Source organism: Anthonomus grandis, chromosome 3 (genome assembly GCF_022605725.1).
Source record: "Anthonomus grandis grandis chromosome 3, icAntGran1.3, whole genome shotgun sequence".
Taxonomy (NCBI): Eukaryota; Metazoa; Arthropoda; class Insecta; order Coleoptera; family Curculionidae; genus Anthonomus; species Anthonomus grandis.
The window spans coordinates 30,297,442-30,369,530 of record NC_065548.1 but is presented as its reverse complement, the minus strand read 5'-3'; the positions used below and the strand labels follow the sequence as shown (position 1 = coordinate 30,369,530).

At 32.9% G+C, this 72,089-nt stretch overlaps 2 protein-coding genes and 1 long non-coding RNA gene across 3 annotated transcripts in view; 1 reads left to right on the top strand and 2 right to left on the bottom strand.

Moving 5' to 3' along the window:
- Positions 1-15,810, bottom strand: part of LOC126734387 (uncharacterized) — a 17,554-nt gene extending 1,744 nt beyond the window's left edge. The window contains exon 1 of the mRNA XM_050437990.1: positions 15,310-15,810. Coding sequence (XP_050293947.1) covers positions 15,310-15,702 — 393 coding nt within the window. The 5' untranslated portion in view covers positions 15,703-15,810. The remainder of the gene's footprint in view (positions 1-15,309) is intronic.
- A 31,946-nt stretch (positions 15,811-47,756) lies between these two features.
- On the top strand, positions 47,757-57,100 carry LOC126734013 (uncharacterized). The gene is made up of 4 exons (XR_007659922.1): positions 47,757-48,380; positions 56,469-56,697; positions 56,790-56,903; positions 56,964-57,100. It is a non-coding gene; the product is annotated as an uncharacterized LOC126734013 (long non-coding RNA).
- A 10,546-nt stretch (positions 57,101-67,646) lies between these two features.
- LOC126734646 (glutamate receptor-interacting protein 2) overlaps positions 67,647-72,089 on the bottom strand; it is a 1,148,906-nt gene continuing 1,144,463 nt past the window's right edge. Inside the window, exon 22 of the mRNA XM_050438344.1 lies at positions 67,647-67,846. Within this exon, the coding sequence (XP_050294301.1) occupies positions 67,781-67,846 (66 nt within the window). The 3' untranslated portion in view covers positions 67,647-67,780. The remainder of the gene's footprint in view (positions 67,847-72,089) is intronic.

Genomic DNA, 72,089 nt, shown 5'->3' with positions numbered 1-72,089 from the left:
ATGGATTCAGAGTTGCTCTCGACTGGTTTCATTCTTACCTATCTGGAAGAACACAAAGAGTATTCTTTGATAATGATATGTCATGAAACAGCATATCTAGCTATAAATCAGAAAAGCCAGTTGGATGTGCTGTACACAGACTTCTCGAAGGCTTCTGATCGGCTGGATCACTGTTTGCTGGCACGGAAACTGGCTTTGGCTGGATTTCATTCTTGTCTGGTGTATCCTATCTAGTCATCCTATCTGACTGGTAGGCTTCAGTATGTTGAATTTAATGGTTTTGGGTCTGAGTATTACGTGGCTTCGAGTGGTGCGCCCCAAGGCAGTAACCTCGCCCCAATGCTGTTCGATCTATTTATTAATGATTTAGTTGATTGTATGGAGAGTTTCTGTCTTTTATTCGCTGATGATCTGAAGTTGTTTCGTATCATTCGTACTATGCTGGACTGCCTGAAGCTGCAAGAGGACATGAATAGGGTCTTTGAATGGTGTGAAAGAAATAAACTACCCCTAAACTGTGACAAATGTAAAAAAATGACAATTTCCATTCTTCATGAAGAGATTTTATACCCATATTCTCAGTTTCTGATTCTCAGATTCTCAGTTGCTAGACTGTTCTTCAGTGAAGGATTTGGGCATTGAAGTAGATAAGAGGCTCACATTCAACCAGCATGTAGCACAGGTCACTGGTTCAGCCTTAAAATCCCTCGGGTTTATAGTAAGGTCCACTTCTCAATTTAAGAATATATCCAGCTTGACTGAAAGTCTAAATTAATGTATGGCTCTATGTTGTGGTTCCCCATCTATGATCTTCATGTTAACAGACTGGAGTATGTACAGCGCAGATTCTTAAAGTTACTTTCTGTTAAGTTGGATGGGATATACTCCAGTAAGAGGTGTGGAACAGGAGTACCTGCTGAATAGATTCAACTATTTGTCACTAAAGCAAAATACTATTCTCTCTAGTCAGATATTTTTATATAAACTTTGCAATAATAAAATTCATTGTTCTGAGCTCTTAGAGAGGCTACCTCTATTTGTTCCTCTTGCCAATACAAGGAGGCACCATATATTTTATCCCTCTCTTAACTTAACAAATCTGTCCAGGAAAGCTCCACTGTGCCGTGCTTGCACATGGTATAATCAGATGAATGCTATAGATGTCGACATCTTTAGCAGCACTGAATATGTTTTTAAAAAAGGACGTGTTCCTCTCTTAATTTGAATGATACCTGATTATTTTTCTGTGATTGTTATCATTTGGTTAGTGTGTCTTATATTCTTACAATTATGCTATTGTTTTAAATTTTAAATTTTGTTATCACTCTATATTGGATCTTATATTATTTTTTATATTATTTTTTTGTACTACTTATTTAAGGTGCTTATAACTTGTACTGTTTTAATTTTAATTATTTCGATTGTCTTGTAATTGGAAATTTTCCTATTGGACAATAAACTATTTGAATTTGAATGTCATTCCGTCGGCATATGGATGCGGGTATGCCCCAAGGTTCTGTTCTTGGACCAATGTTGTTCCTGCTATATGTCAATTATATCTCTCAAATGCCAATTACGGACCAATTTACTATCTTTGCGGATAATACGACAATACTTTGGCACGACACTGATCCCAAGAGATTAAAGAATATTATTGATGAAGATTTAATTCATTTAAAGTCATGGTATGAATCTAATAGATTAACTTTTAATATTTCTAAAACTAATATTTTAACTTTTAAATGGAACTTGGGAACTGCCACTTTACAAAATTAAACAATAAGTCCTTCTGAAATATGCAAATTTTTGGGTCTAACAATTGATGAGCAACTAAAATTTGAAAATCATATCTTCTCTTTAATAGGAAAGCTATCATCAAACTGTTATGCTATTAGAGTAATGACACATTCTCTGGGACTTGATGTGGCTAAAATTGCCTACCCTGCTCTTATTTAGATATTAAGATATTAGTTATTAAGGGTAAGTTTTGGAACTTAACCAGTTCCTCCGGTTGTGCCGGTTACCGTTCCATAACTATACAATTTCTGAAATTTAGTTCGATTTTTGGTTATGAAAAGCGGTTCCTGAAAAATTGATTGCAAATGTCAACCAAAACGACCGATCATTTTTTTCGGTACCTTCGGTTATTCCTACGGATGTCGTGGATTAAACGTATTTATTCTTTATGTTATGAAGTTTTGGTTGGATTTTTTCATGGTTTTTTCCTGTTTATGAAATTTGATCATTTGATTGTTTCATTCAATTCATTGCATTCAATATACTTGATTGCAATTCAAATCCAGGACTTGATCTTGATAGGAGGTATGTATTTATTCATTTTTTTAAAAAGGTACAAACCTTAATTTTTGAAAAAAACACTTATGCACAGGACTCATTTCTTCATCATCCCTACTACTAGAGCTTTCATCACTGCTTAGGAGCAGGAGCTCAAATGTTCCAACAAAATAGGTACCTATATCACAAAAATAGAATTTGTAATTTAATATTAACAAACGAAAACAAGACCAACGACCAACAACAAACCAGAGCGTTTTATTTCAAACCGATATTTTCAGGAACCGTAAAAATACCGCTTCTAACCGACGATTCACCAAGGTTATGTTACGGAACGTACCCTAAGGCTCATCTATGAGATATGGTATTGTGTTTTGCGCTGTCTGTCTCTCAGTATTTGTTCAGCTCTCTATTTTGGAAAAAAAAATACCCTACATATGTGTAGCTTTTCTTTTCATTTTTATTTTAGAAAGACTGGCTTATACATAAAAAATATCGCCCTCAGCTTAGCTTCCCCTCCTCAAGTTACAATCTACAAATAATTTTCTCTTGACCTCTGCCTGTCTTAAAAAGTGAGTAGATTACTTTAGTAGGTCGTTTATTGTGTATGGGGGCAGAAAGCTTTTTAACCATCTACTCCTTTATATAAGGGTAAAAAATTGTGAAGAATATTTTAGGAGAAATATAAAAAAAAATTACTTGCAAAAGCATTTTATTCTTAAGACAAATACAACACTTTGATAGTGAGGCATTACTTGCATAACATGATGTGACTTCTTACAATTTTATTTGTACTTTTTTAATTGTGTTGCGTGTGTTCTATGTATGTAAGAATTGTTAAAATTTTTATATTTTTGAAAAACATTAAACATTATATTGTCAAATATGTTTAAGGCTTTATATTATGATACTTTATTAACATTATGTTAGTAGTAATAAAGCTATTTTTGACTTTGACGAATTGATGAAAGGATAAGGCAATATCCAAAATAATGGCAATACCGCTTCCTCTCGTCGATGAGCGGCCGTCTCCGGTGGTCTGACAGGTATTTGCTGTTTTTATTTTTTACAGAATCCATAGATCAAATGCAGTACAATATCAGGAATATTTGTTGTGAAGACATATTAGATTTAGACATATTGAACTATTTTTCTAAAGTACAGAAAAAAAGAACGAATGTGGCACATGTAAAACTTTGTTGACAAAATTTCCATTGTGTTATGTTAATTATAAAGTATATTAACTACACCAATAAGTATAGATAATGTAATCTACAGATACACAATCCTGATGTTTGGTTGTTCTCTCTAATTTTCAGTACTTGATCTAATGATGAGACTTTGAAAAAGACGTTTTTTCTAAAAAGAATGCACATATTGAATGAGTTACTTTTAAACACTTTAAAATACTTGTAAACTAATGTCTACACCCCTTTTCCTTACCTACTTCATCAGATTTATTAAAACCTCTATAAAATAAAAATACATACTTAAAAGAGTAGCTAGAGAATAAAGGGTATGAGAGTGTCAAAATTGAACATAAAATATTTACAATTTTAATAAGAAAACCTCCAAGACATTATTTATTGTCGTGGTTGACTAACCCTTAACGAGGGCTATTCAAGTAATGTACTAGAAAATCTAGGGTCTAATGTTAAAATTGACAACATTACTTCAACTTAGTGGTTACTCAGGGTAATTAAAACTCAAGTCAAATGTTTAGTTTCCCGATTTAAAAGTACATAAAATATAACACATATTGCAACAAATAAACAAAAAAAGAAAACTAAAAATATTACAAAATAACACATTATTAAAAACATCCAATGAAACAAAAAAAGTAATTTTTTGTATGAAATTTGAAACTGTTTTAAGAAGACAGCTGATCTTTGTTCAGACAGTACTTTGAACTGTTTATCAGGTAAAAGTAAATTGCTATTGGTCTTGGATGAATGACTACTTTACTTTATTAATCCAAAAGAATGATAACCGATAATAGGTGTAGGATGTATCAAAAAAAAAAAATTTCTAAAATAAAACTTACACTAATTTTAAATACAATACAATTAAAAAAAGCTCACACACACACGACACAATGGCATTTGAGAGGGGGTATTTATGCATTCAAGTATTATTTAAATGAAAAGTAGTGTTATGTTATCTATCAGCTCAGACTCGGGAAAGTTGTATCATTTAGGAATTCATCAACTGAATAATAGCATTTTTCAATTAGAATTAGTTTTAAAAATGTTTTAAATTTTTGGCTTTCGAGTGCTCTTATCTCAATAGGTATTTTATTGAATTCTTTTATAAGATTATATTGAACATTTTTCTGAATAAAACTAAAGTTACATTTAACATTTTTCAAATTGTATTTATGCCTTGTTTTATGGGGATGTTCCCTATTTGTTTCTAAGAAGAGGTCTGGATTATCTTAACGCTGCTTCCAAAATGTAAGTGCATGGGAGTCTTAAGATTTTACTTTGTTTAAATTTTTCCCTGCAAGTCTCCATCACTTTTAGGACATATATGTTTCTGATACAGCGTTTCTGAAGAACAAAGATCCTACCTGCCTCCGAGCTGTCACCCCGGAATATGACTGCATATTTTAGACGAGAGTGTACATAAGAATAGTATGCTATTTTTGATGTTTCTGCACTTATATGCATGGAAATTATTTTTAATGCATAGCAGTAAGAGGCTATTTTGTCTGCAAGAAAGTCAATGTGATGTGTCCAATCCAACCTATGGTCTAACCAGATCCCCAAAAAAGTTATATAATCCAGAGTTTCAATTTGTTTGAGATTTGCTTTATAGGTACATGAATAAGCATTTTTTTTATAGTTGAATTTAATAAATTGGGATTTATCCACATTAAGCAGGGTTATTATTATTAAACTAATTTTCAAGTAGTGATAAGGTGCTGAAGATTTTTTGGGACATATTTTCTTCATTGTCGGTGAACAAAGTAACATTTACATCATCTGCAAACTAAACAGCGGCGGTCACAACCTCTGGTAACTGATTGGTGTAAATAATATAAAGTAGAGGACCAAGTATGGAGGCCTGTGGTACTCCCCGACATACCCCTTCCACCCCCGACCCATAGCCTGAATCAGCAATACACTGACTACGCCCAATCAAGTAAGAGCCAAGCAGTCGCAGAGCAACTCCACGCACTCCACACCTCTCCAATTTTTCCTGCAGAAGGCTGTAATCGACACTGTCAAATGCCTTTGATAGGTCAAGCATCATAGCAACTGGTACCCGACATTTATTCAGTAAATTTAATATTTTATATAAATATATATCGCCCTGTCTATATATAAATATACAGGGTGACAATTTCAAGAGTAGCCATGGCTTATAATTTTTAAACCGTAAAAGATATAAAAAAATGCTTAAAACCGTTTCTATAGTAACAAGAGGGAACCAAAATAATGAATTTTTTAGGGATATACTATCATCCCCCTAACCCCCAGAGCCACCCCCTTAAAAATTTTAAATTGGAAGGGTAGTCGAGTGATACCTTGTTTGAAAGGTCTATTAATTCCCTATATTTTGCCGTCTTACTCATTAAAATCAATGCAACCATTTCCGAGATATGTATGTCCTTTTAAATGTTAGTCAATTCATTTTACTATCAGAATAAAAATATTTATTCTGATACTAAAATGAATTGTTAAAAGCCAAAACAAAACTCCAATAAATAGTACACTTATACTGAAATTAAGTTGGTAAGAAAATTTGAAGAAACTGGGTTTGTAGGTAATATAAAGAAAAACCAGCCAAGAATACTGGATGAAGCAACTCAGATTGAGGTTCTTGGGCATTTTGCTATGGATCCTGGTATGTCGACTCGTCAAGCAGCAGCTGCCACAGGAGTGTCTCGTGAATCAGTACGAAAGATATTAAAAATTAATAAATTCCATCCTTACAAGCTACAGATTGTTCAAGAACTTGGTGATGACGATCCAGACAGGCGGATCGAATTTTGTGAATTAATGACCCAAAAAATAATAAATGAGCCACGTTTTATAAAAAACATTTGTTTCAGTGACGAGTGCACTTTTTATTTAAACGGTAACGTTAATAAGCAAAACTGCCGTTACTGGAGTGATGAGAATCCCCATATTTTTAGGGAAGGGCACACCCAATATCCCCAAAAAATAAATGTGTGGGCCGGAATTCTAGGGAATAATATAATTGGGCCATTGTTTATTGATGATAATCTAAATGGAGAAATTTATGCTGAAATGTTAGAAACAACTGTTGAGCCTTTAGTAATAACGGAATTGGAAAACCAAAGGGATGAAAATGGAGATCTTGTTCTTGATGAAAATTTATTGCATTTTCAACAAGATGGGGCCCCACCACATTATGTATTGCCTGTTAGAGAGTGGCTAGATAATCATTATCCAGACCAATGGATTGGTAGAAGAGGACCTATTGAGTGGCCGCCAAGATCGCCAGATCTCACCCCTCTCGATTTTTTTCTTTGGGGTCACCTAAAATCGGTCGTTTTCAAAACGCAGCCTGCCACCATTGAGGAGCTAAAACAAAGAATTACACAAGAGTGCCGATTATTAACAACTGAAGTTTTTAGAAATGTTCGTCAAGAGTTTGAAAACAGATTGTACTTTTGCTTGCAAAATAATGGAAGCCACTTTGAGCATTTAATAAAATAATTAAAGTTCAATGCAGATTTTTATTGTTTTAAAAATAGAATAAACGCAATATTGCAGAGTGTTTTCCTAGTTCTTAACCATTTGTACTAATGTTCAAATGTTAAATATTTTATGACATTTTCAAAATATGTTAATTTTATAAGAAATTAAAAAACACTTAAATAACCTTTAATAAAATATTAAAATTGGCATAACTCTAAAATAAATGCATTGATTATTATAAGTAGGGTCGCATAATATAGGGAATTAATAGACCTTTCAAACAAGGTATCACTCGACTACCCTTCCAATTTAAAATTTTTAAGGGGGTGGCTCTGGGGGTTAGGGGGATGATAGTATATCCCTAAAAAATTCATCATTTTGGTTCCCCCTTGTTACTATAGAAACGGTTTTAAGCATTTTTTTATATCTTTTACGGTTTAAAAATTACAAGCCATGGCTACTCTTGAAATTGTCACCCTGTATATAGCCTGATATATCGTCCTAATTGTTGATTTTTTTTCGTAAATCCATTTTGAAAATCTGAGATCAAGTTTTCTGTTTCAAAGAAATTTAGTTATCGCTCATATATAACTTTTTCAAAAACTTTACTAAAATTATTTAACAAAGCAATGGGTCTGTAGTTTTTTATTTCTTTTTCATCCCCTTTCATGTAAATTGTTATTGTTTTTGCAATTTTAAGATCAGTTGGAAAAGTCTTTTTAGTTTTTGATTTTATTAAATGCACAGGAATCTAGTCTCCTCTAACTGATTTTTTACTTTTTAGGTCCTGAATTATTGAAATTATTTCATTTGGACATGTTGGGTGAAAAAATAGTGACTTTTCTGAAGTTTTTACATGTTTTAAAGCCTCGTCCCGATTTATTTGAAGGTCTGAACAACTTGTTATGTAATGATTGTTTATTTCATCTAAATTCTCTAAATTACTTTTACTTTTACCTCTCTTAATATTTTCAATAATAGACATTTTGTTTTTTGCCACCTGCCCTGTGCATTTTTTTACAACATTCCAAATAGCTTTAGAGGGATTTTTTGAGTGTGTTATATAGTTATTAAAAAATTATTCTTTTTTGCCTGTACCAAAACCTTTTTGTAAACAGAAATATATTTTTTATATTTGATTAAGTCAAGTTCAGACCTATTTTTCTTTTTAAATAGCAATCTTTTTGAGATCCAAGATCTACTTTTTTGTGTTTTAACCTCTGTGGAATTGAACATATCACACCAATTTTGCATCTGAGTACACTCTTTTTTACCCTCACCTCTGAGGGGGCAGGCCTCAGCTCGGAGACTTGTAGAATCTGTCCCTCGTGATCAGATGGGGCTGTTGATTTTATCTCACCTAAAAGTGAATTATTAAAAATTTATGTAAATATGGTCCAAAAGTGTGGCACTGTTGTTTGTTATTCTAGGGGGCTGTAATATTTTTTGTGAGAAATTATAACGTTTTATTAGGTCATGAAGTTGCCTTTTCTGGAATAATTCGGAATAACAAAAAGTTCTCTTCATAAAATTATACGAAGAGTGACATTCTTTTTAAGAAATTTATCCCCAGAAGATATAAAGTTTCCAACTCCTAACGAGCAAATACTAATTGAAACGTGCTTTGCTAAAAAATATTTTTTAGGAGTGATAGGTGTAATAATGTGATGGCACACACATTAAAATTGACAAGCCTCAAGACGATCCAGATTTCTATTTAAATAGGAAACATTTTTACTCTATTCAGGTGAATGAAGTACTTAATTCTTCAATTTTAAATGTATGTTTTAGGCTCAGGTATGTGACCATCAAAAGAGAATTCGCGATATATTCATAGGTTATCCAGGCTCAGTTCACGATAGCCGAGTTTTTCGATCATTACCGTTAAATGATACTTTAACAGAAAGATGTAGTGATTTTTTTCTCATTGGAGATAGCGGATATCCATATACTAAACACTTGTTAACGCCATTTAAAGATAGAGGTGATTTAACTAGAAGGCAAAGGAACTTTAATTATCTTTTATGTTCAATAAATAGATAGATAGATGATTAATTGAACATTGCTTCAGATTAATGAAACAAAAATTTCGACATATATACTAAAAAATATAGAAAATATGGTTATTTTTATTGTTGTTATTGCATTTTATTAAAGCTTGTGTTGTTTTGCACAATATATCACTGAGTGATAATATAGAATTTGAAGAAAATAGAGCCGAACAGGAAAAGAGGAATGAAGCGTTGATTATGCTTGGTGGAGAAAATATGGGCCAAGAAGTTGAAGATGAACGGGGATGGTATAAGAAAAAGAACTAATGTTGAATGAATGCTCTGCAACTTGGAATATAACTTTTTTAAAATATGAATTTTAGGTATTCAATAATATCCATACACAGGTATAATGGAAATAAGGTACTTTGTTCAAAATAATTATAAAGTTTGTATTTAGAAAAATATAATATGTGAAAATACATAACATTTACTTTTAGTCATATTTTAAACTAAATGTAAAATCTACCCTACAAAAGCTTTTAATAAATCTTTGATGTTAGGTACAAAGGTCTTAAGTCACTTTTTGACGAAATCCCGAAAAATATTGGTCTTAAGTCAACATTTTTTGCTCGTTCTGGTGATATTAGAGACTTAAGTCGTACCGTTTTTATTTAGGCCCCATAAATTGGTACAAAAGACTTAAGTAAAAAAAAAATTTCTGGTCTGGTAATACGAGTCTTAAGTTTACATAAGACCTTCGTACCAAAACATTGTAAAAGGAAAGTAGTGTCCTAATGACTTAAGTCAATTTAAGTCCTTTATATTTTTAAATTTAACGTTATTTTTAAATTTAAAATTGCATTGCTGACTTAACACTTTCGTATCAGTTTATCATTATTATGTATGTGGAATTTACACGTGGTTAGAAGTTTATGTGTAGTCGTTGTTTGTTTATCGTAGAAAATCGTTGAGTTAACATGAGTGCAAGAAGTAAACTTATTTTGCAATTGGCAAGAAAATGTGAAGAAACAGGTAAATATCATTGTTATAATTTTTAAAATTGTCTTATGTTTATTATTAGTAAAGTATTTTAATACGACATAACATAACCTCATTATAAATTTACAAAAATATAAATTATTAATTCCAGTTATTTCACACTCCCATACACCGGATAATGATCACGGAAGAAATGTCTGATACGGATCACCCAAGTTACCAAATTTTAATGCCTTCTCCAACTGTTAATTCGGATTTTTCAAATATTTTGGACTTTGATGAGAATTTTTTGGGTGAAAATTATATACAGTTGGATTCAGCAAGTAATAAAGGTGAATGCTTTTAAAACGGTATAGTAAAAGAACCATTTTTGCTTGCAATTTTATCGTGTATGTTACTGACTAATTTTACATTTCTAGTTATCGGCGATACAATAAATAAAAGTTTAGCTGTGTCGCTAACAGAAGATCAGATCCCAGATATAGGGTCTGTAACATCATCGCCAGCCTCTTCACTGACGGCAGATTTGACAGCTATCTTAAATTCAGATGACAGTTATGCAGATAAGGACTATTTACCTGGACCATCTCAAAGTGAAAGCAGTGACGACAACATCGATTTATTGTCCATTCAGAGAAAAATAAGTCGTCAAAGGCTAATATTTCCTCTACTAATATTCAAAGTAAGTACCTACTAATATTCAAAGTAGTATGTTAAGTTTTTAGATCGTTATATTTTTTAAATTTTAGAATCACAAGAAAAATTTAACGTAACTGATCAAGCTGGACCTAGTGCTTCCTCAACAATAATTGGAGCAGAAAAGGCAAAAGTTCATATAGATAAACCATTAAAAAAGTGGTCCCGAGTTGTAAGAAAAGAGAGAACTGAAAAAATTAATTCTGGACAAAGTTACGTGAATATAAGCGGTAAAATGGTAAATGCAAGACATATGAAGCCTTTAAAAGATTGTAGAAAAAAATGCTCACAAACACTGATGAAGACGTTCGAAAAAAAATTTTTGATGAATATTGGTCCTTAGGATTCCATAGCAAAAGGGCAACATTTATTGCAAATCTAATTAATTCCAAAGATACCCAAGTAAGTCGTAAAAGAAAACGCGACTCTTCAAAAAACAGAGAAGTAACTTACGAATATTTTTTTGAAATAAATGGAAAAAGAATATCTGTATGCAAAGATTGTTTTTGTAAGACTTTGGATGAAAAGGAAAAGTTTATAAAAGTGGTTTTAAAAAACAAAATGCAAAGCATTACTGTTGAAGATCAAAGAGGTATAACACCTTCGGTAAATAAAAAATCTGAACAGGAATTAAATGAAGTGCGTACACATATTAAATCGTTCCCTTCTCACGAGAGTCATTATACAAGACGTACAAATTATAAAAGGTACCTACCATCGCACCTAAATCTGCGAATTATGTACGATCTGTACAAAGAAGGAAGGCAAAATCCCGTGGGAAGAACGATATATGAAAAAGAATTTCACAAATTAAAACTATCGTTTAAAAAGCCATATGTTGATACCTGCTATAAATGCGACACTCTTAGTATGCAAATACAGGTTGCTTCTAAATCAGGAAATAAAGAAGATGAAATTCGTTTACAAAAGGAACTGGAATTGCATCACAACTAAGCTAATGCTGCATTCGAAGCAAAAACTAAAGATAAGACGGAAGCTAAAATAAATCCCCATAAAAAATGCTTTAGTTTTGATCTCCAGCAGTGCCTTCCAACACCCTTTATAACTTCTTCAGTAGCATTCTATAAACGTCAGCTCTGGACGTATAATTTAATAGTGCATGATAGCAATGGAGAATCGACGCATTACATGTGGCATGAAGCATTGGCTGCTCGGGGAGGTAATGAAATTGCTTCCTGCTTGTACACTCACATTAAAAATTTGCCCAATGATGTAAATAATATAATTTTTTACTCCAACACATGTGGTGGACAAAATCGAAACAGTCATGTCGCTGCTATGTTTATAAAGGCCAAAGTGAAAATCCCAATTTAACGATAAACCACAAGTTCTTAATATCTGGGCATACACATATGGAATGTGATGTTGATCATTCCATGATAGAAAAGCGAAAAAAGAAAATGGAAGTTCCAGTATATCATCCACACGATTGGTACCAGTTGGTGAGAACAACTGGAAGAAAAAGACATTTAAAGTCCATGAAATGGAGCAAAATGAATTCTTGGATTTTTCCGGGTTATTAAAATCAGTAATGGTCAACAGAAAGAAAAATATATTCGGGAAACAGTTTTATTGGCATAATGTGCAATGGCTACAATATAATAATGGCGGTATGGTACGTTACAAAAGTTCTATATCTGATACTAAAGATTTTAAAATTATAAGCTTTCTGAGATAGGGCAAAAGTCAAAACCTAAAAGATTTGGTAGTTAAGGAACTGTGTATACTAAAGGGTTACTTCCAATATCAAAAGAGAAAAAGAAAGACTTGTGTTCGCTTCTTTCTTTGGTGCCACCAGTGTTTCACCAATTTTATCAAAATTTACCTACCGATACTAAAGTTATTGATAATGACCCAGATCTAGTGGATGAAGCAGTAGAACAAGAAGAAAATTAAATACTTACTTAGGCTAAATGAATCAATTAGTTTTTAAGGAAAAAAAGTTAGTTTGTGTTTTTTAAAACATGTATTTTGATATTATTAGCCTTATTAAAAGTTACTCCATTCTAACATAAGTCCTTTATTAAAAATCAGTAAGCTAAAAAAAAATTTTTTTTGTTCATAAAGACTTAAGTCATTCAAATTTTGAAAAATATACTTTTGTAGATAATGAATAGTATTTGATCTAAAAAAGAATTAAATACTCTGACTAAATCAAAAACTTCAGGCTTTAAATTAATAATCGGATTTACAGCAATTTTTTAAATTTTCAAATTCAATTTCTGAAAAACTATATTTTTTGACTTAAGCCCCTATTACCTAACATCAAAGAAATATTTTATCCTAAAGCCAATATAACTACAAAAAACTTCAATTCGTGCAATGTCCGAGAAAGGCAAAATTAATTGCTTTTTAATATATTCTTTTAAAATCATTGCATTCTTCCAAAAGCTTATTCTTTTTAATTTTTTCTGACAATTTGTTTTCTTCTATTTCTATAATTTTTTGACAAAATTCTTTTCAATCATTTCTTATTTCTTTTAACATGTCTCCTTTTAACCTTATTGTTTTATAGCTAGTTGTGAACGTCGCTTTTAAAGATTTCTTATTTGCTTCTTTTTTACATTACTTTGCTTCATTTTCGTCTAGCCTGACTGTAATTTTATTATTTACTTCATTTTCCACTGATAATGGCTCAAGAATGGCTGACGATGACGGACCAACAATTGTATCTGACGAAAGTAGTATCATTGGGTTTATATTTCTCTTCTTACCCAAGGTGGATTCTATCATATTTGCATACTCAAATGTTTGTCTTCCTCTGCCCGTTTTGTTGTTGTGATCTCGTATAAATTTTTTGTACATCCTCTCTAAATGTTTCCAGCGATTTTCGCAATGCGAAGGCGTAATATTTTCATTAATTTGTTGTTTCAATTTGTTTGCAATTATTTCATACATTTTCTTAAGGTTTCTTAATTTGAGAGACCCAACTTGATTACGATATTTTTTATATAAATCCAACAACATGAGGGTAATATTATATGTCCATTTAAATGACTTGTATTGTGAACAAGAAGGTAAATTAAAAACTCTGATAGCTCTAAAAATAAACACAGTGCATTTTATTATATTATATTTATTTTCTTTCTTTCTTTCTTTCTTATTATATATTTATGTTATTCGAGTTCTAATAACTTTTGTGAAAACATAAATTCTTTTTCATTAGAAACAATTAGTCTGTTTTTGTTTATAATATACCTATATTTTAAATATGTTTACCTTCGTGTTGTCAAATATAATATAATATAATATAATATAATATAAAAATCAAAATATCACAATATTTTCTTGAACATACATATGTTTTCTTGTCGAGATTACAATAAAAAAAAAATGGAAATAAATATAATTATTTTCTAAAGGCGTTCGCGGGTTACCTAGATTCCAAATTAGTACGGGATTAAACATGCGCAATGTAGTAGTAAGTTGGGCAATTTGAGATGTATTCCGAAGTAGTTCAGGATTTCTCCCGCGAACAAAGCTAATTGTGAAATATCTGTCTGAGTTTATGATAGAATAATATATAGAGTTGTTTATTTTTACTATATAAACCCTTGCTAATTACAAACTCTTAAAATCATCTATATTTTGATTTTTATAGATGGTTGTAGCTATTAATGTGGTACATAGAAGGAAAGTAAAAGTCGTAATAGTAAAAATAAAAGAAAATAAAATTGGTTTTAACTGAATTTGTTAAGTAAATACAAGCAAAAATTTAAATGAAGATGATAACTTTCATGGTATTAGGATTTATAAAATTTGAGATTATCAGAATACAAAACAAATATTTTAAAGTGCATTCATCTATCCCAAGTTGATTGAAACTTTAATTGTTTTGTTTCCCTACAATTGGCATAACTAAAATTTGTCAGAGTGACCAACATCGAAAGGGCACAATCATGCAAAATGGCGGCTCCCTGGTAGCGGTCATTTACTTTTCATTGAATTAGCAGTTCAGGTATATTTATTATGTTCATGGGTAAAGCTTGTCTTGCAACTTTTCTAAAAATCACACTTCAAATTATAGAAGAAGGCTCAGGAAAAGTGTGTCATAGTGGGTTTAAAATGTGTGTTAATTTCACAGGAACAATATTTAAATGGAAGAATAGTAAACTAGACTTTTTTTCTAAAAAAAAATCAATGAATATTTTAATTTCATCTGAAATAATGGGAAAAAGCCTAAAATAAGTGTAATTTTATCAGGAATAATATTGAAATGGAGGAAGAGCAAACTTACAGGTTGACATTTTTTTTTTCTAAGAAAAACATAAAAATATGTTTTGACAATAATAAGGAAAATTTCGAAACTAGACCTTTACCAACAATATATAAAGCTGTTGTTGTTTTTGTGTGTAAAAATGTACAACTCATAAATAATAATACTGCATTGATTTATGAGTTCCCGATCAGTGAATATTTAGAAATTGAGACAGTAAACTTAGTAAAACCACTAACTAAAAGAGTTTTGATTGGTGGTAAAACTGCCTTGTGATCAGTGTCACACCAAAGGTTCCAAGTAGGTATAGGACTATTAAACCTAGTCTAGAATTCAAAGTTTAGTTACCTGTCTTTTGTGTTTTACCAATTGAGCTAATCTGTCTATATTGTGAAGAATTTCTCTCATATGTACTTACCTTAACAACATCTGGCAAAGCAGGAAATCCTTCAGAAAGACTCTCAATACTCCACTCCTCTTGATTTGATCTATAAAGAAACCTTATTTGCTCTTTATCATGCCATGTCAAAAAATTAGGGAATTTCTCCTTAAAATACTTTTGTCTAACTATTAAATACTTTTCCTTCTTCTTCTGGTCCTCTATTTCACGCAAATGCTGTTTTTGTGATTTATGGACGTTCATAAAATCAGACTCTAGTTCATCAAAATCTAAATCTTCAAGTTCAGAGGGGCTCTCTTGTAGAATTTTCTTTTGTCGAGATATTCCTGGATCCACTTTAGCTGAGGGCACTTTTTGAAGTGTTTTCGGCAAAAAGACTCGTCTAGAGTATAGTCGTCTTAAAACAATCATCTCTAACAATATATAAAGCCAGTATTTTATTTTATGGTTTTTACAGTTCCATATCCCAATATTTATAATTTTTTACAACCAAACAAGTGAGGTTAGGCATATGTGTGTGAAGCTAGCGCGAAGCAAGAACGCAGCATATGTCAGTCGCCAGCGACCTTATTAATAGTCCGCGCTCGCTGTTATTCAATAAATATATTCCCGTATCTCCTGAAATCTCTGTAATATGTTTGTCGGTAGCTATAGGGGATAGTCCAAGGATGGACAAATAAAACAACTATTTTCTACCATGTTCCAAATTAGACTCACAGAACACAAATATATTAGACTAAAACCGATTCCTAGCAGTCTACCGGTAATCACCGTTCCTAAATAGTATTAACCAAACACGTCCAAGCGGTTATAGTTATAACCGTGTTGAGATACGTGACGTCACCAATTAGCCCTTTATACGTCATCAATAATTGATCAAATTATTTGGAACAGTAATTACCCACGTCCGGAGCTGTTTTCTAAACGTCAAATGTCAAAAATATTGAAATAAGTGCGGGAAAAAAATAAAAACAAACAACAAATTATTTCCTTTTTAAAGATGACACAAAATTTATTATGGCTAGTTTTCTTTTTTGACATTTATGTTTAAGAACTATAATACTAATATATATATAATTATAATTACATTTTAATATTGATTTTTTAAAAGAGCACGCGTATTTAAATAGGCTTAAAAAAATATAAAATAAATTTTCGAATATTTTAATTTATCTCAACGTATATCAGAGCCAACGAGAGTGAATATGGCAGCTGGAAACGCAAGTCTTATTGACATTGACTACATCGTAAGCAGCGATAGTTTGATTTCTTTGAAGTCACTATCAGTGCCCATCTCAGATACCATATCAGTTAATATCATTTTTTCGATTTTTAAATTTGAGAATATAAAGGCGATAGGAAAACATATTTCGTTTCGAGATTATAACGCAATAAACATCAAAGATTTTTATAATGATGGGGAACTGATTCCCTGGCACGAGATGTACTGCATGACTGATATTAATGAAAAAGTTGACTTTTTTAACAAAAACATTTTGACAATACTAAATAGCACCTATTAAAACTAAAAAAATCAGTTTAAAGGAAAACCGTTTTGTCCGTGGATAACACAAAATATAAAAACTTTAATCAAACTTACGGATCGTGCACATAAAAAATATTTAAAAACTAAATGTCTAACTAAGAAATTACACAAAACACGCAATCATTAGAGAAAAAATTACTTTTTTTAATCAACTGTCAGATAAAAAAGGAAAGAATTATTGGAGAGTAGCAGACAAACTTCATCTAACAAGAAATAAAAATCAAAATATTATATCAACTGATCTATTAAATCCAACCGAAATTCACAAATTTTTTAATAGTATTAATGCCTTTCCGGATACAGTAAGTAGAGAAGCAATAGATTACTATAAAAATAATCTAGCTTGTAATGAAGTGTTAGCATTTCAGCTTTTTGAATACTCTAATTTAACTAAAATAATCTCTTCAATAAAATCTAATGCAGTGGGAATTGATGGTATCTCAATTAAGGACATTAAACTTTGTTCTCGATTTTGCTTAAATCTGTTATTACATATAATTAATAAGTGCATACTTAAGCAAAAATATCCAAATTTATGGAAAAAACCAATAATCAAACCTATTGCAAAAAATTCAGTACCTAAAGAATACAAGGATTTAAGACCAATCAGTATATTGCCTGCAGTGTTTGAAAAACATTTTTATAACCAGATTTCTAATTTTCTTGAAGCTTATAATTTAATTCCCGATTGCCAGTCAGGATTTCGAAAGAATTTTAGCACGTCAACATGTTTAGTTAAAATATTAAATGATGTAAGAGTGAATGGAGAGCAAAATCAAGCGACATGTGTGGCCCTACTCGATTTTAGTAAAGCTTTCGACACACTTAACCACGAAATGTTGTTGGCTAGACTAAGATATTTTGGAATCTCTGAATATGGTATTAACTTCTTTAAAGAATATCTATATAATCGTGAAAGTTGTGTTATGACAGTCCAACGATTAGAAAAACAATGTTCAGAGTTTAGGCAAACAAATCAAGGCGTACTTCAGGGTTATATACTATCACCCCTACTTATTTCACTCTACATGGCGACATGTATAAAACTGTAAAACATTCCACATTACAGCAGTATGCTGACGACTCACAACTTTATATTCCTGTTTCTATTGAAGATATGAATAATAATTCATTTCAGCATAAGTTTCAGTTTGATTTGATGAATCTAGAAAACTACACAAAAAATCACAACCTCAAATTAAATGCTGAAAAATCTAAAATTCTTTTGATGTGTTCGAATAATAATTTAAGGCGAAATGTTGAAAATCGGATAAATATTCATATAAATAACACTCCAGTTCCAATTGTCCCAGAGGCAAAAAATTTGGGTATCATATTTGACAATTCTCCCTCTTTTGAACCCCATGTAAAAAACAAAATTAAAGCAGCCTATTTACGCCTGAAAAACCTCTTTAAATTTAAAACTTGTCCACAAAACAAAAATATTTACTTTGTGAAAGCCTTGTTTTATCTTTGTTCGATTACGGTGATGTGGTGATGTGGATGGCTCTTTACGTTCAAGTACCAAAAACGCAATTCAAAAAATTCAAAATTCCTGTATGCAATTTGCCTATAATATCCCATTTAGAAACCATATAACGCCATATCTTAATGACAAAAATGTATTAAATATGACAAACAGACGAAAGCATCATATGTTTAACTTTATTTATCGGATTATAAAGGAAGGCCAACCGGCTAACTTACGAGATGAATTTTTGGATTTTGAGCATGAACACATGACGCGAAACAATTATATTTTTGTTGTGCCACGCCATAGAACCGCATCATTTCAGCGCTCTTTTAAATTTGCAGGGGTTAAAATGTGGAATAGTATTCCATCCAGCATTAAGCAATTATCTTTAAACATATTTTCTAAAAAAATTAAATCACAGTTGCTAGTTGAACAAAGAATAGGTTAATTAACATCAGATGCAAATCAGGGTAAAAATCTAACAAAAAAAAATCATTATTAATTGTCATTAGTTAAAAATTGTCTTTACCCCTTGCGGACATCGACATTTTGCATTTTTGCTTTTTTTAGGGTCTTAAGTATTGGGCGTTACCCTCCTTGGTTCTTTTATCCGCTGCCGCGTCTGCCGCTCTCCCGTTCTGGATTAATTTTCTTTATTAATATTATTATTATTATTGTTTGTTTCTTTTTGATTTATTTGATATAAATTCATTATTTTTAAGGGTTATTTCGTCTGTACCAACAGATTAACGGTTTTTATAATCGAGAATTAGTCCTTTTTGTCATAATTTAAATTAGATTTATAACTGTATTTTATAATTTTATATATGAGCAACTAAAGCATTTGAATTTGAATCATATAACATTACTGGCGTCTAGGGTATTATTTACAAACAAACAAAAGGAAGACAGCGACAGCTGACAAGCTACGAAGTTACTTCCACAGAACACAAATATAGAGAAATGCTTGTTGCCTAATAAACAGACAGAAATTCTGTTGACAGCTTTATTGACGTTGTTGACAAAGACGGGGGCAGCCATCTTGGGTGGCGTGTGGCGGGAAATTTAAGCCTGATCTATTGCCTGATATTTAGATTTGAAGTAATTTGCAGTTGCATTACAAAGTTGATGCGTTAACTGACGAGTGATGAGATATATTTAAATAGAATTTTATTTTATTAAAAAAAAAACAATATACTTTCATTTTAGAAATACGCACATTTAATTAAAATCGTTAATTTTAAATGTTGAGAAAAAATAAAAATATTGCATCTCAGACATCCCTCATCACTTTAATCAAGAATTAACACATCAACTAAAATATTATTTAATTTACATTTGATTCTCAAGACATTGCTTATTTAAGATATTTAGCTATAGATACTTACCAAAAATTATAAATTGGCCCGATAGATATGGGACTAAATTTTAAATTAAAAAAAAACAAAGCTAAATTGTCTTTTAAATGTTTTATTTTAAGATGAATTAAAATAAATTTAACAAAGGATTTTAAAATGCATAAAAAAGTTACAATATATTCTAAATGAAATACTGCAAACTGTAAGTATGGTATTAATAACACCTTTTATGTAAAAAATAGAATTGTTGCAGGTATAAAGCATATTTTAACTGAAAATCCTAATTTCTGGAGTTTCAGAAAAAAATTACCTGCTTTTTTTTGTTTCCATAAGTGTATAAAACATGATAAGAAATATGTAACAAACATACCTAAATAAAAAATTAAACATATATATTTTTTAACCATCTATACAATTGCAATAAAATAATATATATCCACAAATTATGGAAAATAAAATATAAGCTCTTATAAAGACAGAAACTGAACCTATCTCTTGAAATAAATCTGGCTTTTCATTGTAAATAAGTTAATTAATAATGACTAGATATAACACAAATACATATGTACGAGTTAATATGCATGTTTTTTTCTATTTTATTTTTTTAGTATAAGCAAATAAAAAGAAAATATGACTTTTGATTAGTCACAATCAAGAAAGATGTCACAAGTCAGTGGGGTTGTCTCCAGTAAGTATGCAACATGAAACATAAGAAAACAGATTAAGACAGTGTATTGTGTATACAATATTATATATTCTATCGGGTTAAAATTAAATCTCCTAAAAGTATTTCATCCTAATGATCCAAAATACATAAGTTTTCATTATTAGTAAGTATTGATTATCACATTAGTTATGATTACAATTATTAAGGTTCTAAATAATACCGTAAAGGATTTGATATTAGTCCATAATTTTACTTTAAGCTAATAATATGAATTTAATTATGGGTCAGTAAAAATAAAATAGGACTGTAAAAAGCATAGCATTTACTATCAAAATGTCTCAGGTAATTTAGGTATTTTAAAAAATAAGATATTACATACTAAAATCTTAGCTAAAAAGTTAAAAAACAAAATTATTCTGATTGTGTAGGTGTAGGATCATGAGTATTAAATGAGGATATTCAGGATTTTTGTTTTTTTAAAGGCAATTTAGATTGTCAAATATTTTTCTGTTTTTTAGAATGACCAACACTTAAAGATTGTTGTTGTGGTTTTGAAAATGGCTTTTGATTTTATACTTTAAATATTTATAAACCAACCAAAACTTTTTCTCTAAATTGACTAAATGACCATGGCTATCCATCCATAAATGTGTATAACTTAAGGTGGATTAAGTCAATTAGGGAAATCAGTTTTTGAGAAGTATATGTCAATCTGTTTTTGTTAAATTGAACAAATAGGTATTGTGTTTATACTCCATGTGAATATCATTTCTACTTAAGAACCAGAAAAGTGTTTGGAACATTTTTAGTCAGACATGACAGACAAGATTTTTGTAAGGATGGATTCAATGGCAATTAAAAAAATTTATGATTTCTGTGACTGTCTGGGCAATTCCTCATATATAAACTAGTAAATAAAGAATATTTGTATGAATATCTTAATCTAGATGAAGACAAGAAAAAGGAAATACTTCATATTTTCCCAGTGAAGGTTCAAGAATTAAAACTGAATTGTAAAAAAAAAGTTAAATTGAGAACAATGACATAGATATGTCCAAAATAGGATTAAATCTATAATTATATCCTGGAAAATGATAATACATCCAAGATACACCTAAACATTATTAGAAAACACTTAGGTATATCATAATTGAAATTTACCTGTCTCCTGCTCTATGTAGTTGCACGATGATTCGATGTTGGCACGTTTGTAAAATAATGTATCAACCCAGAACTCAAAAAAACTACAAAAAGCTATAAAATTACTTAAAAACTTTAAATTGGAAGAAAATCATGAGGCTTGGCTTGTTTTTCACCCAAAGAAAACTTAAAAAAGACAATCGTCAAATACGACAGTTAAAATGTCACTATTGTCATATTTGATGTACGTCAAAAATTAGACAATCATAATCAATCGGCCATCTTGGGTGGCAGACTATTCCGCCCCGCCACATTCAACCTTCATACCGGTTACTTCAACCAAACACGTCCAAGCGGACACGATTGGTTATGTGTTAAAGGGACTGTTCAAGGTCAACCAAGGGCTTAACCGCGGTTAAAATCGATAGATCGCTTGGAATCGGTTTAAATTTTATTATAAATTAAACGGTTACACCAATTGTTATTACTTCCATGTTTCCCTTCTGTCATCAACCCACTTAAACTAATTACATCAATACATATGGTTGCTTAATACTTTTATTTTTTTACTACTTGTTAGTTAACAATACTTACACATTAACCCCACGTGCCTTATAAAATATTTAACCTACTTATCGCGCGAAGGAAAAAAAAAACACTTACATACGGTGTGTTTTTTTTGTTACCCTAAGAATTATATAACCTCACTCTATTTTTATGTACTTCTATCGGTTTTTTATTCACCTTTATAACTATATGTATTTGGAGACTTGTCTTCTATCACTTCATATGGTCCACAGCATCCATTTTACTATTTCTTGCGCTTTCTTTCTCCATTATACTATCTTTTAACATTATCTTACTACCTACCTTATATGCAGTTTCTTTACTATTTAAATCACATTTTTCTTTTCTGTTACTTTTTAATACCATTAAATTATTTCTTGCGTCACTCCACGCTTGCTGTAATCCATCTTTTAATTCTATTGGATAGTTATCAAAATTATAGATGGCATCAATAGAACTTAAAATAATATTAGGGAGTTTACAATATTTAGCAAAAACCAATTCAAAGGGACTATACTTGCTTTCAGTATGAATTGTATTATTGTAAGAAAAGCTCCAAAAATTTAACCAAGCACTCCATGTTGAAGGATTTTTTTATGTTTGAATACGTAAATAATTTCCTAATGACTTGGGAGAATTTTCTAGCGAGCCTAACGTCTTATGATGGTATGCAGTAGAATTAAGAGATTGTATTTAAAGTAATTTACATGTGTCTTGAAATTCTTCTGTCAAAAATTCAGTACCTTGATCAGAAACAATTTGATCTGGAATTCCATATCTTAAAATATAATTATTAACGAACGATTAATGCACCATTAATGCTTCTTTATATTTTAATGCATAACATTCTACAAATTTATTCATTGAAATCATTGAAATCTACAATATTTTGAATATTTTTTACTACTAATATTTTTAATTTGCAACCTTTTAGTAAGCAAATCCTTTTAATTCGTAGCCTAATTCGTAAGCCTACCATAATAATTTAATTAAACCTGCAAAGGTTTTTAATTCGTCTTAAGTTAATTCAATCCTAGACGATGGACACAATAGGACTGCTTCTTAGCAGACCGCAGTGTAGGGAGCCACAAGGCACCACCCAGTGGTGGAGTTTTAGTGGGTATAGGACGAAACAGACTCGACACTGAGTCCCACACTACTGGGGGCGGCGCCGCGTAACCAGTGTTCATAAAGAATTTCTCCACCGACCCAAAAAAAAAAAAAAATCCTAGACGATGCTCCTAAAATCAATCGAAATTTTGTTAGTCTACTAGATGGATTTGTCATTCCAAATAAGTAAATTAACGTCTATGATCTGTATAGAGAACAAACTTTCGACCAAATAAATATGGTCTTAAGTGCTTTACAGCCCAAACCACAGCTAAAAGTGTAAGAAACACTTGGGTCCATTATTATTGATTTAATACAGCGGCTTTGACGACCAAGCCGAGATCCAGGAACCCATTATATTTGTTTATGTTACGATATCGTTTTTGTTGATGTTTTAGTTTTAAGATTTGGGCATTTGGTTGTTGTATTTAAAAATAGTTGATTTGAGTCTTACGTGTTTAGCCATACGAATAAGTACCTTATATAATTTTATAATTATTTTATGTCATTATATTAGTTTGTTTTTGAGATATATCGCGTTTTATTTTGTTAAAGTCAGAAGTGATTTCAGCTAGTATTTGACCTCCTGACAAAATGGAAAAAACTCATAAAAAGGGCGAAAAATCGAGACGTAATCTCGACCGTTCTCGCAGAAAACATACCCGTGATTGGTCGTCGTCGAGTAGTATGGACAGTGATAGTGCTACGTTTAAAAAAACAATAGAAAGTGCTTAAAAAACAAATTGACGAATTTAGGAGATTTAAAAAATACAGTTGCTTTCCCATATATTGATGACATTATTATACTATCCGTTACCATTGACCAATGATTAGAGAGGAACATAATTTGGCTTTGAAGACAAGTAAATGTTATTTTCTCAAGACAGAAATATCATATTTAGGACGAGAAATAAGTTCTCAAGGAGTGAAACCTGGTAAGGAAAAAGTGAAAGCAGCTCTGGATATGCCGGCCCCCACTAATATAAAACAATTAAGGCAGTTTATAGCATTATCCAGTTATTTTAGGAAATGTATAGCTGGATATGACAAGAAAACATGTCAGATTGATATAGGCAAGTCCTCAAAAGAATGGTTTTGCACAAATTAAAAGGGCATTAACAAACGAGCCAATCCTTACTATAGTTGATCAAAAGTTAAGGACCGAGTTACACACCGACGCATGTGCGATAGGCGTAGATGCGATATTACTGCAGTTTGACTGGGAGGGAAAACAACACGTAATATCGTATTTCGGCAAGCAGACGACAAATGATCAAATACAATACTATGCATATGAACTAGAAACTATAGCAGTGGTATTGGCCTTACGGTATTTTCGAATATATCTATTGGGAATAGATTTCAAGGTCGTTACTGATTTAAAGGCTTTGCGAATGACGCTTTCAAAGAAGGATATTTTACCTCGAATTGGACGATGGTGGCTGGAAATCCAAGAATATTCATTTAGTATAGAATATCGCCCAGGCTCACGAATGATGCACGTTAATGCATTAAGCAGTAATCCAGTTTATGATTATGAAGTATTTACGATAGATATTACTGAAGATGAATGGATTATTGGATCAAGTTACAAGATGACTAGTTAAAAATAATTAGAAAGATACTTGTATCAGGGAATATTACAAACGAGAGCAAGCAATATTTCAAGAAATACGAACTTAAAAACTATAGTAAAAAATCCTAAGTATACCGCAAATTAGATATTGGTAAGACAGCTTAGATCATTCCCAAGATGGCCAAAATGCAAGTATGTCGTCTTTGTCATGATGATGCAGGACATCTAAGTGCTAAAAAGACGTTACAACGGATCCAAGAAAATTATTGGTTTCCTAAGATGCGAAGGTTTGTTACGAAGTACGTAGATGCTTGTTTAAGTTGTGCTTATTATAAAAACAACGCTTCAAGTAAAAAACAGTGCAAATTGAATCCCATCGAAAAGCAACCAATTCCTTTCCACACGATTCATATTGATCACGTGGAACTGTTTGAAACAAGCAGGAAAAAGAATAAGTTTATATTGGTAATTGTTGACGCTTTTACAAAATTTTGTCTGATTGAAACTGTTAAAAGTCAAAATGCATGCAGTCGTGACACCACGTGCCAACGGGGAGTGTAAACGATATAACAGAACAATATTAAATGCGTTAGCTACAACACCTGCTGGTAAAAATCCTAATGAATGGGACCTTTACGTAAAGCAAGTGCAAAGTGCAATAAATACTTCTCAGAACAAGGTAATTAATATTACGCCTATGGAGGCTTTGATGGGGTATAATCCAACACACATTGCTGATTTATATATTTCAAACGAAATCCAAGAAGACTTGCATAGAATGGATTTGCAAGAATTACGTGAATGGTACGTGAATAACAAGATAAGTGACCATATTTCCGAAGACCAGAGAAAGCAGAAAGAACGTTATGACAAGTCAAGACGAGAGGCCATTAACTACTCAGTTGGAGACCTAGTAATGGTAAAAATCACGAATGAGCCAGCCCCTGGCGGAAGCCGAAAACTTCTACCTAAATTCAGAGGACCTTTTCGAGTTACAAAGGTTTTGATTAACGATAGATACGACGTGGAAGATTTACAGAATCATCGAAAGACAACATGAACGGTTCTTGCTGCTGATAACATTAAGCGATGGCTTAGTTTTCAAGACGATGAAGTGTAAGTTATTCTTTTACATAGTACTTATATAGTAGTACATTAGTACTACAAGTGAAAAGAAATCCTTACGTATTACGCAATGATCAACGGATCTCTTAGGCGAAAAGATCGATGAATCTTTACCTATTACGCAGAGATCAATGGATCTCTTAGACGGAAAGATCAACGGACATTTATTTAGGATCAACGGATCTCTGATATGTCTGAAAAGCCTGAGGACGGGCCTGTTTTATCCATTATTTTTTATTTAATACAGCGGCTTTGTCGACCGAGCCGAGATCCAGGAACCCATTATATTTGTTTATGTTACGATATCGTTTTTATTGCTGCTTTCATTTTAAGATTTGGGCGTTTGGTTGTTGTGTTTAAAAAGAGTTGATTTTAGTCTTACGAGTTTAGCCATACGAATAAGTACCTTATATAATTTTATAATTATTTTATGTCATTATATTAGTTTGTTTTTAAGAAGTATCGCGTTTTATTTTGCTCACAAAAGTTCCTTCTCTATGATGCAATCGTTTTTTATGCATTATTAAGAGATCGGCTAGTATAGGCAACTGGCCTGTCATCTCCATTTGATAAAACAGTGCCAATTGCAACACGTGAGAATCTGTTTTTAAGTTAAAAATGTTTTGTTTCGAAAAACTGTTTCAAAATTTGGCTATTGCAAAATTGGCGGATTCACAAGAGCATTTTTAAGAGTTTTGAAAGCATGTCCACATTCGGGGATCCAGTTAAATTCAACATTTTTTTTTAGTAAAAATGTAAAGGTGAAGCATGATTTCTGCAAAATGTTTAATGAATTTTCGATAATTCACAAATGCAACAAACCTTTTAGTTTCGTCGCTATTTTTTGGTGTTGGAAAATCAATAACGGACTTAATTTTCTCCTTCAAAAAAACTCCTTCGGATGAAATAACGTGTCCTAAATAAAGAATTTCCTTTTTAGAAAATCGTATTTATTTGGATTCAACTGAAGATTTACGTCTCCTAATCTTTGTAACACTTTTGTCAAATTTCTATCTAATCCAGACATAGCAATTGTCATGGCTCTTCCAAAAGCACATAGACTATTTATTAAGCCTATTGGAAGTCGTGCCAATTGAAATTGTCCCTGGTCAGTCATAAAAGCTGTACATTGCCTACTAGATTTTTCCAATTCAATTTGATAATATCCCTAAAATAGGTGAAGATGTGAAAAATACGTTGCACCTGAAAGAGAATCCGATATTTCATTATACATGGTAAAGGAAATTTTTCATCCTCTAATTCTTTATCACATAATATATAGTCGATTACAGATCACCACGTTTTTTTTTACCATGTCACTATTTTGGAACTATTAGCAATGGTGCTGACCACTGTAATTTAGTTTTTTCTATTATACCGTTCTTTAACATTTTATTAACCTGTTCGCGAAGTTATTGTATTTGTGAATGTGAACGATATAGTTTTACATAAAATGGTTTTGCGTCGTTTTTTAACCTAATATTCTGTTTATAAAAAATACAAAATGTTAAAGGGATCGTTTTTTCTAATCGTCTTATCTAAATAAAATGTATCAGAATATTTCGCTATTATTCGCTGAATAGAGAATTGGATAAAAAAAAATTAAAATTACTTCTTCGTTGCGAGTATTTAATAATTTGGCAGGAATCATTATATTCAAATTCGGTTTACCTATACTTCCAGCGACAAAAATTCCTTGACCCAGTTCACTAGGTAAAATTACACAATCATGATTTACATCTAAGTAGAAATATTTAATAATCTCACATCTTGCTGGAATTTTTGTAAAATTATATTTTTTAGATTCTATAGGTATCACAACCTTTATATGATTTACCCACAAAGAAAACAAAAATTTTTCATAAATTATAGTTGCTGCATATTTTTCAAAAAAAATTAAATCTAATAATCCATGTATACCTATTTGAAATTCATTCACTAACAATAACTCAGGTACGTTATTTACGTGTAATTCTATACTAACAGAACCTAAGTGCTACCAGTGACCCGGAAATGCCTTTTATTTTTGTTTGCTTTGTCTAGTCAATTCTTTCAGTATTTGGTATATATTTATGAAAAATTACACTTATTGAGGCACCTGTATCAAGTAAAAATAAATATTTGTTTTCTTTATAAATTAAACTTATAAAGTTGGAACCAGTCGGCCCAAAAATATGTACATTTTTAGGCTCGAAAAAACCGATTTTCATTGGGATTTACCTCGGAACAATTTTCTATTTCCGAATCATCAGAATTTTGGATAGCATTATGCCCTATTATCATGACCTCAACGAAAATTTCGTCTATTGTTAAAATTTTCACGAGAAGAATATTGTCTTGGCATATTATTTCGGTCTCTCAGAAAATTATTATTGGAATTACTTCCTAGGAAATGTGTAGTAAAGCTTCTACCGCTACTACCATGTTGATATTGATTACCGCGACTATTATAATGGAAAACCTGATGATACTCCTTCCTGACAATTATTGACGTTATTTCTCAAAAACGAAGCGAGACGCTAAAAAAAGTCAAGAGACCAAAAAGTTGTATTTTAGTGGGTTTTTTAAAATAAGTAAATAAAAACCGCAAAAAAGTTGCAGGGTGATATTTTTTTCTACAAAAAGACAAAATACTTGCTCTATTGGTACGCCCCTGGAGCTCCTCGTCTTTAGCTCCTCTTATAGCCTCACTTAATTTTGAATAATTGCGCGCCTTTACGATGGTTTTTAAGTCGTTATCTTGCGATTCATTAACAAAGGCGAATATCGCTAACTTTTCATGTACTCTGGTCAAAACAGCCAAACTGTCATCATCGCCATCTGCCTGACTAATAGTAAGGTTTACAAGTAGCTCCTCTACTTGCTTTCCAAAATCCTCAATTGATTTTGAACCCTACTTACTATTATTAAGCTGAAAAGATAACAGAGGGCCAAAACAAGGCGGCCGCGCGACGTTACTTAATCGCTACCAAATAGATGACAATAGACGATCACGACTGACTTATTGTCCGGTAGGCGGAAAAATAACAGCGGGTAATTATAAATAGATGAGCGCTGTTGCCACTACACATAAGCTAATTATGAAATTAGGGGAAAATAATACTGTCCCGAAGATTCTTCCACTTGAGAAATATTTTCATGTAAAGATTTCTCACACCTCAGGAGAGACTGTCAGCAATAAACTATTATTATACTATAGTCTACTTACAGTCAGTCAACAAAATCACAAATACCTTACAGGGATTTTGCTGACACGTCCACACCGAGTCACTTTCAGTGCCTCCCTCAGCCGACCTGTTCAACACATCCTCGGTTATTCCACTCGCCTCCTTACTGTCTTGGAATGCCTCTGGTGTTATACACTCCAGCGGGCAAAGTCATTGCAGAGGTCTCAATAATTCACCTTTGGTAGTTTCTAACCGCACTAAACGCACTTGGCCAACGTTACCCGGTAAAAGTTCACTAACCTTACCCATTGGCCAGTCCATTCGCTTAGAATTGTCATTACCGATTAGCACTACGTCTCCGATCCGGACTGGACTGCACTTTGCTTTTTTGGATAGTAACTTCAATTGTCCCATATAGTCAGTGCGAAATCGCGCGCGTAAATCATCTCGCAAACGTTGGATATGCTTTACGACACAAGGAAGTGCGGTCAACAGAATCACAGTCAGCTAAACCCCAATCGGTTTGTTCGCGCAAAAACAAAGATGGAGTAAGAGGAGCCAAGTCCATGGGATCCTCGGAACAATATGTTAACGGTCGAGCATTGACAACAGCTTCACAGTCACAAACCAAGGTTAATAATTGTTCAAAGTCCAACCACGCGTGCCCCAACATTTTTCGTAATAGCTGTTTGAGAACTCCAATTAACCGTTCCCAAAACACTTCGAATACTACGTCTTCCTCCCAAAATCCAATATTTTTCTCGTAAGAGACTAGTAGAGACAGTACACCTTAGGTTCTAACATGGCAAGACTTCGTATGCTCGAACCAAATCAAACTCTGTACTAAAGGATGCTTGGCAGGCAAAATAACGGGAAATCGGAAATATTCAGTATCTTTCCTGTTAGACACTCTTGATTTCAATCTAAGCACGCCTTTTTCATCATAAAATGGTTGAAAATTGCTGATATTTTTATCATCTTCTCCTGAAAAACACTCTTGCTGGACCAATTTAAATGCCAAGGTCTCGGCAGCCGTAAATTCTTCAGCACTTAACTCACCACTTTTCTTATCTGAATGCGTGATATTATAACAAAACCGGAGAATCCAACCAAGCATCCGTATTGTCTTGTGATAATTCGAAAAGTAGGATAAATTCCATTTACTCTCGATATTTAAATCTGCAAGGGCCAATACCAGCTGTTTTCGTCGCTCCTGTAAAATCTCCGTTTCATTGTATTTTGGGTTTTCCAAAGGCCATTGGTCTGGTTCCTAATATAGCCACGTAGGTCCCTCCCACCAATTAGCTTCCAATTATTGCTTTGGGAAACAACCCCGGGAAGACAGATCTGCGAAATTACAAGCCTCTGGTATATGTCTTCAATGTTCCGCAATGGTTAGCTTTCGGATCTCCATAACCCTATTCCAGACGAATGTTTCCCATTGATCCTTTCTTTGTATCCACGATATTAGCGTAGATGAATAGCTCCAAAAATAACAATTCGCGGTAGTATTGAGATTTTCTCTGACATTCTTAAAAAGCCTCTATCACTGCGGCCAAAAGCTCGAGCCTTGGTATCGTCATTTTCTTTAGTGGTGATACCCTAGCTTTGCTTGCTAACAGAAAAACATTGACTTTGTGGTGCACAACCACTCTCAAAAAAATTGCACATACGTAGGAATCCTTGCTGGCGTCACAAAAACACACATCTTGCAATTCGTATTTGCATCAGATACTCAAATTCAAATTCAAATTCAAATATGCTTTATTGTTTGAACAAAATATTGTTATAAACAAAGCTTCACCTAATCCTTAAGAGACAGAGTTACAGGGTTAAAATTATATTTAAAAATACAAGTTACAATGACGAATCAAAGTTAAACAGTTAAAATTTACATTTCTTTTTTCTTTTTTTTTCTTTCTCCCCCCTTTCCTTCCTTTTTTTGTTCTTCCTTCCTTTTCCTTTCTTGAATCAATAAAATCAACTATATCTAACCTTTCTTAACTAAGTACAGTTCAACATTTAGGGATAAAAAAAAAAGAAAAACATTTAAAACAAACAGGTTAGGAAAAGAGCTAGGTCTCCCTTAATTAATTAAAATCTGATTGTCATTGAAATATTCAGCCACAGAGTAATAAGCTCGACCACTCAGAAATCTCCTCAAGAGAAACTTAAATTTGATGAGAGATTTTGCCCCTCTAATGTCCTCTGGTAGGTGTTTAAAGATTTTTATACCTTCATAAAAAATTGATCTCTTTACCAAGGCAGATGTTGGAATGGGAAGCCGCAAATTATTCCGCTGGCGGGTGACATATCGTGGATTCTGTAGGACAAACCTGTATTTATGGGAGAAAATAAGGCATGCCACCTCCTGTATGTATAGGCAGTAGATTGTAAGAATGCCCTCCCTGATAAAATATGGTCGGCATGACTCCCTAGGTGATATCCCGCATATATAACGCACAGCACGTTTCTGTAGAACAAACAACATCTGTAGAAGATAGTTGCTTGTACTACCCCAAAAGCAGACACCATACCTGAGATGGGACTCAATCAGGGAAAAGTACACGGCTCTCCCAATCCCCATGCCAAGCTCCCGACAGGCCACCCTAATAGCAAAACAACCGGCAGAAACCCTATTGCTAAGACTCCGTATATGGTCCTCAAACTTAAGCTCCTTGTCAATCACCAGACCCAAAAACTTATTGTTAGAATAAGGCGGGACAGGGCAGCAATAAGAATATTATCAAGACTACGGTTATTTGTAAAACAAATTAGTTTGGTCTTCTCTGGATTTAATGATAGTAAATTTGCCCTGAACCACTTATATATAAGTTGAAGATCAGCCAACATGGCTATTCTCAAAGAGTCGGTATCATACCCATGCCAGAGAACGGTGGTGTCGTCAGCAAAGAGCGTGAATTTTCCCTGGATATTAAGTCGGATGATCATTAATATATAGGAGAAAAAGTATTAGTCCCAGTACCGATCCCTGAGGTACTCCCCAGGCAACAGATTGATATTCAGAATACTCCGACCCCACACACATTCTCTGACGACGACCCTTTAGATATGAACAAAACCAACTCGCCGCCAAGCCCCTAAAACCATAGTGGAAGAGCTTCCGCAGCAGAACCTCGTGACTGACGCAGTCGAAGGCTTTCGACAAGTCACAAAACACAGCAGCGGAAACTCCACCACCGTTAATCTGACAGTAGACATCACTCATAAAGTTAAACATTGCGTCATTTGTGTTTTTATTTTCTTGAAAGCCAAATTGAGAACCACTAAGAATAATCTTTGATTTTAAATAAGACATCACACGTTTTTTAACCAATTTTTCAATAATCTTTGAAAGTGTGGACAGAAGGGATATTGGTCTAAAGTTTGATGGTTCAGCGAGGCTGCCCGTCTTATGAATTGGGATAACCTTAGCAGATTTTAGGCAAGCGGGAAAGGTGCCCATAACCCATGATGCATTTATAGCTTCAGCAAGGACACTCAGAGAGATGTCCGGCATGTTCAGGAGTATTTTGGCAGATAGGCCATCCTCCCCGGCTGAGTTTTTGTTTTTTATAGAAGTTAATACCTCCTTAAGCTCAACCAAGTCTGTAGGTATAAAGAAAAATGATCCTTGAATACTGGTGCCTGACAAATAAGTAAGTGGATCTGTTGTTGGGAAACCCAAATCTTTATGGATTTTATCAGCAATTCCAATAAAAAAGTCATTTATATGACTAGCAGAACATTCAGGGACTGCCATGGAATAATTGCTGTATGATTGACGGATATCATTAACAATCTTCCAGCATTCTTTAGACTTGTTTGTGGCCTTATTTAGGCAATTTGAGTAGAAGGATCTTTTGGCGATTTTTATTAGTCGCCGATACAAAGACCTATAAGAGTTCAAATATTGATGAAAAGCCGGGCAATTCGTGAACTTTCTTAATGTGTGAAGGGATCTCAAATTTCTACATGAAGTTTTAAGTCCCTTAGTTAACCATGACTTCTTGTTCTTTTTTGGTCTAATTTTCACCATGGGAAAAGAGATATCAAAGAGGTTTATTAATTTCCGGTGGAAACACGACAATGGATCCGTCGAATTCAACACGATTTCCCATCCAGCAGCCACACACGAGTCATGGAATCTGTCGTAGTACCGCCTGCTGAAAATTCGACTGTAGGAGCACTCAGCAGTTTTGGGGCATTTCCCTTCACTGATTTCACAGATCACTGCCTCGTGGTCCGACATGCCAGAATTCACAACAGTGCAATTCACCATATGTTCGGGATAATTAGTGCAAACATAGTCAATGGTGCTGGACGAGAACCGTGTGATGCGAGTGGGAGACCTAACATGCATTTGAAGGTTAAATAAACTGAGTAAATTACGGAGGGTCAGTGTTGCAATAGATTTCTCATTATAATTCACATTGAAATCACCCGCCAACAGTATGGAGGATGAACATGGGATCATAAGCAGGAGACTTTCCAAGCATAAGCAGAATTCAGAGCTATCAGATAATGGTGACCGATAAATACAAATAATGTATAGGTTTAAATCCTTACAAAAAGATGCAGCAAATTCAAAAACAGATTCCTTTAGAAGATGGTTAAATTTATCAATCTTTTGAAAAGTGCTTTCCGTTAAAAAACTTTTGCCAGCTAAGATCATACATCCGCCATGAGATAATTCAGTTCTACAAAAGCTAGAAATCACTACATAGTTACTAATGTACATAATTTCGTTCACTTTAAGCCAATGTTCTGTGAGGAGGATAATATTAGGTTCCTTTAGTTCATTCAAAAGTAGAGAAAGTTCACCTGTTTTATTACGGAGAGATTGTACATTTAGTAACATTAACGAGAACTTCGAATTTGGGGCTACCTTGACTCCTTTGGAATCTAAAGGGCCAATAAAAAATTTTCATCTGTGTTGGGAACCTGCATTGATTCCACTCCTGACGGATTTCTGCTTGATGATAGCTGGATGTTGGGATTAAGAGGGATCTCCAGCGAGTGGATCCTACCGTCATTAAGAGCAAGACAGTTTACTAGGTATTCAGCCACCAGCTGTTTAGGAGAAGGTGAGAGCAGAGGTATGAAGATGGCTGTAGGTGCACCTTGAATGCATTTGTGGAGTGTCAGGTTATGGGATGCAATAATGTTATTAAATGTAGGACGATTAGGTAATGGCATTGGACCAATCAATGCAATTTTCGTATGCTCAAATAGTCTTATTTTTTCTTTAATGCCGCATTCATCTAGCTCTTTGCAGCTTATAGAAGCTTGTGAACAAGTAAACAAAAATACATAGTCGTCTTTGGTAAACCGACGGCAATAGGGTAAACTGCTGTCTAGCATGTCTTCAATAGTGATTTTTTCGATATTTTGGCTGTTTATATCGTATTTACCCTTGGTGAGCCGCTTTAAATGCTAGTTCTCGCACCCATCGTTTAAAAACTTGTGCATATTCCTCATCCACTGTTACATCCCAAGTCAGTTGCTTTACCCACAGTTTCTGCAATAATAATTTGGGAAGCAATACTGCTGCTGACGTAAATCCTATGGGATCAAACACTTTTTGAGTTTGAGCTTGAGCGATAGAATTTTTCACTTAGTGACCACTAAACTGTCAACATCAGTTTCTAAAAAACCCGGATTAAGACTTAGAACATCTTGGTCGGGATGCCAAATTAAACCAAGTACAGGGCAGGGAACAGATTCTTTTTCCAAGTTACCAATTCTCGTGTGCTCCTACCCTCTTAATTCGAATTGTCCTTCTGCCATGATTACCACAGACTCGCGAATAAAGATAGCTAAAGTGTCACCATCTAGCACACTTGTGACACAATTGTCCACATAAAAGCTGTGCCGTAATCTCTCAATAGTGTCTCGTGAATAAGAACTACTGCTACCACCTTTTCTAAGGAATTGCTCAAGATGATACTCCAAGGTCACACCTAATAGAAAAGGACTGCTATTCACTTCAAATACAACTCTTCTGAATCTAAAAACAACCTCATTGTGCTAATCATCTTCCCACAGGAACCTTACAAAATCAGGATCATTTTCATGCAGGCTGATTTGCAGAAAAGCTTTGCGAATTTCCGCTATAACTCCTAGTTTATATTCTCGAAATCTTAAAAGCAGCGCCAGTATCAACTCCACAAGATTCAAACCCTTTTCTAGGCAATTGTTAAGTGATGGTTTATTCTTCTCATGCGCAGACGCATCGAATACCGGTCTCAACTTTGTGGTCATACTGCACTTTTATGAGATCCGCCATAAAAAATACAACTGGCAGCATCGCAATTTACAAGACCCGCGGCGGTGGAAACTATGTCACCTCTAACAGACTTTCTTTTCTTAAAATTATCGTCACTAGAACACAATCTGACATCTGACATACGTTCCGTCAAACCAAAACTGTCTGCTGCCAAACTAATCCTCTGTTCATTCTCCACGTCACTACTAAGGAATTTTATTAGACCTTTTAACCTCAACTCTAACACAGAACCACCAGGATCATCAGGGACATCGCTTGGCACACTGGTTACTGAAAAGGGTGAACGTTGCCAAACTCGAAGCAAATCTAGAGGTAAACATGACTCAATCAATGGAAAAAGTAAAGCTGAACAACTTTCCGTTGTAATACCCAAAGCCTTGAGTGCCCGCAGTTGTGTCTCGATTTTATCATGGAGCATTGTAGTGTCCACCTTTTGTTTTCCAGTAGCGCTACCCAAAATTAATTTAAGAAGTTCCCTGATATAGACCTCAATCTGCATGTCTTTATTGCCCAACCTACTTTGCATACAATCAATAATTTTGACATAATTCTCGCTTACAACTGGGAAACTTTCAACAAGCTGTCTTGCTCTGACTTCCTGGAATTGTCGTCTGCCACAAATACTCGATTTTGTCATGGTCATCAATGTCAGAGTCACTATGGATTTTCTGGAACTGGCTCCAGAAAGACAACCAACCCTGAACACTCCCATCATAAGGTTTTAACTCAATGCGAGGTAATTTAAACTTTCGCTTACCTTGACTTTCTCCTGTCATCGAATTTACACTAGGCACAATACGGGTACTAGACTCTAAATTGGTATACACGAAAAGTTTTTCACACCTTAGGTTCAGCTCACAAAACCGTTTCATATACATATCACAACTGTCCACCTCAGTAGAAAGTTCATCTTCCGATGCGTCCTCCAATAAACTCTTAAAAATCGCACTATCCCACACTTACAAATTTTCTACTTTCGGTTTTAAAGTCTCCCATGAAACACGAATAGCCCTTATTATTTTCCTCCGGACGGGAGCCATCTAACAAATTCGCGAGTTCATTGGCTGTTCTTGTAAAAGATCCACGGTAAACTTTTCAAGCCTTTTTCTGAGCTTCTAGTTCCTGATCCATGGTAACTAGTCAAAACCACGTGATTAATCAAAAATCAATACTTCCCGACATACAGAATCTTGATTCAAAATCCAAACGAACTTATCCGTAATCTTAACTGTGAAAATTCAAGCGTCGATTTGCCACTGTAAGCCGAGGTCCTGTCACGGTCGCCAAAATGTGGGGGCCAGATAAAACTACCCGTCTTAGCTGCTTTATCCACTTAAAATACTCGGATACAGGGAAAATGATAAACTACGAATTCCTCGAACTCAGAACGTAATTTATTCATACTTGAATTACATTATTGAAATGATAGAGAAAACAAATAAACACTCCTTACACAGTTATCGGGAGTATTTAACAAACATTAAACTTAAAATTTTCATGAGTAACCGCATGATTACAGAGGGCCAAAACACGGCGGCCGCGCGACGTTACTTAATCGTTACCAAATCGATGACAATAAACGACTGACTTATTGTCCGGCAGTGTTGCCAGTTTGATTTTGCAAGGGGTAATAGAATGTCCAATGAAAAGGTAACAGATTTGAAAAAAAGGTAATAAATTTTCAAAAAAGTTGTGATTGTTGGGTTAGGCATATTCTGGGCTCGAATCTATATTTAGTTTAAAAAGTAAATAAATTTTGACTGTTTAACGGATGCCGATATGAAACGGAAACATTAAACCATCATGCGCGAAGAAAAAGACGCCTATTATGAAGTGTACTACCATTCAGTTTTTGCAGTTAAGTATCTCATATATCAAATTGTTTGGTTTGAGGAGTAGTGTAATATGTTTCTTTATCCCTACTTCATGGCTTGGTGTTTGTTTAATCCGAGGTTATCTACATTTTCAAATTCTTCTAACGTCTCAAAAAGTTACCAACTAGATACTGAATTAAAATATTGTAAAAGTAATATATATAAAAGATTTTATTAGATAAAAATATTTTATGTCTCGCATGATTAGACAAAGATAGAAATAAAATCAGCTTTTTAGAAGTGCAGGTGTCGACCAAATATGAAAGCGGCCGAATTTAATGGTTTTCTTTTCTTTTATAAGTTAAAATTTAAAAAAAAAATTAGTAGTATTAGTAAATAGTAAGCCATTTTTACACCCAGTACAAAAAAACAAGATTAAATAAGGCTCGTTGGTAATTCACATACATATTATGTTAATCTTTAAAAAAAAAAAACTTAACAAAAACTACAACAAAACAAGTTATGAAAAACAAAAAATGTATTAACAACAAAAAAAAACTTAAACAAAATCACAGCATAAAGAAACCAGCAGTCGCACTTCAATAAAAATACATTGGCTTGAATAAGCGAGTTCGGTGCATGTGTACTAACGCAGGCGAGGCATTTTTGCTTATAGTAGGGATGCCGCTGACACTCGCTACGGTCCACGCGGCTTTTGCCTTGGCTAGAGCCGGACTTAAACATTTTTTAGATGTTATTATCTTGTAAAATAAAGATACCTACATAGTACAAATATTGATTTTTTAATATAAATAAAGTTCATACATTAACAAAATATTTAAACAAAAATAAACATCGCATTTCTACATCTAACAACGACGATATAGAATAATACGTGCAGGAAGTTAATTAGGTATGTACCATAAATTTAAGAGACCATTCTTTGAGTAATTTTAAAACAAAAAGTTCATATAAACATATGTCCAGAAATTCTTCGTTCTCAATATACAGGGTGTTAAAATTTAACAACAACTAAAATATATGCCACTGACTTTTGTGCAATTTTTATTATGTTCTGTGGATTATACAAATAAAACTTTTCTGTCTCTTGAATTTTTTTCGTATCTTGCTTAGTTAATAATAATAAATTCCAAATGAAACTTTTCCCCAAATTCCTTGTGTGATCCAGGGATATGCAATTAAGTGGACTTTTTTTTTCTCGAAAAATAAGCGAGATACGAAAAAGTTGTATTTGTATTTGAGTAAATCAAATAACATATTAAAAATGGCACAAAATTGAGGTGCCCCAATTTTTTTGCCACAAATATTTCTTCAGGTCCCGTTCGAGATTACACTGGACCTAATAAATTTAATCATGTTAGGGGTAAATTAGCTCCTTAATGTTATAAATAACACCGCCATAGAACTTGCGGACCTATGTTCATATGAACTTTTTGTCTTAAAATTACTCAAACAATCGCCTGTTAAATAATTTATGGTACATACTTAATTAACACCCTGTATAGTAACGCTTTTAGATTAACATCTGACTACATAGTAGTTTAAGGATAACTAATTATACAAATAAAGTAATATATCAAAACAAATAGAAACTCTTAGGCCAATAAATAAAGACAAATAGGCAACAATTCAAAACAATTTTAACATCTGCGAATTTTTGTTATATTATTAAGTACCAACTAAAGTAAAAGTATACAATTTTGCAACTCTTTTAAATATGGCAACACTGTTAAAATGGCAGAAATATAAATAATGTCCTTAAAAATCCAAAAAAAAAAAAAATTACATTGCTGCAACTTTAATTGATGCTTAATTATGTTATTTAAGCCATACAGCCAAATTTGCAGCTATTAAAAACTTTGGCAAAGTAAATTATTTTGCTTCATTAATTTATTAATTTTTTTAATTTTTGACATACCTCTCTTTTAATACAAAAGTTTTTATAAAAAACGCTACGCTTTGTAAAAATGCTATTAAAATAGTCACTAAGTACGGCGCTGAACTAGGCGATACACCTATGAACACAGTTCGATAAACAGTGAGCTCGGCATCCGGAGAACATGGCTGCGGCATGGCTAAGGATGCTATTAGTTCGCTTACATTTTCGAGCGGAGTGAGACTGCTGGTTTCTTTATGCTGTGACAAAATATTGATTTTTGGTTTATAACCATATTAAATAACTAACACTAATAAGGATTCAAATTTTTTTAAAGTGTTTCTAAGAACTAACAAACAACTCCTACTAACAAACAACTCCTACTAACTAATCTATCACTCAATCAAGGAAACTAATAAACTTAGCTTTAATCATAGAATTCGTTTTAGAAATATATTTGTTGATTAGCACTAAATATTAAATCAGTCAAACTAATATTTACTTTGGTCCTAAAGTTGCTTTTTTATTTTATTAGTATATTTTATGAGTCGGTAGTAACGCAAAGCGTGGCGGCGCGTCGCCACGATCTTTGGCTCGCGTGCGAATTTCAAATAATCAGGAGTCGAAATATGAACTCAATTCATTATGTTGGTAGAGCGCTTTTATTTTCTTTTTAAAAGGTAATAGATTTTAGCAAATGGTAACAAGGTAATAAAAGTTTTGAAAAAGTAATAGATCTATTACAATTGTAATAGACTGGCAACCCTGTTGTCCGGGGGGCGGAAAAATAACAGCGCGTAATTATAAATAGATGAGTCCTGTTGCCACTACACTTAAGCTAATTATGAAATTAGGGGAAAATAATACTGTCCCGAACAATATGCTTTGTTAAATTGTCGCGTTAACTTTACAGTGTTCAGAATTATTGGAGGCTTGGGATTGTTCGAAGGTTCACTTATGACTGGTTATTAAAGAATCTAAACTTGATTATAACTATTAAATAAGAAGGCCACTTAGTTTTTTTTTTATAAATGAAAGAAAACTAAGAAAAAGACTTGGTATATAGGTTTCAATTAACAATTAAATGACCCTGGATAAGATAGATTTAAAGAGGCAAAAAAAATCTCAACAATACAACGAAATTATATTTACATCAATGATATGTACACACCTCATGTTCTTATCTGATAAATGTTAATAACTTGCTATGAATTAAAATATGAATAATGTTGATATGATTAAAATAAGTTTGACAAAAGTAACATTTAAATTATGATTTCGCTATTAGGTAGATTTCAGCACTTGAAAGATAAATTGCAATTATTAAAGTTTTTAGGATATATTTGTATTACGCAGGGGAAAGTTCATGAACCTTTTTACCTAAGGCATACCAGCCATAACCGTGTTATATCTACTTAACTACCAAAAAGGGTACTGAAAAATACTGAACAAAAAATAACTAATATTATAGATAAGAAATTCACGTATTAAATTATGACATTGATTAAACATTTGTAACGTTAAATTGAAATAAAAGGTATATTAATAAAAATTTAAATGAGACAAAACTATGGTTAGTAATATTTAAATAAATGGAATAAACTGGCCTGTATGTTCCTCCAAGAAATGAACGGCTAGCCTTCAAAACCGAGGCTGTGAATGTATGCCATTTGTAGCTCAGCTATCCGGACTGGGAATCTCTAATACTAGCTCTAACTTTGGCTCCAGCTCCACCGCTTTCAGCAATTTCCCGGGGAAATCAAAAGCCTGCAGCCATCAACAATTGAAGAATAATAAAGAAAAAAACGGAGAAGTAAAACCCTTGCTAAGTTTCATTATCTATCCATCAAAATCTTGATCATCCTGCACCAGAATTATGAAATAAACGGTTCCCTAAAGGAACAAGATTAAGGACTATAAATTATAAACCATATTGGCCCCTTCCTGCTTCACAAACTTCGAAAATAAAAAAAACTGGCCTTTTACGTGTGCTCCTACCTGCAACACGGGAACAAGTCCTCGAAAAATGGACGCAGTACCGACTCAATCAATAACGACCCCACCTGTCGCCTGAGCTGTCAATATCAGCCAATCAGAGAAAATATTAATTATGACCAATCAGAGAAGTGACGGACCGTCAACAGAAAGCATGGATAATTAAACCAGGTGAGTGATGCGTTACAGTAGAAATATGTCATTGACAGTGTGAATTTAAAGAAATATGAATATAAGAAGTTGACTGAAATTATTAATGTAATTACAGAAATTAATGCAATGTCAATGGAGCGTTAGTGAACATAAGGAATACAAAAATAAAACGCTACAAAATATTTCTTTTAGTTTTATGGAGCTAGAAAATGTTGATTGAGTGGGGATGTAGTGTAACAATGAACACATCTCTACTATTATTATTACTATTAACTTAATGGGATATACCTAAAGGCACAAAACTGCGTCTAGGTACAACACCGCTTAAAGTCCCTAGGTACATATCGCGTAATTTTGTCAAATATATAGAGAAAAGGTCTAACCTTAATGAAGAATCTATTATTCCAACGAGATAAGTAGCTCGGGATTACGGTGTATGTCATAAAACAGTTTTAAACATTTTTAAGCAGCCAAAGAAAAATGGATTTTATTTTCAAATGAAACCGTTTTACTATTAAGAAAGAAGTATGCAGATAGATGCTGAAGCCGTTTTAAAGTTTAAGCCAAAATTTTGTCCTGTGGTCTTTGCAAATATCTATATATCAAATCAACTTAATAAGTATTAAAGTCCTAGCTGAAAAAATGGATATTGGCAAAGATCAAGGATTTATAAAACACCACAGAAAACACGTAGAGCCAAAAAAGCTAGACAACTGATTCTGCCGCCAATTTTAATTGTTTCTACAGAAAATAATTCCTTGCCGTTCTTTGTCTTAATTGAGTTTTTAGATGACAATGTGAAAGTAGTTACCAAAACAGTTTCAGCCATTACAAATATTTTAATATTTCCTTTAAATAAAAAGTTAGAATTTTTCTAACTGCATTTGAAATTTTTTTTCTGGATATTTGCAACGAGAAACATATTGATACAATGGCCAAACCTATGGAGATGTATGTTCAACGTAAATCAACAGTACAGCAATGTTTTGTATTGCATATGAAATAAGTTTTATTGTTTTAAAACATATTAGGAATGCTTTCAGATCGACTATGCGGGATGAAAAGCTTGACCAGCTTCTCCCTTGTCATAAGGCTGAAAAGGATATTTTGGATAACGTGGATTTCGACTCTAATGTCAGCAAATGGGCGCAACTCAAACACCGATGAATGATGGTTTATAACTCAAATTATTTAAAATTTAAAAAAAAAAAAATTTATTTGGATACCTAATTAATATAGAAAGTTGTTACAAAATGTCTTTTATTTTTTTAATTTTAAATACAGACGTTAAATAAATAACACAAAGGAATTAAATTTTAATAAATCTTTTTAGGAGATACGGGCATTATCTCAATTAAGTAACAGCGGGCGCGGACTATAAATAAGTTGCTGGCAAATGACATATGCTGCGTTCTCGATCCGTCGCTGGCAACCCATCGGTCCCTAGCTCCACAAACATATTTCTAGGTTACATTCGGGCTTCGTTCGCGTTAGAGGTTACATTGATTTTTGGAGGCAATGTTTTTAACTCTTTCCCTCTAATCTCTTATTGTTTGTGTGTACGTTGTTTAACGGTAAGTTGAGCTTATTATACGTTGTATTGGCTTTTCATTGTTTTGGCTTACATCATCTGCTTTTTGGCTAGAATTTTTTCATTTTGTGCATGCTTGTCTTAAATTCTTGCTTTCAGTTAAAGTAATATGAGCGATACAGGGGGGGGGGCGGCCCCCCCTGCCTAAGGTAAAAAGTTCAGAGGAATGTGTTGTAGGTAATGCTGGTATTCTTCAAGATTCCACAAATACCAAACTTGAAAAAGAACCAATTCTTTATTCTCAAAGTGATAATGGTCCATTTTTAGTTTATCTGGAATCCACTGAAAAAGTGGGCTTCAGTATAGGCAAGTTTAATAACATAAAAATTGCTAGAGATATCTTTAACCTGAACCTTAATGATGTAAAAAAAATTAAAAACAAAGGCCTAAATAGAATTTCCCTAGAATTCATTAATTATCAAGCAGCAAATAACTTTGTAAAAAATAAAACTTTACTCAATAAAGGGTATAAAATTTTCATTCCTTTTAATTTTGTGACATGCAAAGGGTTAGTCAGGCAGATAGATTTAGAAATAGGGGAAGGAGAACTCTTAGAGTGCTGCAAAACAAATAGTGCAGTCGAAATTCTTGAAGTTAGGAGATTGAATCGTAGAATTGTTAAAGATAAAGAAACCATATATGAACCTACTGGGTCAGTCCTCTTTACTTTTAAGGGTGTTTGTCTTCCTAAATCTATAAATTTATATAGGCTCGAAAGACCAGTATCCATATATATATCTCCAGTAACACAGTGTTTTAGATGTTTGCGCTATGGACATACTCGTACAAATTGTAAAGGCAAAGAGAGGTGTTTTACATGTGCAGAGGAAAAAAATAACAATGAAGAGGAGCACTCCTGTTGTGAAATTAAATGCTTCTATTGCAAAAACCCACACAAGTCAACAGACAAAAGCTGCCCAGAGTACACCAGACAGAAAAATATTAAGGAACTAATGGCTTTCGAAAATATTACCTTTTATGATGCTAGCGAAATCATTAAAAAAAACTACATCTCAAGAGATGAATTTGTATATCGTCCTACAGAATTCCCAAGCTTACAAAATATAAACAGACAAGACCCTTCAGAAAATACAATCCAACCATCACAGAGACGCACACAACATGCAAAAACAACACCTATAAAAAGATCTTTTCAACAAGTTGTCACTGAAAACAATAGGAAAAAACGCATAATCCATAAGGGTTATGACAAAAAAGCACATAATGAACATTTAATGTTTCCCAATTCAAGACCTCAAAAAGAAACTAGAGCACCCATTTTTTCACAAATTTCAGAAAATAATTTAAATACATCATTGCCTAGTACTAGTGCAGTTCACACTTATAATTTACAAGAACCTCCTTACCCTGATGATGTCAGGCATATTATTAATGCAATCTTAAACACCTCAGAACATAATAAAAGATTAATCCAAAGTATATTGTACAACCAAAACCTTGACATGGATATTGATCCCAGTTTTCAATCCGATTCAACCTAAAAGTCTACCTTGCTTCACACCCTTATGTTAAATAGAAATAAACTAAAAATTATCTGCTGGAATCTGAGAAGTTTAAATTCCAATAGGGACAATTTAATTAGCCTTGTGCATAAAGAAAGTCCCGATATTGTTTTAATAAATGAATCATGGCTAAAAACTAACGACACCTTCAATCTAAATACATATGTTACAATCAGGCAGGACAGACATGACGGTTATGGGGGAGTGGTCACCTGTATTAAAAAAAAACTTATTTTTAAGGAAATCGAAACTTTTTCATCAGACAACACACAATATATAATAGTAGAGATAGGTAATTTACAAGTGGTCAACTTCTATTGTAATTCACATAACAATATATCTATTGAAGTTTTAAGTAAATTGATTTCTTATAATGCTAAAAATATAATAATCATGGGGGATTTTAACTCCCATCATCCCTTATGGGATAAAGCTACACCTAATAAAGGTGGTAGAATTATCAGTGATTTTATTCAAGATAATGGACTTGTGATTTTGAATGATGGCTCACCAACTTTGTTCCAACTAGCCCTTGCAACACCAAGTGCAGTAGATTTAACTTTGGTAAGCGGAAAATTAGCTACACAAGCGACATGGAATGTTATTAAAGACTGTGGTAACAGTGATCATTTTCCCATATGCGTTATTCTTAACGATAACGGTGATGTTAACTTACATAATAATATTGCTAGTCCTTATAATATCAGAAACTTCAAAAGGGCAAATTGGGAAGCCTATCATGGCTAAAAAGACAATTGCAATAACTAGGAAAAAACTAAAACATAAAAAAAAAGAAAAATTCAAACTTTTTTGTGGCACTTTAAATAGGAATTCGAGTATCACATATGTTTGGAACAAAATTAAAAAATTTAATAACAACTCTAAAATAAGTAGATTTAATCACGTAATTTCAGATAATTTTAAGCAATCCATTTTAGACAATATGTCAGTTATAAATATAGACCCCAGTTTCAATCTGGTTCCGGCCAATGGAGATGACAATTTCTTGCTTTTTTCCTTAAATGAGTTAAACCTGGCCTTAAATAAAAAGAAATCATCTGCACCAGGTATGGATGATGTATCCTATCAAATGTTCAAATTTCTGCCCTTTAAAGCTAAACAAATTCTCTTAAATATCTACAATAAAATCCTAATGGGAGGGGAAATACCGATATCCTGGAAAAAATTCAATGTTGTTAGTATTTTGAAACCAAATAAAAACCCAATGGACCCTGACAATTATAGACCAATTGTATTGTCATCATGTGGTGCTAAAGTTTTAGAAATTATGCTCAAGAATCGTCTGGATTGGCAACTGGAACATGATCTGAAATTTTCAAATAGACAGACAGGTTTCCGTAAGGGAAAGGGCATATATGACAATATTGCATTTATCACATCTTATATTAATGATGCATTTCTTTCCTCTGAATCAGTTATAGCAGTCTTTTTAGACATAAAAGCAGCATATGATAATGTAAACATCCATAAAATGTATAATACTCTACAAAACATGGAAGTGCCCAGTCATATGTGTAATGTAATCTACAAACTTTTTACACACCGACTTCTGTATTGTAGGAGCAATAATGGGTCATTCTTGGGTCCAGTGCTGACAACTATGGGTCTTCCACAAGGCTCCCCTTTGAGTACCATCCTATTTAATATTTATATAAAAAACATTTTTGACTTAAACCTGGGGGATGCATTTGTAATAGGATATGCCGATGACTTGACAGTAATAATCAAGGGCAAAAACGTAGCTACAATGATTAATAAAATTAACATTGCCCTGGAACGCATAGATTTATATCTCCGGGAAAACAACCTATCTTTATCGATTAATAAGTGTGAAGCAATGTGGTTCACTAGAGGGAGAAAAAGTGTCACCCCACCTCCCATACAAATTAATAATTCAGTTATCCCCTTTAAACAAAACGTCAAATATTTGGGAATAGTATTGCAAGAGAATCTAAAGTGGCCACCTCACATCTTAAAAATTAAAAATAAAGCAAAAAAGTCACTGAACGTCCTAAGAGCATTGTGTAGAGTATGGTGGGGTGCAGACCCAAACACCCTCTTGACTGCCTTTTTTGCTTTGGTACAATCTCATCTAGATTTCGGTTCGATATTTTTTAAACCATGTGCAGGAACGGCTCTGAATGGATTGGACGTGGTGTTTTACGAGGGCTTACGCATATGTATGGGATGTATGCGCTCTACGCCCAGAGTGGCATTGTTAGCGGAAGCATCTATGATAGACCTAGAATACAGGAGAAAACTACTGGCTTTCAAACTAATTTCGAAATTTTTATTAATTACAAATCACCCTATTATTCAAATCATAAATAATATTAGATCTAAAATAATACATAGACCTGAGTTTTGGAATAACAATAAAACTCCATATCTAGTGACTGCATTTCAAAGCTACAGACCATACATAACCTTACTCTATAGAGGAGAAAAATTTCCATGTTACGAAATCCCCTTAAACATTCTAAGTGGGTCTCTAAAAATTATAAAATGTAACTTAAAAAAGGGAGATGTCATGACAGGAAATAAATTTATAGACGAAACCAACAACTTAAAAATCCGCTATACATTTATTTATTCTGATGCTTCAAAAAAGGGCAACAGGGTGGGATTTGGCATATCTATCCCATCCTTGAACTATAGATTCTCGTCACGTTTGCCGGATAACCTTAATATTTATAAGGCCGAAATTATTGCTATTCATGATGCTGTAGAAACCGCTATCAAGCAACAAATCAAGAGAGCAATAATATTTTCAGACTCAAAAGGTGCAATTACAAAGCTCAGTGGCTCTTTTTTTACAGCAAACTCTGAATATTGGGTTCTTAAAACTAAAAGATTAATTGCCATGACTAACAACAATGGCTATGATATTAGACTGTCTTGGATCCCAGGTCATTCAGATATACCAGGCAATGATGAGGCAGATATTCTGGCCAAAGTGGGAACTGATTTAAACATCCCTAGAAGAATGCTCTATGATATTCAGGATATATTCAACATTCTAAAGCAGGAAATAATAAATACATTTAGGGACAAGTGGAAAATTTTAGTGTTAAACCATCATCGCAGATATGCTAGGGTACAACCCACATTTACCAACAAAAAATGGTTTGCTAACTTGAACTATAAAGACAGAAGACATATCACAACAATTATTAGAATGCGTACAGGACATTGCTTGACTAACTCCCACCTTTATCGAATTAACATAAAAGATAACCCTTTGTGTGATTGTGGTTTATGGGACGACTTGGACCATATTTTCTTTGAGTGCCCAATTAATCGCGTTATTAATTTTGACCTATATAAGATCTTTGTATTAAAGAAAGGAGTATCACCATTATCTATGACTGACATCTTATCTGCTCCGGACGATGAAACAATAGAGATAATCATGCGACTCATAAACATTAACCAGATTAAAATCTAAAGCTCAACTTTCCAATAACCTTGAATTGTCCTATAATCCTGCCTTAATTGCTTGTTTTAGTGCATTGGTGTGGTCATATATTCCCTCTGTTGTATCACTAATATTCCTCCTGTTTTACAGCCTTAGATAGAAACAGAATACGCCTAGAGGCCCAATCATAAGTTGTATTTCCTTATCAAAGAGTTACAGTGCAGCAAAGTATCCTGAGACTCCTACATGGTCCAGAGCCAGATAAAGTAGGATCTCACACAAATCGGGCTGGCAATTGCCTTGCAGCAGAGCCATCAAGTCAACAAGACAAGACAAGACAAGATATTTCTAGGTTAGGTTATATTTGTTGTCATTTATGATAATTTCTCATTGACTCATTTCATTTTTATTTGTTTATGAGGAGGATTGGATTGGTTTATTTCTTATTTTCTTGTTCTTTAATAAAAGTTTTTTTCATAAAAGTTTCATATAACTGAGACAGGTTATAATGCCGGGTTGTGCTATTTTAACTTGCAAAAATACAAACATAACAACTAAAGGTACTGATATAAGGTATCATAGTTTTCCAATGAAGAAAATTTACAACAGCAGTGGATATATGCTTGTCAAAGAAAAGATAAAATTAATTTAAAAAACGGTAAGCAATAATTATATATTTCAAATAGGAAATACATGTTTGAAGTGCCAAGTTTAATTTAAATTTATACAGGATTAGGTATAGTTGCCCCTAATGATAATCTATTTTGCTGCTTTTTATATCATCAAAGGAGTCGCTGGAGGATGACAAATAAACCACAAAATAAAATATTGATGAGACTTTTTTAAACATACTTTCATCTTTTTGGTATTTTCATTTTAAAAGTTCAGCTGCCTCCTTCCATAATAATATGTTAATGACCATATGAATACAGTTCCTATTTGTGTATGTGGTCTTTCAGGAATAAGAAAGTTTTTATGTCTAGGGTTATCATCTTATGATCATGCTGCAACTGCTCAATAAAAAGTTATTTTTAATAAATAGTATTATAGTTAATAAATCAAGTCATATAAAGATATAGCATATAAAGTGTCAATATATTTTTTGTAATAATAGCTTATGTACATGTTTCTAATAGTTGTATTTTGAAAATTGTCCTAAAACACTTTTTTCAACAATAAATTTCTGTTGTTTATTACACTATTGGCCTGCCATATACCTGGTGGTGCGTCGCTGAGAGGGACATAGGAAAACCCATGTAAATTTTAAGGGGGTCAATTATTGGCTTCCCTGTACATTGTATAGAAAAAATGATAGAAATTTTATAGAAAAAATAACATAACTTTTTGAAGAGACCAATCTGGCAAACCTTTGTGCAAAGTTTCAAAAAATTTTAATATGCAAATCTTGAATTATTCAATTAAATGTATGTAATTGCAAAGTTAGCAAATTTTCAGTTCAGGTAAAACCAAAGGGGCACCAGTAAAAAGAATATTGGGTATACCGAATATTGTCACTGACATGAGGAAAAGTGTCAATAAATCAGTGGCAGTCGATATTTAAAAAAAAAGGATGAATTATTTAATCAAAGAAAAAATAGCCATAATTAAGTGGCATGCGGGAAACAATTTTAGAGCAGTTTCTGAAATGTTTTCAGTTTATTTCCCCACCAAGCCCATTCTGTCCATTTCAACTATTAAATGTATTGTCAATAAGTTTGAGTCCAAAGGTACAGTAATAAATAATTGTAAATGTTCAACTCAGGATATCGAAAATAGAGCCGAAGAAAGAGAGAACAGAGATCTTAATATTCTACTGAGTGTGGAGGAAAACAAGATGGTTAGTACGAGGGTTCTTGGGCAAGAGGCAATTAAACATCATACAACGGTATTGTGCACTTTAAAAAAACACAAATATTATTTGTATAAATTCAAAAAACATCAAGAGCTGCAGGAAGGAGATGAAGAGCGAAGAATGGCATTTTGTTTTGAAATGATGGAAAGAGCAACGGACACCATACCATTGGACCCTTTTTTATGGACTATAACCTAACAGCTGAAACCTATTTGGACTTATTTCAAAATCAAATTGAACCCGCCTTGGAAGAAGTTGATCAGGAAGATCAAATGATCTGGTACCAAATGGATGGTTGCCCGGCCCATAATGCCTGTATGGTTAGAGAGTGCTTGGAAAATGCTTTTAACGGCAATATTATTAGTCCCCGGTACCGGATACTTTGGCCAGCCAGGTCACCTGATCTTTCACTGAATGACTTCTTTTTGTGGGGTCATTTAAAAAGTGTCATTTATAAAATTGTAAAATTTGAGAATCTAAACCAGTTACAAAACGCTATTTCGTTGGAATGTAATAAAATTTCTATATATTCGATATTGTTTAGCTGTTAATGGGGGGATGTTTGAACATTTGTTTAATTGATGTTTTTATGTAATTCTCTATTATTTTTAAAAAAGTTATTGTATTTTATTTTATTTTTCCACACTTAGTAAAATATTAAGTGTTCTGTTCTCTCTTTTTTCGGATCTATTTTCGATCTTCTGAGTTAAACATTTACAATTATTTATTGCAATCTCTTTGGACTCGAATTTACTAACAATAGGTTTAATGGTTGAAATGGACCAAATAGGTTTGATGGGAAAATAAATTGAAAATATTTCAGATACTGCTATTGGTTTAATTAAATTCTAAGTATGATAAAATTATTTTTTTAATAATCGATAATTAATATTTGTCATTGGTTTAACTTCATCGTTATATTAAATAAAAGTTTAGATAAAAAAGTAATGTTAACATGTCTTACTTTGAATATATGGTTGTAAGATTGATAAAACGAAAAAAAAACATTTCTTGTATTCAGCTTTCACAAAGCCTTATAACAAATTGTTTGCTGGTGTTTGGTTTTACCTGAACCGAAAATTTGGTAATTTTGCAATTACATTTAATTGAATAATTCAAGATTCGCTTATTAAAATTTTTTGAAACTTTGCACAAGGGTTTGCCAGATTGGTCTCTTCAAAAAGTTATCTTACATTTTTTCTATAAAATGTACAGGGAAGCCAATAATTGACCCTCTTAAAATTTACATGGGATTTCCTATGTTTCGCTCGGCGACGCACCACCCGCTATATAGGTCTAGAAAATTATCATCTAACATTTTTTAAGGTTGTTAGATGTTTGTTAAGGTTGTTAGATTTTGCCTGTGCTGGGAATCCCCATCCCAGTTGGCCTGACGTCTCATGGGTGGGTGGTTTCCTGATAATGGCAGGAGCTGCGATTAGGATGAATGGCTTCAGCTTTTCTGCCTTTGGCCTTGCATCTCTTGCCCTTGGTCCATGCCTCTTCAGTGGCTGGCTATTGCCTATTGGCTATTGGCCGGGTGTTGCCTAATGTCTTTGGTGTTGTCTTAGGAGTTGCCCTCTACAACAGGATTTGTAACAATTTGCAGAGTTAAATGAATTGTAAGTCAAAAGTCAAAGTACAATTTAATTTAGTAAATAATTGAATTTTCTAATTAATGTAACCTAAGTAAAAAAAAATTTCTATATTGAAACAGTAATAAGTAAGAAACACATTAAAAAATTATTGTTAAGTATACAAAGGTCAAAACAAGCAAATTTTTCAACAGTCAAATAATGGAAAAACAATTTAAAATGAAAATTGCAATCAAATTATAAATTTAGACAATATTACAATTCATGAATTCCTTAATTCTATAAGATTTAATGTTAAGTAATATGTTAAATAGAGATTTCTTAAAAAATTAAATGTTTTTTCTTTTTTTAATTTTGGTGGTAACTTATTGAAATAAATTCAAATATTTGTTGGTAATTTCTCAAAAGATGTCAATCTGTGTGGAGGGACATTATACTTGAATGAGCATGCCTAATAATTTTAATGTAAATCTTCACAGAGTATAGAGCCTAAGACACTCCCTTCTGCAATGCCTCTGGTAACTTGCTCTTCTTGAGAGTGTGTTATTCTTCTCCACAACAACAATAACCTGCTTTCTATGTGAAAAATATGATTTGATCCAGTCTACTGCGGTCCCTCTAGCACCATACATCTCCAGTTTTTGCAAAGGTATTGAATGGTTTATACTATCAAAAGCCTTGGAAAAGTCCAACAAGAGTTTTATCGAAATGCTCCTTCCTTCCAACGCTAAGACAATCCTCTTCAAAGAATCATAGACAGCAGGTTCCACATTCTGTAGTCACGTTCAGTTTCGTTTATTGGTTTCTGTCTGTCAAAGAAATCAATAACAATCTGGAACATAAAGCCAATACAAAGACTTTTGAGAAAGAAGAAATCAGACTTATTAGTCTAATTCTCCAGAAGAGTTGGATCTCCTTTTTTATATAATGCGATTACTTTTGAGATTTTTAGTTTATCTGGAAAAACACCATATTTAAATGAATTATTTATAATATTCATTAAGCCAGTGGCAATGGCAATTGACTGGCAATTGACATGCACATTTTATAGAATTATTTTAAACCTCCTCAAAACCAGAACTATGTTTGTTTTTCATGCCCTGAATTATTTTTATTACTTTATTTATTGCAAGTGGTGGACTACAAAAACTATTATTATTGAGTTAAATTTGATTTAAGAATTGTAAAATGGGCAGGTCTTGTCTTAGTTGCATTACAAAAGATTGTAAATGTTGATTAAAGTTTTCTGCAATTCGCTTACCATCTCCTTTTTATTTTTTGTTTTGCACTTGTAGCTCGTTTATGATTCTTCAAACAGTCTTGGAATTTTACTTACTTTCTAAAATTCTATATTTGTAATTTTTTTTTCTTATAGCTGCTAAAAGTTTGTTATACTCAAATTTTGTTTTGCCTGTACTGTTTTGTTAGGAAAACTCTGTTCCAATATATTATTAAAAATATTTATTAAAAAGCTGCTATTTTGCTTATCAATGTTATTCTCTTTAATCTGGAACAGCTTTTGACAATCCTGATGGAGAAGACGCAATTTAAAAAATTCTCTATTTTCTTTTAATAAACATATTTTTTTGTATTTAAAAATCAAAATAATTTCTGTTAAAATATTTGTTAATAGATCAACATTAAAATCACCTTACAAATAAATATTACATTCTTCATAAGACTTCACAATATTTAAAACTTTTTCAATTTTTTTCAGAAAAACAGCATCCTTTCTCTTTAAGTCTGTCAGGTTAGAGAGTACCTGATGCTTAAGATTAAATTCTTTTTTCCTCCCAAGAAAAGTTCAATTTTCACACATTTTTCCTTGACAGCTGACATGAATCTGGTCTTGAAGCCCATTTTAACTGATTTTTCACAAAAATGGCTGATCCACCATGTGTGAGAGAGGACACATTTCTACAGCAACATGCGGCTAGCGTCAAAACACTTAAACGTAGTTCTTCCTCAGTTTGCCAATGCTCTGTGACACAGACTGCTTTACAATGCTCATTTTCATTTTAAACTTTCTGAAGATTATTTAGAATGTTGCCAATAGGTTGTAGATTGTACAAGATAATTGATCAAGGTGGTTTAATATCGACGACTGGTCCACTCCTGCCTCCGAAAATTCGGTTCTTTGGTTTGTAGTGTTGAAATCTGTGGTTTTTGTCGAAGAGAACCGAAATGGTTTTAAATTTACATTTACTGGCGAATTATTTGAATCTAAGGCCAGGTTTGTTGTTCCAGGTTTTACGACAATTTTGAAGCTTGCAGAATAGTCCTTATTTTTTTTCTAAAGCTTCTCGCAAATCAACACATTTACAGATATGCTTTTTAAGTGGGATTCTATCTGCTGTTGTATCTGGCTTTAAATAGCCCACAAAAAACCAGAACGCTTTTTCGGCTGCTATGAGAGCTCAGACATGTTATTGTTTGTTCCCATTACAATTTTATTACGGTTTCTACCGATTCCAAAGGATTTGGAGCCCAAGGTTTTGCATTGATCATGTAACTTCGCATTTTCGATGCATTTTCGATCTGCGATTTGTTTGTGTAATAATACGTTAATACACAAACAAATAACACATAAGGTTAGTTTATTGCTATGGCTATACTCTTCAGTGCACATAAATACTCTTTTGATAGATTCGATTAGGTCTAAAAAGGTTTCTGTTTTTATCTATTTATTTTAGTTAGAAAATTTGATTGTTATAAAATATAAAATCCAGAAAATTCAAAATTCTTGTGTAAGATTTACTAGAAATTTGTCTCGGAGAGTTCATGTGAAGCAGATCTATAGTCTTAATATAGCACAAAGAAGATTTTTGGGTATAAGCTGCACTGTACATAAATTGCTTAATTTTCATGAATTAGAATATCTCTCAGAATTCCTTATTCAAAGGGGAGATACACATAATGTAAATATTCGCTATAAAAGCAAACCGGCAATCCTTCAGCATAATACTGAAAAGTGCTTTAATATTTACTTCTGCCTGTATTTACAATGGTCTACCTGCAGAAAGAATTTAGGCATGGCCTCTTTTCATTGGTGAATAATTATAGACTTGTTAGTATCATTAGTGCTGTACCAAAGATATTTGAAAGTTTTGTGTGTGACTATCTCAATGTCTGACTCGAAAAGCAACTGGTGGACGAGCAGTTTGGTTTTTATAACGGTAGATCAACTGAATCCAACTTACTAGTGCTTATGGATTTCCTGGGGAAGGCTTTGGAGGGAGCTTGTAGGGTGCATGCAGTTTTGAGCTCCTGAGAGCTCCTGAGATGGCTGAGAACATCCTTAACGGGCCGCATTCAAATGGTACGTATCAGGGATTTTGTCTCACGTGAGATTCAAGTTCTTTCTGGAGTACCACAGGGATCTCATTTAAGTATAAGAAATACATAAGAAATATGCTTATGCAGTCACAGTATGATGCCTAATAATTAAGTATGTATTGAGATGAATGTCAATTGGATTTTTTCCAGTCTCTTTTCATTCGCTTGTGTGATATTCATGTAGCTGTACTGGGTCAAGTCTACACTTACATTTTCGTTTCGCATTTAACAAGATATACCTGTATCATATTATTTATATTCATATATAGTGGATGTGTTTCCTCTCCTGCGCTTCCCTGATTCAGTCGCTGCCTACCCCTGCCCTGTGTACATAAATATAAATAAATTGTATTTTTTAAATTTTTTTCCAAGCTCTCACTATCCAAATATATCGAAAAAATATTCTTGCGTAAGGTTTTTTTTCTTTTCTTTTTATTTTTCTTGCTTTTTCTTGAGGATTTTAACTTTTAAGTGTAAAAGTGCATCTTGCAGAGGTACTTTTGAGAAACGGTTTTTATAATCGAGATGCATTCCTATTTGCCAACTTCACTTCCATCATAAGTACAACTGTTTTGTAATTTTTGATATTGGCAAATAAACGTTTTCAATTTGAATTTGAATTTGAATTTAGGGCCACTGCTCTTATTAAGAGCAGTGATTCTCGTTTAGAGCAGTGGCTTGGGAATTAATTTAGATCAAAAACTTTTATTTGAATCACATATTATGACAATAGTTTCTAAATCCTTACAAATGCTTGGATTCATAAAAAGATGCGATAGGGACTCAAAGTGTCAGATCTTATCTAGAGTACGGTTCTTGTGTGTGGTCTCTATCCTACAGTATCTTTAAATCAAAAATCAAAACAGTTCAACACAAGTTTTTAAGATATGTAGCATCCAAATTAAACAAACCTATTGAATTAAATCACCAAGTGAATTGCCATCAAGTTGAAGTACCACTTGTTATTCTGTCTCTGAGTGACCAAAGGCTAATGAGAGATTGCAAAATACTTTATGATTTGAGCCATTCTACAGTGTTGCGTCCTCAGTTACTGGAATAAGTGGGCCTACATGGACCCCGCCGTCAAACGCGAGACATTTCCTCAAACCACAATTAATTGTTTATATTACATTATAAAATGCTTAGCTTAGGACTATTTTTATATTTAAAAAATCGCTTGTAATATATCGTTAGCATTAATATTGTGTCAAAGCCTCGGCTAATACCGTTGCTGTTCATATTTCTGTTCACCTAGTTTTAAGGCCCTTTTGTATCAATAAATGTTTTTTAAAAGTCCGTTTGTCGATATCTGAATTTAACTCGCGATTGAATCAACAATTTTTTGTCCCAATACATAGAACCAATTATGCATACAATCATTTTCTGTCACAGACAATGAGATGGGCCAAAAATCACGCAAACCTATACTTTTTTGTACAGAAGTCGCAGTTTGCTGGTGATCTGAGGCGGGTGTTTAATCGTGAGACTTTGGGATAGGTAAATCGATTGTTGTGATAATGTCCAAGCAGTTATTTTTTTTAATAGTTGAAGAATAATAGGATTAGGAATAGAAAAATGTTTATTTTTTACTGTTGATATTTTTTTTGATTTGTTTATTTTCGGTTGACTTAGGTATTTGTTCAAAAACCATAATTTCTTTTTCATTAAACTTATTAAGTATATGAATTTAAACGGTTTTTTTAATGTTTTTTTGTCTGGTTAAGTATTTTTATCAATTTCTTCGTGTCAATGCAAAAGCGTTAAATTATTTATTGATATGAATGAATTTTTAAAACTTTATTTTAATAAAATTATATAGTAAAGAATATATTCCATTAAGTGACAACTCTTAAATATCGGCATTATACTTAATAAAATAAGTAATATTTTACAATTTGATCAGCAAATTTTAAATTAGCTTTATATTATTTAAGCCAATTTTTTTATAATCTTTGCTTTAAAGCACGAATATGCTCCAAACATTTTGAGGCAAGCAGCTTTGAGATTCCTCTTAAACACAGGCTATTGCAATACAACCCAAAGAATAGTCGCAATTTAAAGACTGATGCAGTTCCTGTTTTACATCTACCAGAGTCTTCCTGCAAAAAAATAGTAAATACTGGAAATGCACTAGAAATAGAAGATAAAGAAATTTTGGCATGCAAAAACTTCAGTGAAGCTGACTAAATTGGGTAAGATAATATAAACTTTTGTTATACTTAGTTCTAGTATTTGTTTAAATTTATTAGAAATAGACTGTTGATATTATCTTTTTTTGTTTTAGAGCCAATGAAGAAATTCCAAAACAGGATTGAAACATTAGAGGTAGAATACCATTAAGAAATTGACAGAAGCTGCTTCACCGAATAAATGGAATAAAAGAAGCAGAATCTAAAAAGTAGTTTAAAATAAGTTACCAACTATTTTTAATAATTTAACCTTATTTTTTTTATTCTAGAAATAAAGAAACTTCTAAGAAGCAAGGAAAAAATTCAATTTTTGGAAAAAGAAAATAAGCGGTTTCTTGAAAAATCAGCGAATTAAAAGTTAGGACATCTAACTAGTATAAAAATATAATTGACAGTGCTTTATATAGTTGACAATGCTATAATTGACAGTGCTTTAATGCTATTCAAAAAATTGGTAAATCTTGAGAAGAGACTAATTCATTGGATGGCTGCAGACATTACTTTAGCTATTTCACTCTGAGGTGTTAGTCTCAAATCCTACAGATATTTAAGAGCTAATAACTATTATTTGCCAGGCACTGTCTATATAAGAAAGTGAATTTGTCACTTTTGATATTAGAGCAGGAATTCTGGCTAACGCTCTATCTTTAATAATGGAAAAATCTGCAGAATTCAATGAACTTGACCGGTTGTGTATCTTGGCGAAATTCGTATTAATAACACAATTGATATGATATTAAACAGATCAGCAAGTTACATGAATAGACAAATATACGAGTGCAGAAATATAAATGCTATATGACGCAACTTTCATAATAATTTGTTGTGACATAGAAGATTTAAGTTCATACTTTAACCTCGGTTATAACCAAAATTGCTTATTTGAGCACTTAAGTGATTGACGCAAGTGAGTTCTTTAATAATATTTGTATACGCAACGCCCTCACTTATGAAAACTCATCTGAGATCATATTCTTGACAATGGCTTTACAAATCTCTTTAATTCTAGAATAAAGATTAAGGGAACCTGTCCATCAAGAATATAAATGAACATATAGGTATAGGTATAAATGAGGAAAAGTAAACAAAATGGTTGCAACAGATGACCATTATGTCATTAGTTCAAATAAGAAAATACAAAGGAATTACTTAATTTTAGGAAATTATAATAAGGCTATTTTGAATATGTTTTGTGTTTAAAGAAAGTCTTTAAAGAGGTCTTTGTTTTCTAAGTAATAAATATACTTAGTGGATAAGGTAAGATTTAAGCAAAGATTTCTCTTCTGCGTACCTAAAGAGCTGGTAGACCAGCCAATACTTCAAAAGCGGGTATAATTGTCAGACTTTTGTGGCTCGATATTTATCAAATCAATGGATATAACTTTGGCTACATAATAATTAACTGAATTTTTTACAAAAAACACTTATTTTAACTGGTTGGGATGAAAAGCTTTTTTGTTCTTTTTCTCGCAGAAAAAAAAACGAACTAAAAAAAATTACTCCAGAATATCCATTCTTCTTAATAACAACAGGAGCAATGTTATCGCAGCTAGGAGCTTTTCTTAATTTAATTTTTTTGCAAGCCACTTTTAATTCCTTAGCTTTATATCACTTTTTATCGTTGCAGATTCTGCTTTTGGCTTTACATCGTTCGGTTTTTGGTATGTAAAGAGCCTTTTCTTTTCCTCTTTGGACAGTTGGCTTCTGGAGCATCTTTTTTAGCTACGATCTTACAATGTGGTATCCATTTACGAAAATATCTTGAAGATTGTCGCATAGCCGTTTCCAGGATTGTTTGTTTGAACTCTTGATTTTCAGGGACAGGTTTAGTTTTTGTTGTTTGTACATATTTTATATTGTTACCTTAAAGCTTCATTCTTAGATGTCTTTTGAAAATGACCTTGGTCATTTAACTACTAGATTCTTTATTTAAATATTCACATTCCACAAGTGGGGCATATTATTATTGCATTCAACAAAAATATTACTTCACGTTTAATACTTATCATCTTGTTAGCATCTTTATGGGGTTCTCTTTCTGCGGTCTTCGCTCTGAAACATTGTTTGAGTTTTTCTATGTTAGCTTGATCAAGTTTTCCTTTGTGCCGTATAGGTTGCGTGTTATTCATGGGTATATCTGTGACAATAAATCTTGGTAGCGAGATCGTTGTTCCATTTTTTCTTCGATATGGCGGACCAGTCATCGTACTTGGTAAGTATTTGTAGAGATTTTACCTCGCCTAGTGATACTGCTGCATAAGTTGATGTTCTTTGTGTTTGCATCTTCTTTTCTGATCTGAATGGTATCGTTTGTGTTTCTATTTCATACATTACCGAAGTTTTTAGTCTATCGCTCTTTTTTGTATTGGTCCAATATTTTACGTACTGGAATTAATTGGAGTGTTTGGGTGTTCTTAATTTTAGATAGCAGATCTTGAAACTCGCTAGACATGCATCATATTCGTTAAAGTGAATATTTCGATTTATAAAGGTCCAGCGGACCAGTATTTCAGTTAAGCAACCAACACCAACAAAGCACAGACCGCCATAGCAGTTTAGGACAGGATTTGATTTGTTAGTTTATAATTAGCGCGTTTGTATTCGAATTAGTATAGTAGTTTGAATTTCCTCGCTGGCATTCACAGGTGTCAACGGTCTTTAAAAATTGGGATACCAATCATTTTGGTCTAAGAAAGTGTGTGATTTTTCGCGCAATTAGTTTTTAGTTTTTTCTTTCTATAGGCAAATAAAGTGTTCTTAATTTGAATTGTTTATATTACGCTCACTAATACATACTATACATACTATCGCATTTATAGGTTTCTGCCTGCTTAGTGTCGTGAACGAATACACTTCTGTTGGCATAAATTTGAACTAATCGCATATTAGCAGGGATCATTTCTATCGGGGCCGTCATAATTGCTGCTCCCTGGGTCAAAAGACCAGCACTTACTACACTTTATAAGCGCAATTTGCCTTTAATTCTGCACCAGAAGATTCCTATCTGGATATTTGTTAGGTTTGGATGTTTTTTGGCTTTACTTAGGTTTATAATTAGCATAACAAGCGAGTTGTTAGCGTTAGGCCTCAGATTACTTAGCTTATAATCAACCCAGGTTTCCTAGTTTTCATCAACAGATGTCATTCCGGATTTTTGCGACGACCATTTCTCTAATATGGAAAGATGTTTTTTTTAGGGTATGCTAATTTTTAGATCCTTTACTTTCTCGTTTATGACTTCTCTAAGAATAATGAATAGCTTTTTGTCTTTTTCGGTGAGCAGTAGAATATTCCCAGTTTTTGTCATGTTGAATGATGCTTTATGCTTCTGAGACCTTAACATTTTTGTAAGTGTAGGTGTAGTGTACTCTATCGTTATACTCTACAATAAGGGCGTAAGATTTTTTCTTTTTATTATCATCAAAAAGAGTTTCAACGTCGTTCGTAGCATTCAATTTAATAAATTGAATCCACAGGTAAGAACCTGATAGACCTTTTTATAACCCTTTGGTAGTCTAGGGATTCTTGCTGCCTTGACCTAATTAGTATTGTCTGGACTTGTTTCTCGAAACTGCCTTCAATTTACTCGCGTTCAGGATATCTGTCCGGGTACATTGATTAGATTCTTTTTTCAATTTTGTAGTCGTCCTGACTTAGTATCACTATTTTGACTGTTTTAGTCTTGCATTAACCTTTCTGATCTTGGTGTTTAAAGAGATCGTTGTTCATTTTTTTCTATATCACGGACAAAAGGTACATGGGAAATATTTTTTACCGATTTTATCTCGTAGAGTGCTGGTACTGCATAAATTGACGTTGTCTGTATTTGCGATTTTTTTTCTGATCTAACTGGTATGGTTTGAGTTTCTCTTTCATACATTATTAAGTTTTCGGTTATTCGCTCTTGTTTGTATTGATGTAATCATTTACCATACTGGAATTGATTGTATTGACCTGTTTTTTTAGCTTTTTTTGTTAGTTTTAGGTAGCTTTTATTTCTCGTCCTGTATTTTGTCTGTGTTTTAAGGTCTTGAGAAATTTTGTGATCGAGTCCAGGACATCTATTAAAGCCTAGGCTGGCAGCCTTGTTAAAAGACTAGATTATTTGAAACTCCTTGTTATCAATTTAACGTAAAGTTTATTAGCAAGATTGGATGTTAATTATAGAATAATTAAAGATCACATTGATTACATAAAAAGGTATTCTTATAACCCTAATTACCAGTAAAATAGAGCTACTACAGTACAGAAGCGTAAAAAGCCGTGAAAAGCCGTGGGACCTTACTACCTTCTCGAATATTCAGTTATAATATTACTAGCGCCATCTGTTACTCATAGCTCAAAGATTAATATATTGGTTAATGATGAATATGAAATAATCAAATACAAAGATCATAAAAGTATATTAATAATCCAGATATTTACTAAGCCTATCTGTCTTTTTGCTTGATTCTGCATATGTTTTTTTGCTCTAGTAAGATATCAAGAATGTTTCTTTGCCTACTATCACCTTATGACTTCTTTCTCTACTGCCGTAGGTTAGTTGAGATGGAAAAAGATAGGTAAATTCCATCTTACATACGCTCTCAGCTGTTCTTTTCGGTTGGGTTCTGGCAACACTATCCCTTTTATTGAATGGGTTTTGCCAAGCTGTTTCTTCTTTCGCCAATTCGCTAGTCGATGGATATGTCTCCTTTCGCTAGATTCAGTGGAGCAGCTACATTGTTAGGGAGGGGTTCTCGGAGTTTCGTCGTACATTCCTGAGGTAATAAATTATCAGTATTCGACATTTCATTTCTATTTTTTGGGAGCATTTTATTTCTTCGGCCAGGCACGCCTTGGTAGCGCATCTATTCAAAACAGCCGCTTCTAACATGGATTACCCCTCATAACCTGTAATAATACCATAGTATATTTTAAATATTTGTGTCTATTAGTAAATAGAACCATACGAAAATCGTCGTGCATATACAACATAAATTTTCGTTTTTTTTTTGTTAAAAAATGGCTCATCTAAGGTTTTTTTTTTAATATAATAGATTTAAGATAAACTTCCTAAACATACAATAAAAAATCTATAACTCAAGTCGTAAATTGCTCAATCATCCTGTATTCATATCACTCCCTTACATATCTAAAAATTTTGTCTTAATAACATCTGTAGAGATAGATATATCTGAGTGCTTAAATTGTACTATCATTGGCAAAAATCTTTCTGGCAAACCCGCAAGCATTAACGATCCTACCGATTTATCATCTGTATTAAAACCTACTTATATTAAGTCTTAACTTCTCAATGAGTTACATGAATCTAGTCTGGTGGAAATTAGCAACCTTAATAAGCTAATTTTTGAAATACCACTGTCAGCAAACATGACTTTAGAGTCAGCCATAAGTCCCTGGCTGTTTCTGCAGACTTTATGTGGACATAAAGACTTGAATCAATAGATATGAATAATTTGGCCTTTATCTGAAAGTTTTTCCTCGGCAACAGCAGCTGAATCTGTGCTTGTGCTTGAACTTGCTTGAATGCCATTCTGCAAACTCTCTAGAACCAAGTAATTCTGCGCCGCTATTTCCCACTCATCGTATCAGCTCTTCAATCTGGGAATACTTACCTGTAAATTGTGTGGTGTCTCAGCGAAAAAATAAGCCCTGGACTCACAACCTCTTAAAATCTGTGGTGTGAATGATTAAAAACACTGAAGATATTTTTTACTTTCTTTATTGTAGAGTAACTTAAAAAGTAACAAGATCATTAATTGACAGACTAAAAACAAAATGCCCCTCAGTGTAACTTATTTCGATATTTATCAAATTAGGAAAATATATTCTTTGTTCAAAATAACTACGCGAAATACCTAAAATGAATAAAAAGGTTTCTCATGAATTTTGCATATTAAATATCTTAGAGGAGACACACTTTGATGGAAAAATGTTGGCTGTTGCTTTCCAATACTTCAATGCCTTTTAAAATTATATTGTGCATCCGTAAAATGGCGGATAAATTCAATAAAAATGAAATGTATCGTTTCCGAAAAAAGTACCTGAACCCGTCGATTTTAATATTTGGTTTAGGGTTTTTCTACGTGGAAATTAAATATATAGGGTGACTCAAAAAAATATGATGTCATCAATCAGTTTTTTAAATTGAAACCATCATTTTTTAATGCAGAATCAGAAAGAATGCATTGAATAGTGGTTACATAAGCATTTTTGAACGAAAAATGATGATAAAATGTAAAATTAGAAAAATACATATTTAAATGAAATGTTCGAATTGAGCACCGTTAACAACCTGACAATAACCAAGGCAATTTAAAAATTCTTTTTGAACGTTGTCAATGACATCTGGAGTAATATTTCTAATTTCCTGGCGTATTTGTTCTTTTAAATCTTCTAAACTCGCTGATTTAGTGACATATACGCTTTACTTTTTAAGTATCCCCATAAAAAGTAATCGAGGGGAGTTAAATCTGGCGATCTGGGTAGCCATTCAATAAACCCTCGTCTGCCTATCCAACATTTTCGAAAAACTTCATCTAGATAATTGCGAACGGGTAAAGCATAGTGTGGCGGGTTCCATCTTGCTGAAAAAAAAAGTTGACGTTGGTGCATGTCAGGATTCTTCCAAATCTGGATCAAAGTTATAAGATCATTTTGAAGAAACATGCATGCATATTTGGCTAATAGGCGACCGATCAGGATGAGTTGCATTAAACAATTGAACCACCCCTTTTGAGTAAGCGATATATCTCCGAAACAAATCATACACAAGATTTCGATTCTTTCACGTTCGGTTAATTTTCTCATATTTCATACAATAACAGTAGGTAATAAAGTGTAGTTACTAATAAAACGCAGGATGACACTGCTTTCGCCTCTCAAAACAAATAAAAACCACTTGCAAATGTAAAAATACTTCAATGAGTTGCACCAGAATAGATTCACTTTTTGACACTGACAAGAACAACTAAAAAACCAAAATACGAACATTTAATTTAGATAGGTATTTCTTTAATTTTACATTTTATCATCATTTTTCGTTCAAAATTACTTATGTAACTACTATTCATTTGTACCATATCCTTTGTAAAAATATGCGTTCTTTGTGATTTTGCATTAAAAAATTGTGGTTTCCATTTACAAAACATATCGATGACGTCTTATCTTTTTTTTGAGCCACCCTGTATATTTAATTTCCATGTAGAAAACCCCTAAACCCAATATTAAAATCGGCGGGTTCGGGCATTTTTTTCAGAAACGATCCATTTCAGTTTTATTGAATTTATCCGCTACTTTACGGATGCACTGTATAAGAATACATTAGTAGACATTAATAGAAAAATTAATTTTAAAAAGTGTCGCAAGGACACTTGATAGAAATATGTCAAAATTTACTTTAAAAAATAATTTCCTGACATTTTTTATACTAATAAACATTGTTTATCAGCACTGTTGTTTTTTTTTAAATAATTAATTTTTCATTTTAAATTATTTATTTAAATTTTAATTTAATTAAGTAATGTTTTATTTAATAAACAAAAAAACTACTACACCGAAGGTAGTTTTGTAGCGGTAGCATTAAAAAGCATTTTTGGCGAACTTTCAGATAAGGTCTCACAAACAGGAGGTTTCCATTTAAGATTATGAAGGTAGGGTGGTTGAGGATAGAGGGGGTAAGTGAAAACAAGTTAGCAATTACATTATTTTGTTTCCCTCTCCCTATTATAGAACCTGCTTCAGCGATTTCTTTATATGTATTTTAGTTCCTGAGATATACCCATTGTAGGTTTTTAAATTGTCACGCCTTACCTAAATAAAATTCGTGATGAATTATAAAAAGAAATATGTTTATATCCAGTGCTTATTTCATTTTCCATGACAAACTATGAAATAATAAGATAAGTAAGTTTAAATTATATATTAATACTGAGGGTTTATTATATTTTTCAAAAGTTCATCTAAAAGTATAAAGTGTAAATTCAAAACGTTTTATGCATATAGGTTTGCCCAAACATTTTTCTATTAAACCTTTGAATCTTTTCTTTGCATTCGAATGAAAATAATATTCTATACAAAGTGTCCTCGAATTCAAATCGTCAAAAAATCACAGCTTCCTTATTCAAAAATATTAACTTAAGACTTAACTACTTTATTTAAATATTAAGAAAGAACATGTATATTATAAAAAATTTTCATTTCTCTATTCAATTCTGAGTGTTTTTTAAACTTTTTAAATGCCGCTTTTACAAGTCTCGCATAATAGTTATGCTTAAGTAGATTTGCTTTCTATATACAGGGTCGTTTAAAACTAATGATTTATTCTCCAAATATAAAACTAGCAAAAAGGGTATCTATCTTTGTTGTTCTTATGTGTCCGGGTAATTAAATCATACTTGATAAATAGATTGCAATATTGGGATTCCCTTGGGGATTAGTCCCTTGCTACTTTTGATATTCATAAATGATTTGCCCCTTTGTATCCGGGGGCGGGCTATATCAACTACTCAAAACGAAAAAGGAGCCACTTGAAAAAATTTAAATCGTTTTTTGTGTAATAATTTTCTGATTTATTGGTGAAAAACTAATGTTAAAACTGTAAATATCTTAAACCTGTCGGATATGTTATTTAGAATTCTTAATAGAATTCCTAATAACATATCCGACAATTCTAATTCTTTCGACAACCTTAATTCTCTAAGAAATAGATTCTTAAAACTATAGTAGTGAGTATGCACTCCTCTGGCTCTGATTACTTGGGACCACTTGACTCTTGGGGTAGTTCTTCCCATTCGCGAACAAGAAGTTCTTTCGCCGCTCCAATAATCTTCATCCCAATGTATCCCAGATGTTCGATATGATTGAGAACTGGACTGTTAGCCGGCCATTCCATAACTTCAATATTATGGTCATTTAAAAAAATTGTTGTCCTAGCCACGCGTGGCCTAGCATTATCGTGTTGTAAAATTAAATCTGCTCCCATATTATCCGCAAAAGGAATCGTGTGTGGTGTTCAAATTTCTTTTAAGTAACGTAATGCCGTTAAGGAACCGTTTGTAATTACCATTAAGTCAGTATGCCCATTTAAACATATAGCAGCCCATAATATAATAGACCCTCTGCCAAATTGAACAGTTTCTTGCACAGCTGAGTGCAAATACCACCAGACACTTGTTCGACGCCATACCCGAACTCGTCCATCGTTGTGATGTAAGCAGAATCTGGACTTATCCGTAAACAAAACTCCGTTGTGGTATTGCCCAAAGACGATGTGCTCCGGTAAAAATTCATCGAGCTCTTCGATGCTCTGCTGTTAAACGAGGCACTCTCACCAGTCTCCTAGGACGGAATTGAGACTGATGACTGAAATTTTGATTCCCGTTGTGGCAGCTAACTGATTTTAAAGCGCTCGTGCAGTAGTGGTTCGTTCCCTAATCGCCCACAGACTTAATAAACTAATAATAGGTCTTCTCGAGGTGATGTTGAGTATAGCAAGCGCTTTCTTCTGATATTCCCATAAATTAAATACCGAATCCATGCTCTGTTTATAGCGGCCCGACTCACACTCAACAATAACCTTCCTCAATTAACGTTACGGCCCTAGCAATTTCAACTTCATTTAGGTACACTCTACAGCCTATTTTTTCATGTTTTCACTGTAAAATTTTAACTAAAACTGATAAAAACTAGAGCAAATTTAATATGCGCTGATAAGGAATTCTTAACATTAAAATGTCTACCATTTTTTTCTGAGGATATACAGACAAAAAAAAATATTTAGAACTCTACGAATAAGACTGAACTCTAGACATTGTAAAATAATATTTTCGTTTAATTACAAAATACATGGAATATAAGCTTATGAATTAGTGGCTGCTTTTTCGTTTTGAGTAGTTTATATGGTCATTGTGCCGACTACATGGCTATGTCCATATCTGAACTGTCCCTGTAGAGATATGGTGATGTATAGTCAAGATATCTCGATCGCATCATAAAATTGGGTTCAAAATACAATAGCTAACAAAAGTATTTACTTGTGTTATTTTATTTTTTCTTTCGTGATTAGATTGAATAATGCAATTTTAATATTGGGTAATCTATGCGTTTATGTATTTTCGGTATTATAATTTACGAAATAATGGCATGTAAGCTGTAATTTCGTTAGTGTCAACTAAGTTAATTAGCAGAGAAAGGTAAGTTTTAGAGAGGATTATAAGAATCTCTTTAACAAACTTGCCATACTGATGATAGTGCATACCTGCTTATAACTTAAGCTTCTTATATCAAACAAGTTCCGGGGTGCTAGCAGATAAGAATTAGATTAGAATTCGACCCAGGTGACGCTAGCTCAAGATAAGAAGAAAAATTATATTAGAAATACCGATCCTATATCTTTTCGTATTTTTCTATTGCAGGCATCTTCCTATACCAATTGAATCTACGTTCTTAGTGCTCTTTCCGATTTATTAAGATCTCTGATCTCTCCCACTGCGAACGTTTAAAAAAATATAAAACTGTTGGCTTATAAATGGTTTTTATACAGTACCAGTAAATTCTTTGATTTTTGCAGTATAAAATAATGTTCGATAGGTTATTTTATTTTTGGTATATTAGATTTAAGGTTTAGGTGTTTGTAAATATATTAATTGGAACATTAATATTTTACTTCTAAATTTCATTTTAGTCTCTTAATTCATTTTGATATACAACGTTTTGCTGCTACTTATGAAAATTATATGTAATTTTGATTTTTGAGTACCATTAAGAGTTTACATTTGAATTGATTTCATATTAAAGTTTACTTGTATCTTTTGATATTCTTTTTTGTTATCCTTTAAATATTCTAAAATTTGATGTTGTTAGCCTATGTAACTTTACATATGTCACTTATGAATCATCATGAAAATGTAAAAATATTTTAGAATAGGAAACTAAAAACAAATACTAAATAAATATTCTCAAACTTTATTAACAGAATGTATTGGTATTAATAAATTGTAAACAGTGATATAATATAAACTAAGAATAAAATAAATATTTTTATAATATACTCTTGGAATTATTTACTTAATAAATAAATAATCTATAAAGTCTTTGTTATAGTATTTTGGCTTGACGAAAATGTCATCTTTGATACGTTGTGTACATCCTGAAACAAAAAAATATTATAGATATATAATTAATTTTTTTCGTTTTTCTTAAGTTCTACATTATTACACTAGGCAAGGCTTACAAAATTTAACATAATTATTAGAATTTTATTATAGTAACGGGTATAAGCATAAACAATAGTAAATCTCCATAAATTCATGGTTTTAAAATTCTTAGTTTGATGAAAGTACAAGGAATAACTCTGCGGCCTTAGACAATCCGAGTTTGGTTATTCTCACGTACCAATCCAAAATTGCTATGAAGATGAGAAGTTTCGTTTTTTTATTATTAATATGTAACAAAACAATTATTTTATCTCGTTACATATTATTTTTTACTTGCATGTCTGTATCGCAATGAGCATTCAAATAGATCTGATAAGCGATAAGACTATATGATTTTAATACCATGATCTTATTAAGTTTAGTTTGGTTACAGAAGCTCATATGCGGCCGTGGCAATTTTTTAATATGATTTATGTATCGACGTTTTTAGACTCTACTTTATTTCCACAAATTGTCAATAATTGGTTCAAGCCAGAGACAATTTTAATATTTTAAATTATTAGCTAAGTTTAATTAAGTTTCATTACATATTACATTATAAGCCGTTAATTGGTTAACAGATTTAGATCAGGAGTAACAGTGGCGTAAATTATAAAACAAACAAAAATATTATTTGAAATTGATATTTTTACATAAATACAGGGTTTTTCAGAACTATGGGATCAAACTTCTAGGGGTTGTTCAGTGCAGTAGAATCCATTTCAGTATAGTGTGAAATGTATCACTACGCCACTACGGCCCTAAGACGCGTTTAAATTTAGAAAAAATATTAATTACCTAAATAGGATCTGTTGCATTTATTTTTACCTTTTGTATATAAAACCATTACAACAATTGTTCAAAATGTCTTCCTTCAACCTCAATACATCGATTTAAATCACTAAAAATTTGATCCTCGTTTTGAATGATCTCAAATGCTGCTGTTATTCGTCCAATTAAGTCTAGCTCTGATTCTACTGGAGTTTCGAAGACTAAAGACTTTACATGTCCCCACAAATAATAAGAAAAAATCGAGCGACGTCAAATCAGGTGACCTAGGAGGCCAAGAAACTGCTCCACCTCTGGCAATCCAACGGTGCCCAAACCGCTGAGCCAAATACTCGCGTACTTGTACAGCAAAGTGAGCCGGCGCTCCATCATGCTGAAACCACATTTGCTGTCTAACGTTTAGTGGAACATTTTCATGGAGTTCTGGGAGAACTTCCTCCAAGAAACGCAGATAAATAGGTCCTGTTAACCGTTCCGGTAGAAGGTATGGCCCAATTTAATCATCAACAATGCCTGCCCATACGTTGACAGACCAACGATTCTGATGTTTTCTTGGAAAAATTGCATAAGGATTTTCTTTGTCCCAAACATGGCTATTCCTACTATTAAAAATACCGTCTCTTGTGAAAGAGGCTTCATCGGTCCACAAAATATATCGTAAAAAATTTGGTTGTGCAATGATGTGATCCAGAAGCCATCAACAAAATTGAACTCTAGGATGATAATCGGCTGCAGTCATACCTTGAACGTTCTGGAAGTTGTAAGGATGGAGTTAATGCTCGTGTAGTACCCGCCAGACAGAAGCGTTACTCGTATTCATATTCTTAGCGACGTCACGTGTACTATTTGATGGTTCATCGGCAACTCGCTGAAGCACCTCTTCTTCAAATTCGACCGTTCTTACGGTTCGAGCAACACCAGTATCATGAATCTTGGACTTAAACATGCCTGTCTCAGCGAGCCGCTGATGAACCGCAATAAACTTTTTGTATCCAGGATGCTGTCGTTCGGGATAACGTTCATGATACAACCGCGATGCTGCTCGTGCATTGCAGTTTGTTGCTCCGTATGCCAAATGCATATCCGCCAATTCTTGATTGGTAAAGTTTTCCATTAGCAATAAATGTTGTAAAAATTGTAAGCTATAAAATTTTTAACCATGACATTGAGAATTGACATTGATTTTAAACAATTGTTGTTATGGTATCATGTACAAAAGGTAAAAATAAATGCAGCAGATCCTATTTAGGTAATTAATGTTTTTATAAATTTTAACGCGTCCTAGGGCCGTAGTGGCGTAGTGACGCATTTCCGGACATGGGTTCCTATACTCAAATGGATTCTACTGTTGCACTGAACAACCCCTAGAAGTTTGATCCTTTAGTTCTGAAACACCCTGTACATACAATAGCCTTAATTGAAAAAAAATTACAATTTCATTATTTGTCCACAAAGTTATTTTCAACATTCTGAAAATGTATACCAACTCACTCATTCATTAAACAGCTCCAAAAGGAATACTTTGCTTTTGAATTAAAACAATACATCCGTCCGAGGCATAGTCTACGTTGACAGGCTTATTGTCAATCTAGACTACGCTACAAACTCTTTTCTAATCTGAATATTAGTCAAGCGAATTTTGTTTAGAGCTAAACCACATTGGATTTATTATATATTTTATTTATTATAAGAGATATTACATTTATTTCCACACGATTTATCTTTTTGATGAGATCAAAATCCTCATCAACTAAATTCTTAAAAAGGAAAGAGACCATTCCATATAAAGAAGCTTTAAAGAGAGAAATACTTAGCTAAGACGTTTAGCTTTAAACAACGATCAGAAGAAGCTACTATGTAAAGGTAATATCTTAACTATATCTAACAATATTATAATTATGCGCATAGTGAATTTGTAAAACTCCGTAATATGCGACTATTCCGATAATCGCTCTGTTAGCATTTTAATCCATAGCATCTTATTTTTAACAGTTGAACCCAAATTTTTATCGAAGATTGGGCCATTATTGTTCGTTCCGCATTTGTTAATATCGTGTTTGAATTTTTATGTTCAAAGATTTTGATATCAATCATGTTTTGATTTGAAACTAGAAATTAATTCAGTAATAATCTAAAAGGGATGATATCGACGTAACGAGCCTGATATTCAGATGTAACGGAGACTTTTTGAACTAGAATTTTTCTTCAAATGTCAAAATGAATTATATGGGGTGTCCCATAAATAATGGTAAATAATTGAACAGCAGATTCCTTTTATGAGGGTGGATCAAATATTGACGGACCTTTAGTCACTGTAATTTATGTATGTCATTGATCGAAATGCCTAAGGAGCTTTTCTGCAATACTGAAATACAAAAATGTCAGGCCCATCGAAATTTGGAATAAATTGAACTCTCAGTTTGGGGAATCGACTAGAGAGTCGATGCTAGAGAGCAAAAACTTAAGTGAAAGTGTGGCACAAAAAATTTCGGGAAGGCCGTGTCAGCGTTGAAAACAGTTCCCATCCACGACGCCCACGGAGAAGCATCATAAATTTGACCGTAGCCGCTGTCAAGAAGTTTATTTTGAAAAACCGCCGTACTACAGTGCAGGAAATCAGTCAAAATCTTGGAATGAGTTATTGAAGCGTCTAGTCAATCATCAAAAATTCCTTGGGTTTTTGAAAAATTTGTGCTAGGTGGGCTCCAAGGTTGCTGACTGCGGAACAGAAAAATTATCGGCTCCAAGTATGTGAGCGTCTTTTGGCTCGATACAAAAATGAAGATGATTTTTTGCAACGCATAGTGACTGTCGATAAAACCTGGTGCCATCACTACATTCCAGAGTCAAAAAGAGCGAGTATGGAGTGGCGGAGAATAAATGAACCTTGTCCCGTAAAAGCAAAAACGCAACCTTCGGCCGGTAAGGTAATGGCGACTGTCTTTTGGGATTCTAGAAGAATCCTCCATATCGACTTCCTTCACGATCGGAAAACGATCAATGCAGCCTACTATTCCGACCTTCTTGAAAAAGAGACGTGGTTGCAGTGTAAAAAACGTGCTCCTACTCCAAGATAACGCCAGACCGCACGCACCCACAATAACACAACAAAAAATACTCAAATTGGGGTGGATCACTTTGGAACACCCTGCCTACAGTCCGGACCTCTCTTCCTGTGATTTCTAATTGGTCGGGCCTCTGAAAGAAGAGCTTGGAGGGCAGCGATTCAGCAGCAACCAGTAGGTCGAAAGCTTCGTGTGTAAATGGCTTGAGAGCCGACCTCGTTCATTCTACGAAACGGGCATGAAAAAAACTACCAATTCGATGGAAAAAATGTATTTAAAAGGGAGGGAACTATGTAGAAAAATAATGTAATTTCTTTTTTGTTGACAACTTTTTGCGATAAAT